Source organism: Chiroxiphia lanceolata, chromosome 17 (genome assembly GCF_009829145.1).
Source record: "Chiroxiphia lanceolata isolate bChiLan1 chromosome 17, bChiLan1.pri, whole genome shotgun sequence".
NCBI lineage: Eukaryota > Metazoa > Chordata > Aves > Passeriformes > Pipridae > Chiroxiphia > Chiroxiphia lanceolata.
Window position 1 is genome coordinate 10,632,365 of NC_045653.1, and position 66,950 is coordinate 10,699,314.

The 66,950-nt window shown below is 44.4% G+C and overlaps 1 protein-coding gene across 1 annotated transcript; it reads right to left on the reverse strand.

Moving 5' to 3' along the window:
* Positions 1-5,352: 5,352 nt before the first annotated feature.
* CHRNA4 (cholinergic receptor nicotinic alpha 4 subunit) lies at positions 5,353-26,590 on the reverse strand. The gene is made up of 6 exons (XM_032705249.1): positions 26,039-26,590; positions 24,677-24,828; positions 21,058-21,102; positions 20,858-20,967; positions 10,870-12,250; positions 5,353-5,941 (listed from the first exon to the last, which is right to left on the reverse strand). Exons 1-6 carry the CDS (start codon positions 26,097-26,099, stop codon positions 5,816-5,818), a joined length of 1,875 nt encoding a protein of 624 aa, XP_032561140.1. The 5' UTR covers positions 26,100-26,590; the 3' UTR covers positions 5,353-5,815.
* Positions 26,591-66,950: the final 40,360 nt, after the last annotated feature.

Here is a 66,950-nt window from a genome sequence, read left to right on the forward strand (position 1 = left end):
TCAGGCTGTGCTTGATCACTGCTTGTACTCTGCCCCTGCTTCAGAAACAATCCTTCCTGAGCTCTGATTTAAACCTAGAGCAACAAAATATTTCAATTTTTTTTCGCTAAAGCAGGATGACACAAAAATTATCAATACATATTTTTCAAAGTTGTCAAGAGGTAAAAAAATGGAGCATTGTGCACATTCCTGCACAGAAGTATGCACTGTCATAGAAGTAACATTTCTGATCATGTGGAGCTTTCTAGAGTTGCCTTAACATATAAAACAGAAATCTTTGTAGCTCAGATGAAGAGGTGTTGCAGACAAAGCTCCAGGCAGAAGAAAAAGGAGAGGTCAGAGGAGCTGAAGATTCCAGCACGCTGGGAACACAGTGTTTGAAGAGACACATTCACTGGGACACCCTAAATAGGTGCTGTGGATTTGCAGGTGTTTCTGGTTTTACAGGTCAAAAAGCTTTTGAACTGTGTTTTCACTATTCTCTGGGGGAAAGAAAAACAACTAAACCAAAGAAAAAAAAAAAGCAACCCAAACCTGCATGAAGTTGATTCGGAATGGTTCTGCATTTAGCACTGGATGTAAACCCCTACAGCTGTGATAACTGGCAGATGAAAGGAAAGGCAAGGAGGTAAAAGAGGTACCTGCACAGCAGAACCGAAAATTGTTCCCGTGGAATGCTCACAGACTGGGGAAGGTGAGCAGTTCAGTGAGGAACATCTGCATTTGCAGGTGATGCTGCTTCCCTTCTGTCCCAAACTAATGCAGCCAAATTCTCAGTTCTGGACTTGCTGCTCTGCCTGTTCAAGTGTAGGAACTGCAGGTGACTGAGGCAGAGCTCCTTTGTGTTTCTTTATCAACTGCTTCTGAAAGTTACTCACACCCCCTCACTGCCTGCCTTGGGATGAAATCTATTTGTTGGAATTTCTAGTGACATTTGCTTTTGTCTTATTATTTCAGATACAAGAGGAAGGGTCAGATTTTAAGAAAATTGTGTCCCAGAAGGGCTATTGATTAGGAGACAGACAACCTGAACAAACAACTTGTCCATTTGTCTTCCTAAACTTTGTCCCATGAGTGGTTTTATTTACTTGAAATCATGGCTATTTCGTCCATGTAATATCACAGAGCCTGTGCCAGTGCTTTGTAATCCAATTCCTTGAGCCAAGAGGCATTTCTGCTGGGAGATTTTGGGTGCTGAGAGTGTCCTAATCCAAAAAGAAAATATTTCAGCAGCTGGAGAAACACAGCAGCCCTAAAGGTGAAGGTACAGGGAGGCTCAGGAGACCCTCTGTTCTTTGCTGAACAGAACTTGTTGTTTCCCTTTTGTGCTGTTCTTTTACATGCTTTGTACTTTTCCCTATCAGTTTATCATTTTTAGTGCAAACTGTAGTTCAGAACAGTGTAATTCATTAGCAATGCAGTTTAAAGAGTTCTCTTGCAGGTCCTTCCTTAGTGGGGACTTTGCTCTCAATTATAAAAATTTAACATATCCTTGTGAAAACCCACATATTCAGACTATTTTTTTCTCCTTTGCAGATCAATGCCTGTCTCCCTGCCTTCTCTTTGGTCCTTATTAAAACCCTTTCTACTGATTTGATCATTTTTATTAGTGCCCTGAAGTAATCTGTACCATAGAGACTTTCTTTTTCATATCATCTGTGGTGTGACATCATTTCTCCATTTTCTTTAAACCTTCTATCCTCCGGTCTTTAAATTGCAATAAATTTAGATTTTTATTCCTGCTGTAGAGTTTGACCCACCTGGTGCAGCTGAATTCTGGCAGTGGCCTTTCAGTGACAGATATTTTTGCTAAAAGCATTGCTTTAAGGTATTAAATCAGTCTCAGGAGTAAGATACAACAAGCACAGAGGAGTAACCAGCAACAGTGCTAACAAGCACCAAAGGCTTTCTCCAGGGCTCAACAGCTGGGCTGGGCCAGATTTAAAGGGCTGGAAACAAAAAGACATCCTGCATAGAAATGAAAGGTCTCATAAATGGACCTCACTGCAGTGGGGGAGAGCCAGGTGGGGCTGTTATGGGGAGGATTTTCTTGGTACTGTACGTGAATCTTGCATCTCACACCTGCATCTTTCTGCCTGTCTGTCCCTACACCAGTGGATTTCCTTGAGTACAGTTTCTTGCAAAATGTCTAGAGAAACTTATCCAAAAGGGAAGTGATATAAACTATGTGGATTAGCTCATTGGAGAATGAGAGAGAGAACAGCCCTGAAAATGCTGGGGAAAAGGGGATTACAAGATCATCCTGCCATCCAGCTGCAGATAAAATATCTGCATCCTCTATGGCTGGGAAGATGATCTAGACAAAGTGAGCCTTAGGGAATCAGAAGAAAGGGGATGTGGGGAAAAAGAGAGCAATGGTTGTAACTGAGGTTATTACAGTCAGTTTTATTCCATTCATGCCCAAAGGAGCTGTACTGGAGGGAAAGCAGGAATCACCGTGTTGAGGATATAACATCTCCTGCTCAAGTAAAACAGAAAAGATCAACACCTGTATCTGCTGTTTGTGGTGCCTTTGGGGTCTCTGAGCTTAGTTTTGTACTCCTGGAGCCTGAAAACCCATTACTTTGCTCTGAGTCTCTTCCAAGGCAGTTTTAGAGCTCCTGCTGTATCCCAGTCTTGCTTCCTCACTCTTCTGACGTCAGCTTGTTCAGTCAAGTCCTTGGAATCATTTCTGAGATGGGAACATTATAAATGCTAGCAGTCTGGCTGCATGCATTTTCCTGGAGTCTTTCATATGCTAAAAACCTCTCTTTGTGTTTCATGGGTTAGGAATAGCAGAATTATTCATTATTCTACAGTTATAGTCTGGTTCATGTCCCAGTTTTATTCCAGTTTCTGATCATTGAATCCTATGGAGGGATAGCATCCTCCTAAACAACCTCCAAGAGGGAATAACTTGTCTAAGAAAGAGTGGTAAGTGTTGATTCCTAATTTCTCTCTTTAGAATTCACAGGGAAGCATGTCAGAAGCAGAAGGAAGAATTTATTTTAACTTTAAAGTGGGGAACTACTGATGCAACATGAGAAGGAGCATAGTTACCACTGTGGGAAAAATATTCTGTCTTTAGCAAGGCAGGGGATGCCAGAGATCTACCCCAGTTTCTCCCCAAACACCAGTAACACCTTTGTAACTGGTTTCAGCTGTCACTTGTCATCTTGTCCTGCCAAACTCTCTGATCCCAAAGTGGCACTGACTCTTCAGGGACACAACCACATCCTTAGCGCTCCTAATCACACCCAATACTTTTGATGTGCTAATGGAGCCCTTTCCTCCTCCTCCTCCTGCCTGGCAGGGCCATTCTGCCAGAGAATTCTGTTGCTGTCACAGTGCCATGCTCCCCTTGAGACACTGCACTTCACACTGTGTGCACTGGCAATAACTTTTAGCAGAAAAGGTGAAGATTTGAGATAGGCTCTTTGCTGTGAACAAAGTACAGCCTATGCCTGTCCCTACTGAATTTCCCAATATGCCACCTTAAACATTCAGCTCTTAATCTGTCCTTAAATTTTTATCAGTTCTCCTGCTGCCTCCAAATCATTCCTTTCTGCTCTCAGGGGTCCAACAGCAGCTCTTGCTGTACAGGCCCCCTCTCCTCTGTGGGTCTCTGCCGTGGGTTGGCTTTGGGCATCTGTTGCCCAAGCCTGTGTTTGCTGGGAGATGTGAGCAGTGACTCGAGCTGCTGCTGACTCCATCCTAGCTTGGAAAATGAGTGTGGTTTTATTGCTAAAAATGTGCATGCACAGTCAACCCTCCCACCTGCTCCGTTGCCAGCAATCCTCATGGGCTCAGGGGGAGGAGGAGGAGGCAGCGGGAGCTCTGCACATCTGTCATGGGCATTGCTGAGATACGATGCCCCTGACCCAGCAATGCCCAGGGTCACAAATCTTCTACTTTCGTGATTATTGGTGCACTCGAAATGTGAAAAGGTGCTGGAGAGGGCTCAGGCTGCCCCTGTGAGCCCGGCGTGCCTGTCACACAGACCGTGAGGCAGCCCCGCTGTCCCCTCCACTGGCAGCCCTGCACACAGACTGTAGCTGTGCTGGTACATTTATGCACTAGACCTTGAAGATGTTTGACTGTTTGTTTTCCTTTCATTGCCATAAGCAAACTCACTGACTGTGAAAAGGGATAAATTAGCATCTCCAAAGACCGAGGCTCTCTTTATTCTGAAAACAAGCAACAAGGAGCAGCAGCTCAGGCTCCCTCACTCTCCCTCCCTGTGCTGTGCCAGCACAGCTCTTTGGGAACTGGCCCAAAGCTCAGCTACTCTGTTTTTTTTTGTGAGCTGAACAGATTTTAAGCACTTGGCTGAGTCTGTGAACATGGAGGTCAGTTGTAACTTCTTAGATGAATCCACACAGGCTGATCACTGCATTGATTTTTAGCCTGTGCTGTTCGGACTGAGGGCAGTAACTTGTATTTCAAAGAAGTCTCTAAACCATATGGTTTCAGTTCCAGTATTGCTGTCACAAGCCTGGGCAGCTCTCTGCTGCTCACTGAGCCATGTGGCACAGGCAAGCCTCATGTCCCCCTTAGATGTGGCACACACTCCACCTGGGGTGTCACCCGGCTCTGGCTTCACCTGACTCTGTTCCACTGTGGTCAGTCTCCTGCAGTTGCACTTGCACACTAGAACAGGCAGAAGGCAGGTGAAGCCCACATTTACCCTCTGTGTTTCAAGCTTTCACCCACACCTCTGGCTCAGCTATGTCTTGGAGCACCAATGTCACCCTGCAGTAGGACAGGGCTTTGGAATCCCTCTCTCTCTGGCTGCTGCTGCCTGTCCCTGCCTTCTTGTTGCAGGTCCCAAAGCAAGGATGAGGTGTGCAAAAAGGTTGGTTTAGCTTGGGTAGAGCTGGGAAGAGCACAGCTGCTGAGACAGCTGGCCATGTTTAAGGCCTGTAATTTCTGCAAAGTGTCATCCTGAATTCCTGAGCCTGTGTGTCCTGTTTGGGGTTCCCCCTACTTCCTTATTATCCTAAAATCATCCTGGGCTTCTGTTAAGCTTCCCATTGTCTAAGTATCTTCCTCACCTATGCCAAGGGTTTTACAGCTCAAGGTGACCCTCTGCTATTTTGCAGCTTGGATCCAGGGTATTTCCTTTGAAAGCACACTAAAGTGCTACAAACATGGTCACAGTCTTAACCCCAAATCCTCCCTCCATTTGCATGGTCCTCATTCAGCCCTAGTCCCCACGGCTTCTGAAGGGCATTGGCCAAAGTAAAATCTGTCAGTGTAAAAACTGCATCTGCTGTGCTAACGATCACTGTCGGTCCCAAGCAGTTATTTCAGCCTTTCCATCAGCTGACCACAGACCACATCCTCCACAGGTATCCCAAATCCAGAACTTTATTTATAAAATGACTCATACAGGGACACAGAGCCCTGAACCACTTCAGACTGACAGGGCAAAATCACTAGGCAGGACACACTGAGACCTCTGAGGACGACTGGAGCTAATTGCCAGGGGCTGGTTTGGGGATGCAAAGCCCCTTTATGTGCTGCTTTAGGGACAAGCTCGTGTTCTTACATTGCTGAGTATATGCCAATGAATGCCACCATGCTATGGACAGACTTTAATAAGAACTTTTCCCCTAGATTAGATGGAGGAGATGAAAATGTCTTGGCAAAATGACGCGACCTCGGAAAGGATTCCCCGAGAGCTCTGGAGCAACTCAAGCGTGGACACGCAGTGAATTATTCAAAGGGCTTCCTCCGTTTCTCTGTTCCTCTCCTTCCAGGTGAACTAAAATCCATAGAGTGGGATAATTCTTTCTTCCTTCTGGGCCTGTATTTAGATCATTCCTGCCAGCCACGGTGGGAGGAAGAGGCCAACAGTTCCCAGCAAACACACAATGATGAACATCCAGAGGAAGATCCTGTCAATGACCATTGCAACGTACTTCCAGTCTTCCTTCACCTGGGAACACAGAAAGGCCGATTATCAACATTTATTTGAGACCAAAATTTATGAAAACTATGAGTGCTTTGTTCCAAAAAAGGATATTGTTTTTTAATTCCAGAGATAGGAAGGGAAGGTCTCACTCACATTTAGTGGTCCTATAAGATGGCAAAGATTAATCTATGAATTGTTGATGTGAGAGACAGATTCCCAGAAGGTCTGTGGGTGTGCATGTGCAATCACAAACCCTGTTCACAGATCCCCAGGGATGACACACACTCGTGGATAATTAAGCTCCTCACTTGCACACTCACTATCCCATTTCCCATGAGCAACAGCTGTAACTGGGTGTGTAAATGAGGATGAGATTCAAGCTGGGGAGGGTGAGGGGTAAGAAATAAGTCGTTTCCCCATGCTCATAAACAGATTTGCTTACAGATTAATGAAGCCAACCTCTTCCTGCAAAGGGATTTAAAGCTTTGGGTGAGTAAGCAGTGAAAATGAACCAGCAAATAAAAGTAGTGGTGTCCCTCATTCTCCTTTTTCTCCGTTTTTGCCTTGCTGTGGGAGGATTTTCCAGCAATTCCTCTCTGGGGAGGTCTAGTACTTATTAATACCATCAGGCAGAAATTGTAAATGCCTGTTTCATTAAGAAACCACATAATATGAAAACCTCTTTTATTACATTGCTGTTAATAATTTCTTTCCAAGGAAGAGAACTGATCAGATGGCAAACTTTTATTTGATATGACTGTACCCATTAGAATTTCCTACAGTTTCCCACTTGGTGATTAATAGACCCGAGGGCTGAAATTTGGCACGCTGCCTTGCTCTTCAGGGAAAACATCTCAGCAGGAGCTTGCTCAAACCTCTTCAGTGGCTGTGAGTGCAGCAAGTCAGGAGTGTGGTGAAAGGAGAAGGAGGCAGAGCAAAACCAAGGCTGCCAAAAAGTCATTTGGGTGAAGGAAGCAATCCAAAGATCAGTGAAATGCCATTTGCAGCAGATGATGCTTCCACAGGTACAGTGGCATTACTGAGCTCCTTGGCTCAGTAAGCAGCTTTGTGAACTGGGAAATGAGGCATGCACTGGGGACCAAATCATATTTCCTCTGAACAAAGCATTTTCAATTTCAGGAGCACCTGAACGTTGCCAAAAGTGTAAGAATCAGTTAAATATTTTCATGCAATGGATAGATTTATTCCTTATAAAACCAGGACTGAGTTAAGCCAGCCTTTGTTACTGAATAGGTAGAGGAAACAAACAGAGGTTCATCCTGTGTCTTGTCACCTTCTTGGGGAAAATCGTGTTATTTTATGATTGCACAGCCCTCAGTACAACCATCTATAATTAGAGTAAAAGAAATAGTGACCACTGAAACCAAAAGTAGTTATTCCAAGGATACGGTCTCAGTCAATAACTCCCCTTTGCTGCACCTATTTTCTGATCTGTTCATCACTTGCTGAGTGTTGGAGTGAGTCTCTGATGCTTAAAATTCCTGAGAAGGGCAGCTAAGTAAGCTCTAGATTACTGTATGTATGTGTTTAGTGTCTCATGACATAACCAATGGGTAAGGAAAATCTGAAATGTACCATCTGAAGTCCAACTGGAAAGCTGAATTGAGTTAATAGTGCCCCATTCTGTTAAAATAAGCTTTTTTGGATATTCAGGCTGGTAAAAGTGCTAGATCATGCAAAGGAAAGAAACTAGATGATTTTCTCTTTGAGAAAAGAAGGGGGGAATGGGAGAAGAGGAACAACTTGAAAATTTGACAGAAATTTGCTCTCAAATGTAATGGTGTATGCAGAAATACTCAGCCCATCTTGAAAATGATGGCTGGGAGTGCATTAGATGAGTTTGTAAAATCAATATCCAGCTTCAGTCCGAGAGCACAGAGGGTGAAATTGCAAATTATGGAGAGATAATGAAAAAAAAAGGAGGAGGAAGAAAAAAAATTATCTGGATTTTGTGTTTTGTGCTCTGCCAGCACTGTAGCATTTCCCTGTGGTCCAGCACCTCACGTGGGGCATGATCTGCAGACATCCCTCTGACATCTCTGCAGCTGCCAACATCTGCCACCACAACTCCTGAGTTGCATTTTGATTAGTTTTTAAGAAGCTCACTCAAAACTATTTTCAGAAAAGGATCAGGGGCAACTGATTCCCCCCCCCCTCAAATTTCCAAAAAGTCAGGGAATCTGTAGCTTTTTCCTGGTCCAGCTCCTCGTGGGTCTGAGCCCCAGGATTTGAGTGGAGGATTGAGGTGACTTGGTGGCATCTGATCCCCAGGATCTGGAGTCTGCAACACAGATTAGAGCAGTCCCAGGTGGTTTTATTGTACTTTGTTAAAAATAAACCAGTGAGATTATCCTCTGTCTCCTCCCCTTCAGCTTTATTCTTTCCCATTTTATTTTTAAGCTGTCTTCAAAATCTTCATATTGCAGTATTCCACAGACACACACAGCCATGGACAGCAAGACTTCCCAGATGGTGCTGTTGGTGTCTGGTTATTTTGGCTCGTGTGTGACATCCAACTTGTTTTGCTTTTCAGTCTGTAATTAATTTCTAATGGCATTTCCATCATTTGCTGGGACAATTCCATCTTGCGTTTTCCCCAGTGTCCCACTGTGCTTGTATTGTTTGCAGATATCTTTTTGTAACAAACAACTGCCTCTTGCATTTCCCATTTTGTCTTCGCTGAAGCACTTAATTAAATGAGCTATTTACTTTTAATTTAGAAGCGCTGCCCCTGTGGCAATGGAGCTTTAGAAAAAAAAACTTCAAAAGAAGCTCTGTTCTTGTTCTGGGAAGGTGCATGTCTGTGGAAATATTGCCCATGAGACAGCAAGCTGTGTCTCAGCAGTTTTATCAGAGATGCCTCCTGATAGATTTATGGAAGACTTCCATGAAGAAATGCCACAATTTGATTTTATGATGAAAGCAAACTCCTGAGTACTGATTTTTTCCCCAATAAATTCTCATTTTATTCGATGAGTTCTGCTCCTCACAGTATATTTCAATTCCAGAAAACTGTTTTTCCCTCTTCTTTTTCATTTACACCTGGAGAAAAAAAAAAAAAAGTGCCTTCCCACTTGATATCTCTTGAATCCAGAAAGAGAAAATAGTATAGCCTCACACTGAGGTCAGCATTATTCCCCCAGACCTGAAAACCCAAGCTCTGCCTACTGTGCCAATAACAACTGCTGTGCAAGAGCAGTGAAACCTCACCCCCAGGAACACCACTGCTCCAGACTCCCCAAGAGGAGCCCACAGACCTGCCCACAGCTCATTGCTGGATGATTTCTTGGTGCCTTTGCTCACAGGCTGGGCTGGCAGGAGGTTGGGTCAGAGACCAAAGGCTCAAAATGCTCCTTTTCTTCTGCTTTTGATGTTTAGTGCTCTAAATCCCTTTTCCTCAGGATAATCATTTCAAGAGGGAAGAGTAGCAGAAGAAAATTCATGGCTTCTGAAGACTGTTTTCATTTTAAAGAATTAAAAGGAAGGACCTCAAGATGTTAATTGACTCAGTTCTTGATGATAACAACCAGCTCAGCAGAGAGAATCAGTTGAAATGGGAAGTATTATTGGTGTAATATTCTTTCATTTGCACCATGGGGAAAAGAGTGAGTTAAACTCAGCTGCCATCCCTGGGTTTACTTGTGGTTATTGCCAGAGGGAGAGAGCAGAGTTTAATTCCTGCACTCCTAATGTGTTTGTGAAGTGCTCTAGCCTGGCAAAGAGTTTTGGGCTGTCAACTAATAAAGATGAGGATTCACAGCCCATCTCTGCCACAGATTTGTTCTGTGACCTTGAACAGGTCACTTCATCTCTGTGTTTTGGCTGTCACTCCTCAACATGAGGAATAAACAGTTATTTCCTCAAAGGGATGTTGTGAAGTGAAATACATTAAAGAACAGAAGCCTTTAACTATGGTATCAAAGAGGACAGTAGTATTCAACATTTTGTTGCTGCTTCTAAGTGCTCAGTGCTGTGAAAAGTGCAAATAAAAGACACTTTTCATGCCCAGGAAGTCTTGTATAAAAGCACTGTGACTTGCACCGATTCTGAATCTTGAGAAATTTAAACTGTAGGTATAGATAAGAAGTACCTTTTGCTTATGGATCTGTCTAAGAAAAGCTAGATAAGACTTTCCATTAATAACATGACGAATTTCAGGTTATCTTGTGCCTTCCTTCATTATGGCCATCGTTACTAGCACACTGCATCCATAGTATTGCAGGAAAGAGCTACAGGAGGTGTGAAAGAATGTGGCATTTGTTATGTGCATCACTATCTCCGTTGAAAGAGATTCTTTCAGCCTCTATTTCCTTCCTCTATTTGTAGCCATATTTACCCTCACAGAGTAAGTGTGGAATTTGTCTGTCCACCCACCTCCCTGCACAGAGCCAACTGCTCCAGTGGAAGTCCACTAATGAGGAATCACACCCTGCAATATCCCCACGCTACTACGTGCTTCCCACATCCACAACCTGCTTGGGGAATTCACTTTCCTCAGCTCCATAGTCAAAGTCAGTGCTTAATAAAAAACAGACAGTGTGAGTTCCCTGTCTGTCAGAGGCTTCTCTGTGAAGAATAAGTCTCTCTTCTCACCAGATGATTGCATTTTGGGTCTCTTTCACAACCTTACCTGCTTCCTCCCTACCTAACAACAACTTTATTCCTATTTTCTGCTGGAGAATCCATTGTCCCAGAGCAGCCCTGAGCATGGTCTGGTTGTGCTGCCCTCTTGGCCCTCATGCCAGCCAAGACCCCAAGGACATCTCCAGCTGTGTCTGCAGTGGCCGGTGAGTCCAAAAGCCACAATATCAGGGATGGCCGAGCCTACATCAGCACTTACATGCTCTGTATAGCCTCAAGGTTTGGTGGGGCTTCCCTAGCAGATAATTTTTGGGTTGCTAAAGGAGAGCAGGCTAAGTTGGCATACTTACTGAGAAATCAGCATCCTCTGCTCTCAGGTGATCTGCGATGTAGTGAACCCCTTCCACTGCCAGCTTCAGGGCTGGGGACATCAGCACGAGGTGTTGCTCTTTGGCGCCGTGAATCTTGCTCCCTTGGGCTGGTGTGCCAGCTGCCTCCCCCTTTTTGCATTTACACTTGCACTGAGGGGGCTTGTGCTGGGGCTGCTCTTCGTTTAGGTGGCACCGCTGGGATGCTGGAGAGCCAGTGGATTGGCCATTGGTCTGGGAAGAGTCCTCCTGCAGGTAGCAGTACTGGATGCTCCGGGACCTGCAGCGGACACTCCCCTCCTCTGCTTTGTTGGGACTGTACATCTGCTGAACACTCAGTGATCTGCCTTTCAAGACAGAGGTGGCCTGGGTGTCACTCAGGGGGTGGCGTGAGGGTTGTGGAGATGAGCAGGTCACCTGTACAGGCTCCGGGTGCAGAACGGAGTACTGCCCAGAAGGTGACTTGCAGATAGGCTGAGGCTTGGCTGGCTCCTCGAGGTGGGCACAGAAGGAAGATGTGGGTGAAGGCTCATTACTCTGGGGGCTGGGGGAAGATGAGGTAGTGAAGTTGGGTTCCACGTCGATCTCGGACCAAAGCCTCGGTGCGTTGGTTATTCTGTGCATGGATTCAATGAGCTTCTTGCAATTGTCTTTCACTGCAGAGGGACGTTTCATGAAAAGGATCCGTGGGACTATGTCAAGGAAGACCCTCCTCACCCAGTCAGGCATCGTGTGGGTACGTGGGGAACGATGGTGCACGTTGAGCACAAAGACAGTGATGATGATAGACAGGGTAACAAATATCATGGTGAAGAGAAGATACTCCCCAATCAGAGGGATGACCAAGGAGGTAGATGGGATGATCTCTGTGATGAGCAGCAGGAACACAGTCAGAGACAGCAGCACGGAGATGCACAAGGTTATCTTCTCTCCACACTCAGAGGGCAGGTAGAAGACCAGGACAGTCAGGCAGGAGATCAGCAGGCAGGGGATGATCAGATTGATGGTGTAGAACAGCGGCAGCCTCCGGATAATGAAGGAGTAAGTTATATCAGGGTAGATCTCTGTGCAGCATTCATATTTCTTGCTGTTGTAATTGCCAACAGCGTTGATGATGACCCATTCCCCACTCTCCCAGTAGTCCAGCTGGTCCACATGACTGTGCATGCTCACCAAGTCTATCTTGGCTTTGTCGTAGGTCCAGGAGCCAAACTTCATGGTGCAGTTTTGCTGGTCAAAGGGGAAGAAGGTGACATCGATGCTGCAGGAGCTCTTATATATAGCAGGTGGCATCCATTTAATTCTCCCATCATAGAAGAGGTGAGCCTTGGTCAGGTGGGTGACTGCGAAGTCACCGTCAGCACTGGGGAGAGATGGAAGATCAAAAAAGACTGAGACTTCTCTAGGCTGTGTCAACTCTGCTAAAGAAACAGAATATTTAGTGCCTGGCTTCCAAAAATACACTCAGAGAGATGCAAGAAGCACATTGTATGCAGACACTGGATCCATCTACTCCGTCCAGTGGATTGTGAACTCTGTTGGCTTATACAAGCCCTGGATTTCCATGCAGTGTCAGCCTTTACCTGGCATAAGTCAGTTCCTTGAGGTGATTGTGCACAAGTTTTAAGTGCCCTGGAATGGGCTGAGTTTGCTTTAGAGGGTTGGGAGGAAGCACTCTCAGGTAGTGTAGCTGTGAACTCTGCAGAATTAATTGTGACAGCTGCTAAAAATGAAACAATGTTGGATAATCATTCGGTCTCTTACATGAAAACCAGCAAGAGCATCCTATTAATAAGAATAATGAAAGTCAATCTCTTGATTTCCCAGTCAGGAAGAGAACTGTCTTTTATGGTGTCTTCTTACAGGGACTCTCACTTGGGTTCTGTGTGGCAGTACAGGATAAATAGATAACAGCCCAGGATTTTGTATCAGAAAGCCACTTTCCAGGCTTTTGCAGGAAGAAGCCGAGTCACAAACAGCAGCTCTGCCAGACAAAGGGGAAGCTGATCAGGGGAAGAGAGCTTCTGCTAAAAACTTGAGATGAATTATTCAGGCTGATACAGACAGAAAGCTCTCTGCTCCTGCCCAGCTCTTCCGGCTGGAGCCAGCCCAGCTTGCAGCCGCTTTCCCAGCAGCTGGCAAAATCCCTTGGCCCTGCTCTGCTGCTTCAGTGCCCAGATGTGCCCTGACAGCAGCCATACAGTGACAGGGTGTGCAGGGGTCTCACCTCTGCTGCTTCTCACCAGTAGCAAGATGAACAACATAGGAATGATCTGGCAGGATCAGTTCCTTAAGCTGCAGAACGCAGAGGAACTTCCCTAAATTCATTTCTTTAGGAGAACACCCATTCATTCATATGCAAAAGGGTGAAAAAGGACTTTTTGACATTTCATACAATCAGAGAATCATGGAATTATTTGGGTTGGAAAGGACCTTAAATACCATCTGGTTTCAACTCCCTGTCATGGGCAGGGACACCTTCCACTAGACCAGGTTGCTCCAAACCCCATCAGCTCGGCCTGGAACATTTCCAGGTATGGGTAATCAAAACTTCTCTAAGCAAACTGTTCCAGTGCATCATAGCTTGCATCACATATTCCTTCATGCTCTGTGAAACATCCTAAAAATGAGCCTGGTGTAGTATTTTGGGAAATAGCGGCAGAATATGGCATTCACTGAGCTGCTTGGCCAATGTGGTATCTGGGCAGAGGTAGAACATGCCCCCAGTCCCCATGATCACAGCCCAGACCTCTTTCTCTTGAGACAATTTTCTAGGTGGCAGATTTTACAAAAAACAAAAGAACACAAGAGAACCTAGTGCTTTTTGACCTCTAAACTGGATTATTTCTAAAGATCGAAAATGTCTTTTATTTTTATTTTTTTTAAGGAAAGAAAAAACTGTGTATAAACCCAGACTACCTCAAAGGGATTAAGGCAAAAGCAGCACCATGAGTTACTCCAAAGCAAATAAACCTGAGAAATACCATTGTACAATCCACCCAGCTCCTTTCTTACCTCTTCTTTCCTAAATTTAATTTACACCCTGAGAACATATGCTTTGGACGAAAACCACCTCTTTTTCTTTTTTTTTTTTCTCCTGGGTTTTGCCTGCACTGTAAAGCCAGATTGAGACATGAAACATGCACAGCAAGTGACAGTCCAGCGTTTGCTCTTCTCAGTGGTTTTCTTTCTAAATCTCAGTAGGAATATGGAATCCAATTCTGCATTTAATGATATCTCTGAGGCATGATTAAATCGCTCATTAATAGAACAATGTTTATAATTGGATCTTTGTACAGAAAAGGATTATGAGCATCCACTAGTGGTTCACTTCTCAGGTAGAACAATGTGTAAGTGGCTGGAGAAAAGAGAGAGGTGTGCATTTTTCCTTGGCAAACTGTTGGAAAAGGGCACAAAACTCTTCTTAAAAAGTCATCCAGGAATGATATTAATTCATGTAATTGTGTTTTAGTCCCCTTGCCTGGCAGTTTTGCAGTCTCTGTGTGACCAGCCACATACCTGTTCTGCAAGTGTAGATGGAACTAATGTGGTGCTGCAGATCTTGTATATCAATTATTTCTGTAAATGATCTGTCTGTTTGATGAGGAATGTATTTGTTTATTGCTTGCCTAAAAACCCCAGCCTCATCCTGGGTCCTCTTTGGTTCACAAGTTATTACAAATTACACTGGTACTGCCTTCCAGGCTGGGTCTTGCCTGCAGTGCCATGGCAGGAGTGAAACCAGCAGCAGAACAGCTTCTTAGATTTAGTCAGCTATTGACTTTTAGGAGCCATAAAACACCCTGGGATCCTCCTGCTTCACCAACCTAACAGGGCTGTGAAGTAATTCCTGGCTCTACTGGGTGTGTTGGAACTTCTCATTGCAGTTCAACACAGAGGAATTTGTAAGCAGGGTAAATTAGCCGTGCTGTGTACATAGACTGTATTCCAACCAGCTATGTCATGCAAAGGCAGTGTTCTCAGTTATCTTAACCCTTCATGCATGTGTATATTTTTGCCTCCTTCCCCAAGCTTACCACCCACATTGGACCTTCAAACATATGTTTACTGGACTGGAAGCTACTCCTGCTGGCACCCTGCCGGTGAGGGGGAACCTGCAGAGATGCTCTCATCCCAGCTGTGAGCCCAGAGAGATGCTTTCATCCTGAGTGAGACTTTCATTCTGCTTCTCCCCACATGAGAGAGGGAGCAAACAGGGTCACCTGGCTGTTGACAGTCTTCCAAAGTCTTTTCTCAGTCTCCTCCAGGGTACGAAGGTGAGACAACCAACTGCAAGCAGAGTCTGCAGTTACGAGACTGGGGAAACCCTGTTTCCTTGGGGACAGCTTTGCTGTGGGAAGACCCATTCCTGTGCTGACAGCCCTGACTGCAAACATGAATATTTCCTTAGGCAGGAAGGTGGGATACCTGATATAGTGGGACAGAGAAAATCTGAAGCCGTTCCTTCATAGCAGTAGCACATTTTCATTTCGTTTAGTCGAGACCACTCTGTTGTGACAGTTGTCATGAAAAACCATTTGGAGGAAGGCATGAGTGCAAGGTAAACATCACAAGATCTGGAAAACTAAGATAGTCAGGCTCTCCTGATTACTCTGACCTGACAGCTTTAAAAATGTATCAGTAATAAAGTACTGGAGCTCTTACATTTTTGTGCCAAATACAACACTGCACGGCAAGAAAGAAAGTTGCTTATTTTTCTCCCAAGGAAAAAGCTGTGCTGTGTGCTGCAGCCTTTGATTTGTCATTTTGAGAATAAAGGCTGCTCTCCTAAATCTCCTAAGTTTATAAGGGTTCAAGGATGGCATTGTTTTACTGGCAGCCATCATCCATGTTTCATTAAAAAGCTCTGCTAATGGAGAATTTTTCTTTTGTGTGTGTGTGTCAGTTTCTATTTTCCTGCAGTTGGGAGATACATCATCTCACAAAATTAAACTTTTTCAGAATGCATGTAAATGAGGCACACATTTATTTTAATTTCTGATGATAAAATTTAAATCCAAACAGAGCTTTAAAAGCCTGAAAATTAGTGATATACATGTATGGATATAGTAGAATATCCTCATTTAAAGCATTTTTCATAAACCAGCAGTAACCAAGAAAAATTGTGGTTTTAAGACCCCTGTAAAGAATGTACTCAGCACCCTTTCAGTACACACTGAAGAGACACTTCTGTAATATTCTGATTAAAATTGTCACCAAAGGCAAACCAAAAAAATGGTTTTTTTAAAGAATTGTTTTCTGCTACCAAAGTTATGACTACAAATGCACGGGTTGGAAGGGACTTCTGGAATTGTCTTGTCCAAGCTCCCTCCCCAAAGCAGGATCAGCTACAAGAGGATCAAGACCTCATCCAATTGGGTTTTAAATATACCCAAGGTCTTGGAAAATTGGATAAAAAACATTTTGGGTACACAGATGGAAGTGTCTGTCACTGATGTTACTTCTTTGAGTCACATCCCAGCTTTTGCTTGCTTTAGATGTTTAGGAACTGGTGACAACCAATACTTTGACTGTCCCTCAGCAAAATAGGCATCTGTCTCAGAAATGCCTGTCCTACGCCCATGGAATGAGCACAAGTCTCTCAGAAGGCTCTAACAGTGCTGAATTGGTGCATTTTGCTCCAATTCTTCCCTTTGCCAAAGATCCTTGTCAGCACTTTGAAGGCAAAACTCCAGCACTGTCCTCAGCATAGTGGTAGGAGAAGCCCTTGGATGGGAACACAGCAACAGCCCAGGAGAGAGATCCCTCCTATAGATTTCTTTGCATCAGTTCCTGTATTACTGGACAGCACTTGGCAGAAAACCTCAAAGCACCTAAAGATATAATTCCTCTCCAGAATTACAGTCACTGGAACTCCCAGAAGAATCAAGGAAGCTGAAGTGTGAAGTAGTGATTTTTGGCCTGTTGTAAGTTAAGTACAATCTGGTGCACAATGATGAGATCTGTGCCAGTACACACAAAGGAAAATGTCAAGAATGTTTCCAATATTTTAAAGGTTAGACTGGGGCATCTTTTGGTATTTCTCCTCCAAAGAGCTTTGGATGAGTCATGAAACCAGCGTTACTCCAGAAATAAAACTGGTTGCAAACATCACAGAATAGTTCAAAAGAACAAGCTGCTGCAGTACAGTTCAAAAGAACTCTTTGCTTTCTCGTGGTTTTCAAAAGCTGCCTGCCAGATGGTCATCTAACCCAGTCCAGTAATCCTTTGTGTCCATTTTACCACTGGGTGAATTCCTCAAGATATTTCCTACTCCTAATTACAGAAATTTGCGTTTGATTTCCCTTCATGTCAGATCTTTTATTTTACTTTATTTTATTTTACTTTTTGTGACTGTGGAGTCTAAGGCAGGGATTATTTTCTGGAACAGTTAACACCAGAAAATACCGAGGACTTTAGAACTCTCAGTGTTCCCAGGTTTTACAATCAGGCTAGAGAAGACAAATGCTATGATGCTATCACAAATATGCAGTGGAAAAACAGGCAGTGAAGCTCACATTTCAAGTTCCCTGCCCATCCATTAATCTCAAGGACATGTCTTGGATTTTCCTGGGCAGCCTTTAGCAGCTGAAGCACCTGGATGCAAACCTCCACTTTCAGGGGTTTCTGCTCTGGAGCTCCTATGTTGCACAGTGGCCACGGGACTCAAACATTGTGGTGAAGAAGCAAAAAAAAAAAAAAATGCAGCCCCAAGAACTTATTCCCTTTTTAGAGAAAAATAGGTGGTTGTTTTTACTTCAAATACATTAAAAAAAACCTAAAATGTTCTTCAAATTCAGTAATGAATGGGAAAATAAATCAATGCAGAGGATTAGATAATTCATTTATAAATGATTTGGTGGTGCCTGAAAAGCCTTTACAACCTCAGATAAGGAACAACCAGTTTTCTTGGCAAAGAGGAGGCTTTGTCACTTCACCATGAACTCATATTCCTCTGTTATGCATATGTTATGTCACATCTAGCAGAAACTATTTACAGAGTCTTGGAACTTATCTCATCAAGCCTGAAAATTCAACAGCATATTAATTTCCCTGTAGGATATTAATTTGGTTTTAGATTCCTTATGAGTGTTGACAACTACATATACTCTCTAGGCCAAATCAACTGAGTTTACTGATTTAATTTGGGCCTCTGGAGTGGGTAAATGGAAGGTTTTCAACAATAATGAGCCAAGATATGAGAATAACCTCACCGCAAGGGGTTAGGTTTCCTTAACAATGTAAATCTGAAATCAATTTAAATTCTACCACTTACATATATAACACAAAATAAAAACAGAAGGGGCATTTGTATAATCTCCTGCCCAGAACATCTCTCTTCCAAAGGATTCCATCCCAAACAGAAATACCATACTTCTGGCAGAGCATGTGACAAGCATTAATTAGCTCACACTAAAAGGCCTGAAGAGTGCAAAAGGCCAACGTGGCCACTTGCTCTCCTCCACCAAAGTTCCTTTGCACATTCTCTTACTCTTAGAGACCCAGATTTCCATGCACCTATGTTAAATTCCCTCTGAACTATGTATGCATGTAAAATATAAGATGGAATCCTTGTTAGCATCACCCAGGAGCAGTCACTATCGTTTCTATGCCCACAAGGAGAAGCCCTGGCTGGTAACGCAGCTGGCGAGCTGCCGTGCAGAAGAGCCTCAGCTTGGTGTCCCATCAGGCTACAGGTTTTGCCTTGCATGTATTGTCCTACAATCCCTAAAAAATGTGAAGCCTGACACAGCAGTGGAACTAAGATATTGACTGCAGCTCCAGACGTGTTTGGTAGGAAGTTAGGTAGAAGAGAGAAGTACATCCCAGGGCAGAAAACAGTTCACATAAGGCTGTATGAAAGAGCATGGGGAAATATAGCTGTAAAGAGGTATAGAATTAATGGAAAACCATTACTGACTGGCTAATGGATGGTGTCTACATCCATGTTTAATTCATGGATAAAGGAACCAATTAAAAATGCATGATAGACTCATGACAACCAACAGAGGAAGGCATGATTATTAATGATAAATATGGATGAAGGGAGAGAAGCACCTTGGATTTGGGTAGCTGGGGCACTAGAACTCCCCTTTGTGGCAGCAGGTCCCCAGTACAGTGAGATTTGCTACCTTCCCAACCTCCTGCAAGTCAGAGCAATGAGGTGAGAAAGGCTGAAAGGCTTGTGCCCCAGGAGAGGGTAAGAAGGACGTTCTGGAGTCCCTGATGATGCTCAAGTGACAGTGAACTAGAACAGAGTAGAGGGGCAGAGAATGTAGGAGGTACCCACCTTGGAGGTCTGAGTGCCCATGGACCTCCTGGGGATGCCTTCAGCATGAAGTCCCAAAATGTCCAAAACACAAAAGGATACCAAGGTCTCCTTCTGGAGGCCTCACCATCCCTGGGAGCATTCAAGGCCAGGCTGGATGGGGCTTTGAGCATCCTGGTCTAGCGGAAGGAGTCCCTGCTCAAGGCAGGGGGTTGGAATTAGATGATTTTTAAGATCTCTTTCAGCTCAAACCATTCTAGGATTCTATGATTCTTCATTTCTAGGCCCCTCCTTGTATGGCCCATGTTCATCAGCCGTGATGAGCCTGATGAGCCAAGGGAGCAGAAGCAGAGATGACACATCAGGCTCTTGGGCACCATCCAGCAAATAAATGGTTTGAAGCACAAAGGGCCCATGGAGATTTGTGCCATGCTATTTCCTTTGGCACCATGGTCCACCACAACAACCACCAGAAGCTCCAGGAATAATAATTCTTGCCAATGTCATTAATTAAGCAGTGAGAACGACAAGGACATTCAATTTTTTTTCCAGTGGAAGCTGTGAACACCTTTCTTGGTTGCAGTGTGAGGCATTTGTAATACAATATTCATGCTCAGAGTGTGTCCCTGTAAGGCAGGAAGGTCCAAGTGCCTATGAATTAGTCATTTCCATTGGGCTAATCTCTGAAAGGCGCTGAGTGAGGATACAGTGGTTTCCAAGAGGTTTGCAATCACTCCACACCACTGAGGATCAGAAACGAGCTAATGGGAAAGATAACAGTTCCTGCAGTCTCCAGAGCTCACAATTCCCTGGGCAGATTCCTGCTTCAGCCATTTATTTTTTTTTTTAAACAGAAGTAAAATTGTATCAAGCTAGAACCAGGCAACTGTTTATTAAAAACAAACCTGGCTGCTGCTGTGAGTGTTTTCTCTGAGTGTAAGCCACATACTAAGATGTTTTTGTTTGATCCCTGCAGCGTTTTCTCTGGAGCCTGTGCTGGGGTGGGAAATTGGTATATCCAACATCCTGGGAGACTTGGAGAGCTGTGGTATAATAAGCCTAGGAGAAAACAGTCTTGGCACTTGGGCAATCTTTCTAAGAATATCAACAGGCTCCAAAGGAAAGAAAGAAAACCATCACCTGCTCCCTAAGAAGTGTCCATACAAGAGAGAGATTCCAATCATCTGAGATGAGGAACAAATACCTGTTTCATTCTAGAATGAATCATTCTAGGAATCATTCTAGAATGGTATTTGGCTGACCTGACACTGCTATTTGTAGACACACAAGCCTGACATGTTTCAGTATATTTTCCTTATTTAAGCCCATCCTCAGTAATTGGCTTTTCCAGTTGATGGTGATGAATTAGGGGAGAGCTCCTGGGTGAAATGAAATCTAAGAGGACTGAAAGCTCAAATCCAGCTCAATTGTGCATCTGACATGTGAAGAGAAAACAATGCCTGGCATCCCCCAACAAAACTCACTGCCCAGAGAAAGGATCATTAGGAGAGCAAAGCCCTTGCAATGAATGTCAGTCACATCATTTAAGGCATGTCTGGGACAGATATTATAGAATCTGCATGAAATCCAACCACAGAGGACAAAATTAAAGAGGAATAATTGCAAGAAGCATTTTAACACCATGAACAGAGAAAATTTGCAAGGATGGGTTTGCCCTCTGGCCACGATGCCCACACTCACTTGTTGTAAAGGACAATATCTGGCCTCCAGATGAGCTCTGAGGGGATTCGGATGGATGTGACATTTTCGTATTCTTGGGGGTCCCAGCGCAGTTTGTAGTCATGCCACTCCTGCCAAAAATGAGGTGGTTACAAAGCTGTGACAGTTCAGTCGCAAAACTGAAATGGAACACGGAAAAATACATATTTGGTCGCACCCACCTGCTTCACCCACACGTTTGTGGTCATCATTTGATTTTTCTCATCCTGAAATGCAAGATCAGATATTGGTTACGGAAGCAGACGAAGCAGCCCGAAGGACTCATTAAATTTCTCTTAATTGTACATCATTTCTGTAATTACAGATCACCTCTGCAATAAATGTAAGTTCCATCCTGGAATTAAAAAGCAGATGTTTCTGTCATTTGACATGGGACAGGGCACAGCTGCCTGATACCACCGAAGAGCTGAGCCTGCACCTAAGCAATCCTGTGAGCAGATGGACTGGAATTTATTGGGATTTTCCTCAGACAGATTCAGCCCAGGACGATGATGCCAGGTAGAGGAAAAACCTCCACAGCCTGGCTTTAACCTGTGCACTGAAGGAGGGGAGTTCTGGATATATACACCCTTACTCACACGTGTGGTGGATTACAATGCTCAGCTTCATCTGCAAGTGGTGTTCAGTACCTCTCCTGTGAAACGTTACCCATGAACACAGCTCTGGAAACAAGAAGCTCAGCAGCATTTTTCCTTTTATCAAATAGATGAAGGAGAGCATATGGATTGGGTTTTCTGAATAAATCCAAGCTGCTCTGCTGACATGGAACACTTGGACAGCCTGGTGTATTCCCATTCTACCAACAGGTAGATTTTTTTCCTGACTCTAACTAGAAATAGTATGGAAAGGTATGACTGTACACATATATATTTAAAAAATGTAAGGCAGACATAATGCTGGTAGCACTGTAGTAGAGTTAATTACTGCTTGCTGCTTGCCTTTTGTGTTTATTACAACATTTCTGTAAGTAACTGAGATGACTTACCCAGGGCAGAGCCCAGTGCTGCTCTGATTGAAGTGTCACACCAGAGCTCAGAGCTTATTTGTGTGTTTATTTCTTTTCTCTCCTTCTTTGGTTGGCATCAAACCCAGCTGAATTGGCAGGGCTCATTTGGAAGCAAACTGGTCATCATTAACCTTGCTCTTGTGGCAGTACAGGATTGATTGTGAACATGAAGTACCAGGAGGTTTGGGAGGAGCTGTGCCTCCTCCTTCCTGTGGTGCACCAAGTGTAAAACCTGACCAGAGATACTCTCCTCTGGGGTTAGGAACCAGAGTGACATGGAGGAAGGAGAAACACAAAAACCACTCCAATGAGCAACAAAGGAAGACAAAATATCCAGCTACATCCTTGGGTGCTGATGGGAGATGAGGAATGCCACTGGAGGAGGCTCCACACCCTGGACTGGACTGATTCTTGAACATCTGCTTCACTTACCACTTTGAAGTTCAAGCACCTGAGGGTCTCCCCCACAGCCCCAGTCTCTCAGGCACTGCACTTTTTCGAAATTTTTCTCTCTGGAACCACCCTTGGTGGAAGTTCCTGCCCATCACACCTGAGGCTCTGCCATCCTGCTGACCTGAGTGCAGCATGACTCCAGTCCCATGGGTTTATCTCAGGAAGGGGGGTTGCAATGTGCTGATGACCAAGTGCCACCAGCACAGCTGTCTGCTCCTCACAGAGCCAGCCTGGAGAACAGCAGTGACTCTGCAGCCATGGGGGTGTTGCACTGCCTGGCCCCTTTTCTCAAGGTGAACACGGTACATGAGGTCCTGCAGAGAAACAGGGCTAGGATTCCAAGTGTGCCTCTCAGTGGCTGCTCCTGGGCACATGCTTGATCCCTCACCACTTATTTGTGGGCTCAGAAAACCCTCAGCATGCCAGGGTGAGGTAAGGACAAGCAGGGACGTCAAGTTCCCCATTGATTTCTGTTCCCCTGCCCCCAGCTTTTGTCAGCAGGAGCTGGGGTTTGAATACAGCTCTGATTTCTCTTTCAGACTCCTTGTCTTTGGGAGCTGAATGTTGGGTCTAACAATTGCAGCAGGGTTTGCACCAAAACTGTCACTGTCGGGAAGGGAGAGACACAGCTGAAGTGCCGCAGCGGTGGCAGGGGTGTCACCGGTCCCAACCACACAGACTGGGGCAGGAGGGGCTGAGACTTCTCCTCCAGCCATGACCACAGGCCTCAGAACAGATCTGCCTGTGAGTTGCACTTCTAACCACTGACATGATTTTAAGAAGATTAATTCTTCTTAAGTAAACTGGGAAGGCACTATGGAGCAGGTGTATCGATCCCCCCCTTCCACAATTCAGCAGCTGCATAATGGAAAATCTCTTTCATGCTTCCACCGTCACTAATGTCTCATCTTTAGTCTTATCAATTATTCAGATGGGAACTGTACCACTTCAACATTAGCAACTGCAAACAGCCCTGGATCCCTTGGGCTGATGTAAGAGTGAGGAGGGGACTGGAAGACCATTTCTGTGCTGCAAAGCTGAACGTCGATGGCTTCTGCCCAAGGAGATGCAACTCTCCAGCAACTGGTGTCTTCGATTCCCCACCTCCTGAAACACCTTGGCTCTGTGTCCCTTGCATCTCAAAACTGTGACCTCAAAATATGTCATGGTGTGGAGAGTCATCTGTTATGATTGTCCCATAGAAGTAATGTCTTGAAGTCGCATTATATTTTCCTTTATCGTAGAAATCACAGAATGGTTTGTGCTGTATGAGACTTTAAGACTCATTCTACCCCCTGCCATGGGCACGGACACCTTCCACTAGACCAGGTTGCTTCAAGCCCTGTCCAACCTGGACTTGAACACTTCCACGAATGGAGCATTATCACTTCTTTTATTCTGCCACATCAATACAGTAAAAAATGTCAGAGAGCCTCCTCTTCTGAAAAATAAGGGGGTTGGACTAGATGACCTTTAAAGGTCCCTTCTAACTCAAACTGTTCTGTGATTCTCTGAAAGACAGGCTGATACTTGCTCAAGAAATGTGCAGATGCCCAAACACACTGTCCTGGGAAGTGCCAGGTGCAAACAGAGACAGGAAAGAGAAGCATGCAGGAGCAAGATCTGCACAGGCTGTAAAGCCTGTGAGTGTGCCTGACATCTGCAGCCCTGCAGGGATGTCCTGTGGATCCAACACTTGACCCCAACATACTGTGACAGAATAATCCCTTAAATACAATTTCAGTGCACATCAGTCTGCTTGCAGACCATGTCATTCTGTACAGAGCACATGCAGTTTGCACACATGTAACTTCTATTTGAGCAAACACTCAGAAACAATTTTCTCATTAATATCTGCCAGATTAGCTAAAAGCCCTCAAAACTTTAATTTGCAGAAAGTTCTTCAGGCAAGGTCTCTTCCCAAGGTACGCAAAGCGCTGTTCCTATTAGCTGGTGTAAATTAGTAATTATGGCTCAAATTCCAAGTGAGGTATTTAATCTTTTCCTTAGCCAGAATTCTCTGGCATTTATGCCAATTGCTCTGCTGCTCTGCTGTAATCAGTCCCATGGGTTTTCATAGGGAATTTAGGATATAGTTAATGAAGAATAAAGGATCCACTTTGATGACCAGCTACTCACATGAGTCATACTTTCTTTCAGCAGAGCTGGCTGCACAATCACTATTCTCTGCTGAGAGCAAAGTCTCCCCAACCCAACTCTGGATCAGCCAGTAAAACCCACATGCACCAGGAGCCTCTCCCCGAGCCCCAGCCTGGCTACTCTGGGCCTCTTGTCACACAAAACAAGCGGGTTGTACTCACCACATCGATGAGCTGGGCGATGGACAGGCCAAAGCGGACAATGACCACGTCCGAAATGTTGGCCACGGGACGGGACCACTTGTTATAACCAGAGAAGAGTTTCTTCAGGAGCCGCTCCTCCGCGTGGGCTCGGGTCTCCACATGGCCGAAGGCTGCGGGGAAGGAACGGGGCACAGCAGCATAAAACACCTGCAGCTCCAAGGGCTGGCACAGCTGGAGCCTTCTCCAGGGGGGAAACTGTGGCAAACCCCAGCAACGGGCACATGGGGACACATGGATGTCACCCGTGACTTGACATCCTGCTATACATCTCCGTGTATTTCTCACTCTGTCCACCCACAGTGGCCAATTCCTAATGTTGGGTTTCTATTGCAGAGCAGGACTGGTCTGAACACAGCATGGCCACCAATAATATCACATTTGGAAAACACTACATGGGCCATTCTTCCCTGAAGCTAATTTTTATGGTCACTTTGTGGCAAGTTTCTAGAGCTGAAGCCTGCAAGCAGGAAAGAGTGATACTAGAAGGGCAAGCCTAAAAGGAAAAAGCAGCCTCTTGCTGGGAAATAGATCAGATTTATACATTAAAACTGACACCAAATGCATCAGAAAAAAAAAAGAAAAAAGGCAGACAAATTCAGCTCTTTAACCTCAATAGCTGTAATTTCACAAAAACTAAGGGAGAAGGAGGAGGACAGGGGAGAGCACAGGTTGGATAACAAGACTGCAGTTTTTCTCAGGCACTTTACTACAACTTTAAAAGTTGTAGGTTGCAAGGAGCAGCCCTGACCCTGCACGTAGGCTAAGGAACTGTCGGGGGTGCCTGTTGGTTATTAAAAATTGAAGCCACGTTTCACGCAGGGGCTGTCGGAGGAGCTGCGCTCCTGTGCCGGCTGTAGCAGACAGCGGGGAGAGGGAGCCGGGGGCTCTCCCCACGTCCCTCGTGGAATATGGCTTCTACTTAGTCTTTAGCTGCCCTGGATTATACAAAGGGAAGCATTAGCTGAGCGCTGGCTGTGCTCTCCGCAGTCGGGGCTGTAGCCCCGAGACACATTAACACACTTTACCCAGGGAAGAAAAACCCTGGCAAGAAGCAGGATGTTGAGCCCCTGCCTGGCTTCTCCCTCCTGTCCCCTTTCCACCGCGGCTTTAACCCTTTCAGACAAGGAGCAAAAAATAAAGGCAAAGCATTGCTCAGCAGAGGCTGGTGTTCAGGGGACCAGAAATGATGGGGCAGGAGGATGGAGGAGTCAGGGAAATTCCTTGTTGACAGAGACTGGTCTCCACAGCATGTCTTTGAGAGGAATAAGGGAGAAAAGAGCTACAGAGCAGACCAGGGGAGAAAAGCTTTCTTAAACTTACCAGGAAAAATGCTGGCACACAGCAGGAGGAGGAGGTTTCCTTTAGGCACAAGAAATCCCATCGTGGAGCAGAGCTCTAGTACGCAGAGTCTCCCGTCAGGGCAACTTTTCCACTCTGAGTCTCTGGATCCTCCAGGTTCATTCCCCTAAACTCCTTTCACTCTCTCTCCCTCGGGGAAGGGATAACAGCTGGTGCTTTGGTTTTTTTCCTTTTCTCTTCTGAGAGATTTCCAGCTCTTGCTCCTGGAAAGATGCTCTTTCCTGGGACACTGATCCTCATACACTCACAAGTGATGTGTAAGGGCTGCAGAGAGCTCCTGTAAAGAGTCCGGAATGCCCAACCTCCCTGGGCTCTCCTGCTGCTCCACTCCCCTTTCCTACGGGGCGCTTTGACTGCTCGCTTTATTTGTTGCTGCTGCTGCTGCTGCTGCTGCTGCTTTCAGCCTTCCCCCAGCCCTTCGGGCAGCCTGTGCTCGGATTTTGATGCTGATGGGCCACTGATGCCTCTGAAGCAGAGAGTGAGCACAGTATGTTTGTATATTTAATGTAGTTAGACCTGCCCACCTCCTGCTTAGGAGGAGGAGGAGGAGGAGAGAAGCCCTGCGTTCCAGCAAACAGGCTGCAGGGAGGAAAACTTTTAGCAGGAGAAATAAAGGGGGAGATACGCAGAGCCCAGCTGCAGCCAGAGGTGGAGGATACGGGGCCAGCTGGGATCGTTATAGCACCGGAAGCCCAAACAGTCTTTAATTAACGAAAGCTGTCTCTTTAATCTTGTCCAACTGCTTTTCAAAATCACTCCAGTGTAATTAGACTGAGATATTTCTGGCTTGGGCACGTATCTTTGCTGCCGATGTTTACCGGGGTGATGAACCTGCCCACGAGAACAGGGCTCTGCTGTGCTTGGTGCTGTACAAACATGTAGTACAAATACAAATATTAGTCTCTGCCCCCCCGGGCAATATTGCAAATCAAAGGTGAGACTGAGATGAGGTCACTTGAATTTATCTATATGCTTGAATATACCTTAAATATATCATAAAAAACCTCTGTTGAAGTCTTGAAAATTTTGCGGAAGAAAGAATAATTCCTTGTGCTAGCAAGAAATTATCACTCCAGCCCTTCATCTCTCATCCCTGATTCCTTGCATGGGAGACATGGAATAGAGCTCTCCCCATTTCAGTTTAAAACTAGCTTTGATATTAACACAATTACTTCCACAGGGATAGCAAATGGATTTAATTTTCAGGCACGGGTAGTGTTGCCAGCTGTAAAATTAATCAAAGTCTGTTCTAATAGTATTAGCTACATATTTTATGTATAATAATTTCCCTACTCCCAAAGCATCTCAAATATCTTCCAATATAATAAATTGCTTGCTGCAAATGGGGAGGATTACAGTCACAAGAGAAATTAGGTCTGTAGTGAGATTATAAATAACATCAGTGTAGTACCAAACTCGTCTTGTTTTTCTTATCTCATCTCTTCCTCAGCCATTGTCAGCCTTTCCAGTGACAAACCACACTGTATTTTCCCATGGCTGTGTGGACTCTTGTACAGTTCCCTGCTTTGCTTTCGGTGGCCTGACCCTCAGTGCAGCACCTGAGAACCTGTGATATGCTATAAAAATCTGTAGTGCTCATTTTAGGGAACCATCCAGCATTAATTTAATAAGCAGCAGATGTGAGATCAAATTAACTCGAAGCTGAAGTGTGGGATTACATCTGAGAGCCAGGTCCTGTGTAGCACTGAGCACCTCTCCCATAGCCAGGAACAGGGTAGCAGAGGGGCAATCACTCCTCATCGGGGCAAAAACAGCATCACTCAATCACCTACTGCAGCCACACATTCCCAAAAAACAACCAGAAAAAAAATACCCCCAAACCAACATTTGTTTAAACCCTTTTTCCCTGTGGAATTTGCAGGCTCCTCTGCTCCTTGCTGGGTTCAGCCGGGCTCAGTTGCAATCCAGCAGCATTCAATGGGGGAATCCTGGATTTCAGCCCATCTACAACCAGCAACAAGCACCAAATACAACAAATCTTACAGATTCCCAAAGGAAATAGCGGGAAATAGGATTTCAATAGGCTGTTTTTTTCAAGGAGGCTGGTACTCTGCACAGGTCACACGTTGGGCGACCAAACCCAGGGGATCCAAGGCCATCTATTCCCTTTTGAAAACCCTGGCCATAAATAATACAGGTATCCTTGACTACAGGCCCTCCTGTGCTGAGCTGATTCAAATCCCATGGACAAACCCCATCCATCTTCACCTTGCCTTGGTTTCTGTGCTGGCGAGCAAACACTGCCTTTAGATTAACCCTATAAATTATTTTGATTAAAAAAGGATTTCCTTCTTCTGGAAATTAATAGTAAATCACTATTTCCTATAAGTGAAAGGTTTATCCCTCACCTCCCTGGCCATGTGGGGAATGAGCATATTTTACAGAGGTTTCTATGCCTTGAAGTGACCTTGTTAAATCTCACTGCCAGTTTCTTTCTGCATCATTGGGCCATAACAAAATTTCCATCAGCTCCTGTGTGTATTTGGAAGGCGATGACTTCCACTGGTACATGTGCAAGGGACTCTGACTGGAACAAAAGATGCCATTTAAAGGTTTTAATGATTTTTTTTTTTTATTGTGGTAGAAAGCTGTGACTCCAGCCTTATTTCCAGGCACCCAGCTCCGAGCCTTCTCATTATTATTATCTTCCTTTGTCTGATAAAGATGTAGATAATTTGGGTGATCGAGATGTTCACAAAAACTGACTCAAAAATCCCAGCTATTGAAGACTGCAGACTGAACAAAACAGAACCAAGGCAGTGTTTTCCCCAAGGTTTTGAATGAAATCTCAACTTGTCCTTGGAATAAGAGAAAGCCAGTAACAAGCTCAGTTTCAAGTGGTTTGGGTCATTTAATGGAATTCCATGATTTTGCAAGGATCTGGTAAGTGTTGACTGCACTGCCTTGCATTCTGCACTCCTGTAAACCTCTTGTCTACTTTAGCCCTTTCTCAAATAATTTTTATCCTATAAAAGGCACTGACATAAGGGGATCAAATGTCCCTGAGTAGTGGGTGCCTGCACATAGACTGTGTCTGAGCCCCCTCTCCTGCCAGCACTAGTTCAATATTGAAAAAAATCAGCTGCTGAAGGAGGCAGAGGCAGCTGCACTGACAGGGAATCCTAGGACTGCACACTTCCTTTGAATTTGCCCTCTCTCTCCATGATCTTGTCTTGGATGTCACAGCCAGCTCTCCAGGGCAAGCCCTTGACCTCTGTTTATTTTGTAAAATGTCATCTGAATGTTTAAATCTACAGAAGTGAGACATAATAATGATAATATCTCCTTACTTGTTCCCTGTCTGGGCTTGACACAGGGGACAAAGCAGGTTAATGGAATGCTTGAGAAAAACCATCTTTGCATTCAAAGGTGATCTGAATTTTTTTCTGTCTCCATTCCTGTGATAAAGATTTCCTTCTCCTATTCCTAACTGCTTTGTCATCAACAGAGGCTTCAGGTGGAGCAAAAACAGTAAGGAGAAAACCAACACTGAAGGGGCAGAGATCTCCTTCCAGTGAAAAGTGCACTGAAATGAGCAGAGCAGAGGGATGTGCGAGGCTGTTTCTCAGCAGAGCGGGCTCCATCTGCCTCTGGGGAAATCTGCAAGGTACTGCTGGCCTCACAGGAGTGACTCTGATTTATTCAGATTTATTTCAGTTTGTCTCTGAAGTGACAGCAGACTTTGAAAGACATTTTTAACTAAATCGAAGATTTTTCCTGTGTAAGAGACTTCTGGCCATGCCAGGGAGCCGAGACACCTGCATGGGAGTAAGAACAACAGTAACACAACAGAGTGAAGCAGCAAATGCAGTAATGGCAATTTACAAAGCAGTAGATATGTCTGTGGAACCCAGGCTTCTCCCAGGTTTCTTGCCTTCTTCGAAGTTGGCTGTGGAGTGGATGGGTTTCCAGCCACAGAATACTAATGTAGCCTCTTATTATTTCCTGGAGCATCTTCATGGCAATGTCCAGACTCTGCAGACAAAGGCAGTGTCTTGGCCTTGCAAAACCTACAGCACCCACAGGAGGAACCCAGGGGTCCATTGGCCATGCGAACATGTCTGATGTGAGATGCTCCAAAGCTGCATCACCCACATGATTCCCTTCCAGACTCATTTCCCTCTCAAAATTCACCCAGTGAACAGAAAACACTGGCAGCCCCCAGCCTGGCAGCCAGCCCTGTGTTCCTGGGACACTGCAGACACATGTTGTCCTGTGAGGACACCCCAGCCCTGACCCTGGGCAGCCCCCTCTGTTCCAGCCCTCCCTAGATGCTCATTGGGGCTTGGAGCAGACAATACATACACTTCACAGCAGGGCAGGAGGGCTAATGCAGCATCCCTCCCTCCTCTCTGTTGTGCTCATTAAGATTTGAATCCAAGCACAAGAGCCCTAAAGCATTAACCTATTGTGTTGGCTTGGAATTCTCAGGCATTGCTGAGCTGGGAGTTAAGGGAGCTCAGTACCTTGCAGGATTAATTCCATAATGAAGCTCTGGGGAGAATCCAGTTGTGTTTACCTCTGAATAGGCTGTGCTGATGGAGAGTAGGGGGAATTCTCTCACTCCCTCTGTCTCCTGACTTGTTCCCACCTCTCCCTTCCACAGCTGTGTAAGACAGTGATAACTTTTTTGTCTGACCAATGACTCACGATGTCAACAAAATGCACTAATCCAGACATTTCTTCTCTGGATATCTCCTCTTCCTGTTGCTCACTCAAACATATCCCAGGAATTTCTGAATAGGGCTCTTTATTAATACAGCAACAGGTGGATTTGTGGTTCTGGCTATGCTCAAACAAAGCAACAAACAAAGTGAGCCAACTATTGAAAGAGGAAAGGAAGCAAAGCAGTAAGTCATGGCCTCATTAAGGCTTCCAGCTCTACAACTATTAAAGAGTTCATGTTACAGATCAGATGAACTTCTATGTCTTATTTGTAAATGCCAGAATTCATTGTAAAGAGCCCCTAAAGAGCAAGGAGGCGGCTTTCACTTCTCTTAAGATCCAAGAAGATGGATTTTTAAATTAGAGAACAGAAGCATGTTTCTCCAGACAAGTTTGTTCTCCAAGGATAGCTTTGGTTTCACTGCTCAGCTTTTAGATCTAAATTAGGCTGTTGTCCTTCCTCACCAGAGGGCAAACACTGCCCAATTTACTAAGGAAATCTGGAGTTGACTGGTTGACAAATCTATTCCCTTTCCTTTCCATAATCAGCAGCAGCTACAGACCACAACTTCCCAGCCAGTATAAACCTGTCCTCCTCTGAGCTCCTGGCCTGATGTCGTGATGTGAAGTGTCATAAATCTGCTGAACACCCTGGGCTATGAAGGGCAGGGGCTCAGTAGTGCATGACCTGTCCATCCATCTGGAGAGCAGGAGCTGGGAGCTTCCACTGCCACTCCAAGCTCTGCCTTGATGACTTCAGGCTTTGTTTTCATGCCCACACCAGTGTGAATGGGATCTGTGTCCTCTGCGCAAGAATCAGCATTAAAAAATGCAGCCAGTGCTAAAAACTTGGTCATAAATATTGTGCTTGGCACAAAGCTTTGGCCATAAATATTTCCTTGGTTAACCAATAGGAAATGATAGCTCTTAAATCTCAATTATAGTTGAGTTGTAACTGGCTCACACTCATTGGCACCAGGGTCCTGCCTTGCTTGTGTGGGAAATAAGGGCAGCTTTCCCACAGCTTTGGAAGCAACCCTGGAACTCTGATTTCTGATTTCCAGAGTTCAACAGCATTTTTTTCCTTAAGTTAGGAAGAGCTGGGATGAAAAAAAAATACATGTTTATAATTCCTTAAGCTCTATTCAAAAGCTTCCTGCAGTAGATGTTGTAATGACAGTTCTGTTCCAGATTCTTATTTTTCCATCAGTTTCCTCACTATTGGCTGGACTCATTCATATGTAGCTGACAGACAGTCTTAGGATGTGAATCTTCAGAAATATTGCACAAGCAGGAAAAGAAAGGTGGGTTTTTTAGGAAATGTATGGAACTGGGAGTTGCTGAGATGCTACAATCCTGCCTGGCTATGATCAAGCCAGTTGAGATACCTTTGGTACCTACTACAAATTCTATGTTCATAGTTAAAAAATAATAAAAAAGGGGTTTTAGAGCTTTTTATGTCTGCAGAGAGGCTGTGGCCACACTCAGTGGTACCTGATGTGGATGCTGCATCTCCCCAGTGTGCACCTAGGAAGGTGGAGAGGGGGCAATCCAAGAGCTCCAGAAAGACATGCCATAAGCCTGGATTAGGGCCAAAGATCCTTTCTCCCTTCACATTTCTTTTTGTGCAACAGATGAGAGAGCCCTTCAGTAACCAGGAAGGTACAACCTGACTTGTCTGCACCCATCTCCCACGCTACTGGTACCTTCAGGCTCACATCTTCTTTCTGCTCATTAAGACATATGCTTCTATTATTTTCCTGCTGACTGGCCCACAGGAAAAGAAACATCAGCCATCTGTTACTCCCACAGTTTTCTGGATCACAAGAGTTTTGTTGATTAAGGAGGAAGTTTTTCCAAAAGGCCCCCATTTCCCACTGATTTCCAAAAAACTATAGTATCTTCCTCTAAAATTACAGCTTCTTGTCCTGCATGGTAATAACATACTGGCCTTTACTTGGGTTCAGATTCATGTGCAACACTTGTATTTACACAGCAGTTATTTACAGCACTACACACTGCTCAGTCTGAGTAGAGGAACACAAACACTTGATTTCAAGTGCCTGAATATCTTTGGAGATCTGGACCACGCCCAGCAAATTGTCAGAAAACCACAGCAGTCTCATGCTATTTAAGAACTCGGTTATTTTTTGCACTTGTCTACAAAAACAATTTATTGTGATGTCTTTAGGCCTCATCCTGCCACTCCAAACATCCAAAAGTTCAGGGATATTTATACCTGGGCTGCTTCTGATTTTGCCAAGCAAGATGATTGGGCTGGCATGACTACAACAACTCCCATCACTGTGACTGTAGAGCTTGGAATTAGCATGAAGATACTTTGACATATTTTATTCCTGATTCTATTCTTCTTCTTTTGGCACAGACTGATGTCCCATATGGTCCATTGTTGGACCCTGCACCAGCTGAAGGGAAAGCATCTTTGATTGACACTTGAAAATACCAAGTTGTGCCTTTGGGCTGGCTCAGGCTGAAAATGCTCTTGGCAAATGGAAACAGTCATGTCATTTTTATTTCACTGTTCAGCAGCAAGAAGACATTTTCTACACTGAGCAACACACATAAAAGTTTGTTCTCTAAGGGGATGAAATATTCCTCTTTTGATCTCCTGTAGAGATCTGGAAACGGGTTTCAGATCAGACATTCAGCTCTGATGGAACTTGGAGGAACAGAAATCCATTCCCATCTCTGGCCTCTGGGTTTAAAAATCCTTCCCTTATGGAACCCAACTTCCCTTATGGAACACAACTCTTGGTATGATTAATCTCCTGCTCCACGGGTTGAAGTTCCCACATGGCAAACCAACACCCAAAGTACACCCAAAGAATGAGATTTACCACCTCCTCTCATCTGTGATGATGGAAATGCAACCAAACTCAACAGAATGATCTGGGGTTAGAAGTTTGAAGACAAGGACATTGGCATATTTCTTTCTGTAAACAATCTCCAAACCCACAACAACCTGTCTCTACTTACTTTCCTTGAAGTCCTCAGGACTATCCAGACCATCTGGAGTAAAAGTTCATCCATTCTTTCAAATTTTGCTGTTATGGACTAGGAGAGAAATTAAAAAGGACTCCCCAGACTGTTTCACACATGAAAATGTGCAGCAAATAACAATAACCCTTCTCATTAATAGCTAGGCTTGTGCTAACATTATTTTTCTTGAAAACCTGATGAAAGCATTTTCCTGCAGGCAGAGAGGAGCTGACTAATTTGTGGGCTGTAGCAAGAAGTTAGATTTGTGTAAAGGAAAAAAGATGGGCATGGAGAAATTATTCCCTCTGCCTATTCAGAAAGTGCTTATAATAGAATATTTGCAATCCTCAAATATTCTCAGTCATGATCCTGTTACTGGCAGTGGAATCAAGCCAGGTTCTTGGAACAGGAGAACACTGAAATCACAGATTATGTCCATTTTGTGAGTTGAAAATTTTGGTGGATACAAAGCTGTTCCTACATGAGAGCAATTGAGTTTGATCCTTTGGCTTTGGATATATATCATATAACACATTACACTTATAAATTCCTTGAGCAACGGGGTTTTTAAATAGAAATCAGACAGAGAGCTGCACACAGCACAGAGTGAAAAATCAATCAGCTATAACAGCAAATATAAAGGCTGTGCTGCAGGACTGAAGAGCTGTTTTGCTCTGTGTATTCAAACACCTCCAGCAGAGGAGGCTCCTGTGGGGCATCTCCTTTCTACCAGAGAGAGATTTCTCATCTCGGTCCTTAATGAAGACTCAAATCACTGGGCTGAGCTTTGCTCTGTGCAAGGAAGAAAGTGCTGAGCACTTAACATAGAGAAGTGCCTGCAAACACGAGTCATAGTCCAAAGGGCAGGAGTTTTTCTTAAAAATCCTGGGATATGACACACATATATGAGGTTCTTTTCAATCTTTATTATCCCCATCCTACAGACACCGTATACTTCATTTCTTTACTATAACTTTTTACAGCTATAGGAAAGGAAAAAGACCAGAGGCTGTCAGATGCCTGTTTGACTTCATTGGCAGAGGCTGTTGAGCAGTCACCACCAGCCCTGTGGTGTAACCCCAAGAACTGGCAGCCCCAAACCTCAACCCTTAACCAGGTGTCAACAACATTCAGCCTGTGCCAGTGAGGCTGCTGCAGAATTCCAGGGGGAAGCAAGTTGAGAAAGGGCAAACCTCTATCTCCATTTCATCATGCCTTGTTTTACTCTGGAAAATGCTGTTTCCTGGAACTGTGGAAAACTTTCTGGCTTTGAAACCCACATAACATCAATATTTTTTTATTGCTGGTATTTGCTACTTAGCATTTTCTTCTTCTGTCAGTGAAAGAGCTTTGGAATTCATGAAGGTGTTTCATTGAGGGATATTTGCTTCAAAGCACTGCCATTGTTTGGTCCTTTAGTCACACAGAAGGAAAGCACAAATGTATAAATTATGCAGGAAAAAATCAATGAGGCTTCTGGAAGGGGATTCACTGACAGTGGCTGGGAAGGCAGCGAGTGGCTCCTCTCTGTTACAGCCAGTGATTCACAAGCACTGATCACACCAGCCCCACGGTTTATTAAAAATCCAGTCAGGTCCCTGGCAGAAGTGATGTTATTTTAATATCACAATCGTTTCAGCAAGGTGTAAATTGCTTGGCTGCAAGGAATGACGTTGCCTGAGGCAAGCTATCAGTTTTGTGGAGGGGGCAGGAGATTATTCGGGGAAGAGACGGCACAAGAGCAGGCAAGGGGCTGACAGTCTGGATATTTCCATCAGGATCCCAACTGTAGCAGTCAAAGCTTCAGTCAGAGACAATCATTGCTAGGATACAGAGAAATCTGTCCAGAGCCATAGCAACAACTGATTACAAGCAATTCCCCAAATGTTTGAGGGGACTGATCACTCTAGATCAGCACCTCAGCTTCTCGGTGCTTATCCAAGATGCAAACAGCTTTACCCAAATAATCTAGCTGCTGGCAGCCATGGGAATTGATGAAATGGGAAACAGGATGCCTGCAAAACAGTCCCTGCAAAGATCTCTGTGTAGGTGATATCCAAGGGGGTCAGCAGTGTGGGTCACAGTGCAGGAGCTCAGAGCCACGTACATCCTTTAGCTTTATCCACATAGTGTTGTCCAGCCCTGCCAAGGCTCCCCTTGTCCCTCAGATGCCACTGCACCAAAAATTTAAATTTATACCCCAACTCCCATAGAGCTGCTGAGTGCTTAAGGCATCCAAGGCTAGAGATGGCCAGGGGCATCCCCACAGCATGGATAAGGGTAGGACCTGTCCCACCACATCTTCCTGCATGGCAGTGTTGGACATGGTAAAGATTCCCATATGGCTGGCAGGATCAGCAGTTCATAAATGGGCCCAGTGCAGTGAAAGCACATCAGAGGCAGAGCCAGAAGAAATCAATTGGAGAAAAAGATCTTTTCATAGAAAACCTCCCCTTTTACCACCTTGAGAGACATACAGAAATCCACTTCGGAACAAGGTGCGTGACCTGGCCTTGGGATAGTGGGAGTTTTGTTGGGTGCCTCCTGTCTGGCTTCAGGTTCCATTATCAGACCATTTAATGCCTTTTTTTTAATTGTTTCTTTGCCCCTCCCAAGGCTCTCAGATGCTCATTGATCATGTAGTGACAGGCAACATTGCCATTGCTGTGCCAGGGTTTGACTAATGGCAACACATGGAAGCTGTGCAGTGGCTGATTGCCCTGAATGAAAGCTAAACAAAGGAGCTGTGGTAGGGGGTTGGAATGAGATGATCTTTATGGTTCCTTTCCAATCCAAACTGGTCTGTGATTCCAGGATTCTATGAACAGGGGAAAGCCCCATGTTTGCTGGTGATGGTGGTAGATGTGATGAGAGAGCATCACCAAGGACTGGTGCCCAGAAAACCTGGGATGCTTGTTGGACTGTAGTATTTGGGGATAGTGCTCCATAGGGAGTATTTCTAATGGCACCCTACAAAAGATCAAGTGCTTCCTGGAACTGTCTTGGAGTTGGGAGCAAGGGAATGACCCCTTAGCTCATGAGGTCTGTGCTCAGGGTCCCACAGCCACCCACGAACTTTCTTAACAAGGCTTAACTCAATGCTGATTTTAGTCCTTCCTTGGATAGAGAGGAACCAGGTACAGGGGAGATGCTCACACCCAAAAAGGCCAGGCTGCCATGTGGAGCAACACTTTCCAGTTCAAAGATCACCAGGTGCTGCATAAATCAGATTTAAAAAATCATATGCTGAGCACAGAGATATCCGAGAGAATGAGCTTGGAAAAGCCAGGGCTGACAGCATCTCCTGGGGATCACTCCAGCATCACTCCTGGGACATTTAGCTCCTGGCAAAATATGACCCAGTGCCAAGCAGGGTGTTGATTTCCACAGGAATCCATGTTTTCAGGATGTGGTCTGCCACATGGTGCCAGCCATGCTCCCCTCACTGCTGGGAGGAAGGTTGATTTCCCTGCATTTCCCAGGGATGGCACTGCCCGCCCCACCTCCAGCAGGACAGTCCCTTTTCCTCAGGCCCCCATCTTAATTTATCACCTCCCTTCCCTGGATCCCTTCTCCTGGCAGAGGACACTGTGTGAAGGTGCCAGGTGTGAGCAGAGCCCTGAGCTGGCCTTCAGGGGAGGAAAGAACTGACAACCAGAAAAGTCTGAACCAGTTAAGTGTGCACAAGGGAGGCTTTGTAAGCCTAATTAGAGGTAATTAGAAGTCCTCCAAAGCCATCCACCAAAGCCCTGATGAATATTTATTGCCCTATTATGGACTGTTCACAGGTATTGTCCAAGAGCACTGGTATTTTTGGAGGGAAGGCAGTGATATATGTACTTTTAAAGCAATTCTTTTCCAGAACTGCAGTGATCTGTGGCATTTATATGATTTCTATATGACTTTTTTAATTTTACAGCGAGTACAATGACTTTTCTCACAATATATATGAGAGGTGACCTGACCTTACTGACAATAGTGTTCATCTGCTATTTCTAAACTGTTTGGAGATACATTGAGGAATCAAGGTGCTATTTGCACCCTGGGCTGTGTGTGTCATTCTGTGCCAGCTCAATGAAGCCACTGGTCATATCAATCTCTCAGGAGGAGTGGAAGGTTTCCAGATCCAGAGAGTACAAATCTAACAGTGAAACACAATCACAATGCTCAGGTGTTTGGGATATGAGCCTTTAAACCATTCAAAGAGAGAAGGCAAAGCTGAGTCACTGGGTTTAGTCTGGGCTACCGAGGTGGGATTTGGGAGGATTTTAATGATAACTGCCCAAAAAAATACTACAAATGAACAAAACTTTCCAAACTCAACTCTCACAAAGCTTACCTGTGAAATGCCTTTCCTTTAAAACTATAAATTGTGGAGCCATAAAACAATCTATATTTTTTTTTTATTTTGTAATGTAAGGTTGTAAATCTGATATTCGCGGCTAAAATAAAAAAGGAGATTAAGAAACCACAGGCAGATCAAACATGAAAACAAATCTTGGGATCATCTCTAGAGCCTCATGATTTTAAGCTTTCCTCAAGATTTTCATGGAACTGGTAGACACATGGGTTTAGGGAAAATGTGCTAGGAACAAATAGTATGTCCTTCTCCCACCCAGCATCATGTTTCCCTCAGTAAAGGCAGTTTCTGCCCCATGTGCACTGAAAACCTTCACCTGCATCTCCACATGAGAAAGAACAGAGGAGAGGGAGAGAAGGAGAAATTTAACACCCCAAGAAACCCAGTCAAGAAGAAAAGTTGCTGCAAGACGTGCTGTGCAGAGGGATGATGTGGAATTTCAGTGGCTTTTGTTACTTTATTTTAAACAAACAAATAAATAAAAATTTATTTTATTTAAGTGGACGTGCTTTGTAAACAAAGACTATTTATCAAACTGGGTTTTCGTGCTCCTGATCCAAACACCTGCAGAGGTGAAACACAAGACTCTGGACATGCAACAGCTTTGCTTTTGCAATTCAAACGCTGCAAGGGTTTGACACATCTCATGGTGCAACTCAGGTTAAAATTATGGACTTGTGTCTCTGAAAACGTATAGGGACCTTGAATATTCAGGCTCCATGTTAAAAAAAAAAAATTACCATTGACCCCACACATCACCCAGCATTCCAGGGAGATGAACTGAAGAGCTTCTGCACACTCCTGGTTACACAACCTGCAAATCAAACCCCGTTTTGACACGTATCTCTGGAAGCTACAGGAGATAAATATAGAGAAGGCAGTATCTCAGCTAATTAAGCTCTCACAAAGGTGAACTGCTGCAAGTTTAATTAGCTCCCCGATGTTCCTGCTGCAAGGGTGTTTAAATCAAAGTCAGCTTCATCTGGATCTAATTTGTAACGTGCAGGAATCCGGGGGATGAGCAGTCTTTCACCTTTTGCTGGGAACAGCACATCATCTCAAGCATGGGGAAAACAAGGCAAATGACATCATCAGGCACCTCTGGGCAATGTGTTACATTTTTCTGTTAAAATTATTCATCTGTTATTTAGCTTCCCATTGCACCTGTTCTTGTTGAAGATGCCCAGCTCAAAAATCCAACTGCACAATTCACCTGGCTTAGTAAGAAAATGCTCCTGGTGAGGCCATGGAGGGGCACGGGGTGTTGGGTGACTCTCTCCTAGTGAATCCCACCATAGGGATACAACTGAAGGTTATCAGAGCTCCTGGTTTGCCTCCCCACAGACTGAGCTTCTCCTAATGGCATTTTAAACCAAAGATAATTGGTATTTCCCAGTGAAGGAAGAAATGTGAGGCAGGGGAGGTGGGCTGTAAATAATCACTCCCGAGTGTCCATTTCACCTCGTAGCCACAGTCAGAACTGCTGATCCAAGCCAAGGCTCTTCTCAAAGCTGGAGCAGCATCATTTGATCTACAGCACCAGGTTGGGGCAGATACTTCCCCGTGCAATGGGGAAACTTCATAAATGCTACTTTTAATTAAATCTTGAAACCATCAGCTTTTCTAAGCTAAAGTGAAAATCCTACCCATCAGCTGAAGACTCTAAAGAGCTTGAGAGAAATTATCAAATGCAGATGGAGAAGAAATAAACACATGGGAATTATTAAAATTTGCGAACTGGGTTCTTTACCTGCTGTGTCCAAAACTTTCTTCTCTCAAAAGAGTAAATCTCTTTTGACAGTGAAGTATAGACTGTGGCCAAAATTTCTTGAAGTTTCCAAGCTCTGCCCCCCACCCCTATAGAGGGAAAACTCCACCACTGGACACCACCAGCCCTGTTTTCCTCCTCCAGGGTCATTGCAGTGAAGTACTCCTGCTGCAAAAGCTCTGCCTCCATCTGGGATTCCTCCACTGCCCACACAATTCGAAGGCAGTAAGAGCATGGAGAGTTTCAAATGGGTTTCTAACAATTTATCTAAATTTGGACTCTTTCTGGCTCTCCAATACAACCCACTGTGATGCTTCCCTCTGTCACCGTGGTGCCTTTTCCTCTGCCACTACTCATCCCACAAGGCTCTGAGCCAGATGATGGGGAGCTCATCAGGAGCATCCAAGGAGAAGGGAAGGTCAGACACTGTCATCACACTTCTTGAGCCAAAAACTGCTAAACAGGAGGTCCTCTGCTTCAAAATTAGCAATGATTTTCCATGGGTAGGAGCCCATCATTTTACCAGCTATTCTTATGAACTAAGAGACTGGGAAGACTGTGGATGTAAATGGATCAATTTACATATACAGCAGTAAAAGGATCTCTTCCCTCCCTTCTTGCTTAGATTTAAAATCAAAAGGGTTTCTTAGTTCTGTCTATCTCTATCTGAACACGTCAGCCCATATGCAAACTCTCACCACCCCACAGTAAGTGAGAGCTGGTTGGAAATGGCTTGTCATGGGTGATTTAAAAATATTTTTTCCAAAAGCAAAGATTGTGAGTCTGAGGCTGTCCTAGACATGAGAAGTTATAATAATGTTTCTCCCTTCTAATTTAATCTTATCCACAGACCTTTGATTCCACAGTAGCATCTTCCCAGCAGTATCAACAAACAATTAGTATTTTTGCTGAAACTTGTTTACACTTCCTTTACTTTCAAATGAACAGAAGGTATGGCTCCCTAAAAAAAAATTACAAAAAAAAGGAGACAGAATATGTCAGTAGGAAGGAATTACACAGTGCCTTGAAGAGAACAATTAATAGCCTCTGAGAAGTTGAGTAAGAGCCACAGAATTCATTTGTATCCTAACAGGATTTTCCTTCGTAAAGGAAAACACGAAATATAAATCAGCGATTGACATTTCTCCTCGGGGAATGAGAGGGAAAGAGTGACATCTGACAGATGGCAGAGAAGTGACAGTACACTCTGCAGAGATGCTCAAATCATTTGTTGACAAGGAGAGTTTAAAAGCTTGAACGAAATGAGATATTTCTGCTCGTGCATTCAGTCAGATAGTGCTTAACTGGTTTTGTGATGAAGGCAGAAATATGCTATTTAAATTTTCTGAAGATCTGAAAAAAAAAATAGCTCACAGATGATTATTTCCTTTAAAGTCCAAGTTGTGAAAATATGATAACACATTGGCAAAACATTTTCTCCAGGATAAGACTTGAAAGCCAGCACAGGAAATAGGTTAAATAAACATAACTTTACTGTCATAAAAAATTATAGGTTTGCATTTTCCATAAATATTTTTTTATTTTTAAGCAGGCAGTAGAAACTCTTTAAAGCCTCACTTAAAACACCCTATTTATATAGACACATAAAATATATATTTTACATATAAATATATAGATAAATAAATATAACATGTACATATATACTTGAACATTTTTACATGTTGTTTTTTATCATCACTCACTGAGAGGGACATCAAAGACTGATCCATGAGGAACAATGAGAGGAAACTTCAAAAGGTACCAAATGGGATAGGGGGAAACAAGGTGGAACCAAGCTGCAAAGTCATGTCTAACTCTTCCAGAAGTTTCTCAGGAGTTCAGGAAGTCAATACAATTCCTTATTTTTATTTGTGTGGATCAGTTTTGCAGATACTTGCAAAGCCCAGTCTTACAGGAACCATTTGGACCACTCCAGACTGGGAAGGGGTGGGATGGGAAATCCCATGAAGTCAAGGACACAAGGTCTTCAAGAGCTGTGTAAAATTTGTCTCATGTACACCAAATGAACAATTCCTATTTAGTGCTGGTTACACATTCCTGGCAAGCGACGGATGAAAACCGGTTCACCTGATCACATCTGCATGGAATTTAAAACTGCAAGTGACCAGGAACAGACTCCAGAAAGAGCATTTTTCAGCTTTCAACAGAGCTCATCTGCTCTCTCTATATAGCAGAGAAAAATTCTTTATCTAGGTACTTCTAAACACAAGGTGCTGTGAGCCAGAAGTGCTCAGACAGGACAGGGATGGTGGGATTTGAACTTGGACACCAGCCATGGTTGTTTTCTCACTTCACAGCATTATGACCAACCTACTTGACTTCTGCAGCATGATGCAAATTCCAAACACTTCAACAATAATGAAAATAATTAGCAAAACTGCTGCTGACAGCCTCTGCCTGAATAAACTTACATCCACACTTAGTCTGCAGTGGATTTAAACTCCTGAGAAATGTGAGACCTTCCTCATAAGAGGATCACCTCTGCACAGATCTGATCTGCTGCAGAACAGAGTCTGAGGGTAACTCTCCACCTCTTAAAAGAGGAAACAGGAGATAAGAAAGAACTCACTGATTCTATGCAAATTGTGAGGTCTGTGTTAACAGGGTTAACAAAGCTTCATACTTTTATAGAGATGTGCATGGAGAGAACAAGATTTTTAGGGTTTATTAACCCTCAGACCTTGCTGGTTGGGATTATGATGCAGCAGAGAACTGTAATTTCTGCGTGCTGGATCTGTTTGGAAAGCCTGGGGCATTTCAGAGAGAGGACCACACTCAGATCTGAGCTGTTTGCTCATGCTGAGCAGAAGAGGATTCCTAATTCTTCCTCCGGCTCAGTGGTACATCGGTTGTCTTCTGCAGAGGAACTTGCTGAGGCCAGGGGGGTCGAGCAGCAGGGAGATAACCTTGCCCTGCAGGAATGGGCCATTTTGTGTATTCATCAGCCATTCCCTCGCATGCAACAACAGCATAGCAATGAGTTGCTTCCACCCTTTCCTTGCCTCTCCGTGTATTTGGAGTCAGGCAGAAGATCAAGCTCAGCTTCCTATCAGTCCTGGCTGTATTTCTCTTTCTTTTCACTTCTCAGTTAAGAAAATTAAAAAAAACAAACAAACAAACAAACAAAAAAAAAAAAACAAAAAAAAGGGATAAGACTAAAGAATGGAAATTTCACGGGGAACAACAGCTTTGAGGGTATGAAGTGAAGGGAGGAAAACCCTGAAAAGATGGAGCCTAACACTGTGGATCTTCTCTATTCTAAGTCCCTCATTGATAGTACCCACTCAGAAGGTTCTGTCTTTTCTGCAATCTTTTTTCCCCTAAAAACTGCCTTTGCAAATATTTTCTGTTTGTCACAAATGAAACAAGAGGAAGCTGATTCACAGAGATGCAGGTGCCACTTTTCTGGTGGGATCGGTAACCCGAAGCCCCAGAGGAGGGACAGGCACCAAGGAGAAAGCACTTGGGTTTCCAGAAATGGGCTGCATGAGAAAAGGCAGGTGAGCCGAGGTGATAAATAATTATCCTTTTGGTGTGTACTTCAAACAAATGGGTGGATTTATGGCAGGAAAGAACAGACTGAACCCCCATGCTTATGGCTCAGCAGGAAGTCAGAACTGAGGAGTTGTTAACACGTGTGGAAAATCACCATTGCTTTCAGTGCACCTCGTCAGGGTGGCAAACATCAGCCTCCTTCAGCAGCACCATCACAGGAATAAAGTTGGGAGCAGCCTGCTGCACACTCTGCGTGTGTTTACTGCAGGGAGAATGACTCCTTGTCAGGACTAATTCTGTAATGGGAGTGACAACCATTTAGGGGCTGAGTGGTGTCATTAGATGTGGCTTGAATGCTCTCCAAGCTACTTTTGCTGGCAATTTGTGCCATGTTGTCTTTCAAGATGTGCAGGAGGGGATGAGGGGGGGAGGGGGTGCAGTGGGTTATGTATTTCCAAACCTTTCTGACAGTGTTTGGGCAATGGCAAGATCCTGCAGGCTTAAGGATTCACTTGGGGAGGCATGGAGAAGTGAGTGCATGGGGAGTGAGGAAGCAACCCCAAACCTGCTCTGTGTTCCAATGTGCAGGTCCCTGATCCCCCTCCATGTTCCTCTGAGCATCTGCAAGTGTCAATGAACAGGGTGGGAAAGGAGCCCTTTTTCTGCACAGCAACACTTATGATTTCTTACACACCCAGAGGACTGCTGGATCCTTATTCCCACATCACCCTTGTGTTACTTTTTTAGACCTAACAGTACAGATTGGTCCAGGGTTTCCCTCCTGGAATTGCAGAGGAAGGAACTGTTAAGCCCATTACAAATAAGCTTTTTGACTGACAGCTTAAAAAAGTTGAGATTCTGAAGTAAGTTGTCCCCTGGACAAATATTAATTACTTACCATTATTCACCTTGGAAAATAAAGGTTGTGGTAGTTCTCTGATACTCATGTCTTAGCTCTTAATTAGAACTTGACTTTGGTCAAGGGCAAACAAAATAGGGAAGCAGAGTAAGCTGCTGTTTGAGCTGGAAATGCAGCTGTGGTTTTCATTTTTTTGGGTCTGGTCTCTGGCTCTCCCCCTGAAGCCACACACCAGTGTGGGTTTTGCTGGAACAACACTCTCTCCATGTCATCTGGACTGGTACGAGCTTTGCACTTCTCATCTGGTCAGAGGATAACAAGTTTTCCTCTTCCTTTGGACAGAAAGAAACCGAAGACGTGGGGAGGGTAAAACCCAACCAAAACTCGAAGCAGCCTAAGGACCTATTTGGCTTTGTTTTACCTGCTCACCAGAGGTTGGCATTGCCTTCTCTAACACTGCTCCACTTGGTCCCAGCAGCTGGAGAACTGGCTGTGTCCTCCTGCAGCTGTCAGATGGCCCCAGTGCCCAGTTGAGTCCTTGCCATCTACTGGGCAGCTAATCTGTTCTGAAAGCAAATGAAGATGTTTTCTCCTCTTCCCCCATGATTAGCCATTCCTTAGAACAATTTTTTTTTTTCAACACTCACACTAAAAAGTGTCTGAAATGGGTTGAAATGTCTGAATGATTTGGAGAAGATGGTTAATCACATTTAATTGTATGACACATTTGAGCCTGATGCAGTGATATGGTCTTATGAATCATGTTCCCACGGGATATGAAGGAGTTGCACAGTTTATATAACAACAAGGATCTGGACAATAAATCCCCCATGTACTTTACCTGGCTGGCTCTGCAGATCCCTGCAAACACTACCTGCTGATTTTTGTACATTTTGGGGGGACACTTGGATTCGTTTGCACATACAGTTAGCAGGGCTGATCTCAATAGGAGCTATTCTTGGCAGAGGGCAGGCAGGTTGGGATTTGAAATAAATACAGATGTTAGAATTCGTGTCGATAAAGTATTTCAGCTCTAGTCCTGGCAAAACCCAAAAGGCAGTGGTGGACTATTATTTTTTCAGTTGTCAGATGAAGGTTAGATTTATACAGTGCTGAAGGTAAAGGGTGGAGGAGCGAGCTGCTGGGCTATCTCAGCAGCCCCAAGGTTTCACTTGGCAATAATAATTTATGGTGCTGACATTCTGCGCACAAAAACCTGAGGGCAAGTCAGCCCTGTGAGGGAAGGAGGCATCTGAGGGATGTGAAGTGTGAGGTCCACGCTGCTGTGAGTGCTGACACGTGTGATGGATGGGCAAGAAGTTCAAGTAAGTGCAATGATGGATTATGAAAGCTGTCTTGACTCTGGGAAGAAGAATTGCCCAGGTGCTGAAAGAAGAAGCATCCAGGGTGCTGCAGGGAATTAAACCTTTTATTTCTGTCACTGGAGCCAGGCCAAAAGACTATGTTTAGGATCTGCATGTCAGAGAAGCTCTGCAACATCCAATTTCTTTTCTGTCTCCTGGATGGTGATTGATTTACTGACCTTGACTCCAGCACCTCGCCCTGTGAGCAGCACACGACCTGTCCCTGCTCTTCATCCAGGCTCTACCTTTAAGATACCTTTTCGTGCATAATCCAGGAATCTCATTTTAATTCAGTACAAAATAAGAGTTTTATGTTTCTGCATAATGTAACACGGGCAGAGGCAGGTGGTAATCCTACTGCAGGGACTTGGGAACATGCAGGTGAGAGAGAAACACCTCTATTATTCATAGAGCTGAAAGATAGGGCTTTTCTGCCCTAGGGAACGTGGAAACATGGTGGGAAAAAGTCTCCTCTGTGAAATGAGCCTCCTGTCACCTCTGAGGGCAGAGGAGGCTCAACCACCCCAAGGGTTTGCTTCCAGCCCTGCAGTGAGCCCGGGGAGGGAGGTTGACTTGCTATACCCCTGCTTTGAAAGATGTTGGGAACTAAACTCTGGCCTGTGCATCCCAATACAGAGCCTGGAACAGCAGGTCACTAAAACCAGCCGGTACCCGGGTACTACCTGTGGACCAGCTGGGCTGAGGCTCCGAGGGAGGTCGGACCTGTCCAGCGGTGCTTATTGTTCTCTCTCTGCTGAAACTCTCGGTCCTCCCACCCCCACAACGCAGCTCTTTGCCGGTTTGGTCTTAATCACTTTACAATCTCATTTTCTCTCGCCTGGCTGGTCCCCCTCCCCCTTCCATCCCCTTCCATTTTTTTTCAACCTTTCCCGACATTTGCCCCCCTCTCTCCTCTCCCTTTCCCTCTCCCCACCTCAAATTGTCCTTCCTTCATTCCCCGATCACTCTAAATCCTTTCTGACGTCTGAGCTTTTGTTCTGCTCCCTCCTCACCCCTGCTGGGACCTACACTGCCTTTCTGTTTACAGCATGTCTATACAAATTCTGTGTCTGACAAAGCATGGAAAAATGCCCCTCTGAGACCCGTTTTCCTTTTGCAGAGCAGACTGTGCTTTATGCCAAAATAATGACTCAGCACTGCCAGGGGGGAGAAGGGCTGTATTTGCTCCTCAAGAAAGACAGATGCAGATGAGCTGCCCAGGCTTTGGACTGAATCTCTGCCTAGAAGATGCTGCTTCCAAATGAAAGCAGCAGCGAGGCAGCGAGATGAGAACGAGGAGAACTGATCCAACAACATAAATGAACTTTCAGCTTTGTTTCCCTCTGCCAGGATGGACCAGAGGCTGGACAACAAGCAGCCCCTCTATTTGCTCTTGCCCACCACCTGCATGCAAAGAATTTCTGGGTGTTTGCCCATTCCCTTTGTGTAACTTAAACATAATCCTGTTATAAACAGAATTGGAGCCTTTGAGCTTTCAGCCGTGTTCTTGAACGGTCACTTGTCACTTTGACCTCCAGCATCCTTTATCAGTCACTTTGTGCCATGGCATTTCAGCTTGAAGACAACCAGCTGCATCTTTCAACATTGCCCACTAGATCTGGCTGCCAGTTTCTCTCTGACTCACAGCATTTTATTTTAAGCAAAAAGGAGTCATGAAATATTTATCCTTTTTCTTAAGAAATTAGAAACCGAAGGCAAAAATGTAACAGTTTTGCATTTCTCCTCCACATCTCTGAACTGCTCCACTCACTCTATTTGGGATGAGAGAGCTCAGGAGTGACCACCAGTGGTAGGTGCATCCTCGCTTTACAGATATTGGGATTTCTTTGTGGGACAAGGACGTGGGAGTCTCTCCCGATGATGCTCCCAGTAACACAGAAACCCTCTCCCCTTCTGCCTGTCCCCACAAATTCACCCTGTCCTACTCTGCGCCCCTACATTCCCTGTTGGCTCTGCTGGGGCTCCCCAACATCAGTTCTGGAGACAGGTAATGGCAGACTTTCTCTGTGTGTTGTGGGTTATGCTAAAGGAAGCAGCATAACCCGCTGTTACTGTGAATTTAAAAATCACAAATCAATCTACTGATTGTCTTTGTGCAATTTCCATGCTCTTGGCACCCTTTAAAAATGGATTGCCCTCATCTGTCACCAGTGGGAAAAGGGGAAAGGCCCTACTAGAGGGCCCTCCTGGTAGCCCTGTATGGGGATATACTGGGAAGGAGCTGATTTTACCCACACACGATAATAATAAGCCCGTGGGAGGAGGCGATTAATGGAATAGATTCAAAAGGCACCCTGCTGAGTCTAATCTGTCTGTTGTCATTCTGCTGCTGCTGTTAGGTCTAAACAGCCAGGCAGTGAGATAGCCACACATTTCTGGGGGGTTTATGTCAATCTTCTGACTTTTCACTTTATTGGTGTGTTTTTTTTATTTATGGAAGGTACAGCGTCGGGCTCGGCTTGGGCTGTGGATAATCTCTGCTTAGAGCTTTTTGATCCATTTTCCAAAAAGATTATTTTAATCTCTTCCTCCCTTCCCCCAGCCCATCTCGCCACACCAAGGGATAATTATTTATCCTCTTGGCTCACCTCCCTTCCAGTGGCCACCGTTTAATACTGGCCAGATGCTGGGAGCAGAGGAGCTGGGGTTAGTCTTTGTGCAAGGGGTGGGATGTGACAAGGTATCAGTGATTTGAGTCAGCGGGACAAAAGGGCTAAATCCATGCTTAAGTAAACTATCACAAAACATAGTTTTGTTGCTTGTCTGTGTGCCCTGAGCCAGGCAGAGGCCGGGCTGAACCTGGCACAGGTTTGAGCAGTCCCTGGGATGCTCTGGTTTGCTGTGACAAGTTGTTCTGCCAAGCAAGGAGAGAGCGAACAAGCAAATCCTTCAGGCAGAGCCAGGCGGGTCCACAACACCCCAAATTGCCTCCACTCCTATGTTTTGCCAGCAAAAAAAAAAGGCAGCAGCTGAGATCTTCTGCCTCTTCAGCTGCTCAGTGTTAACAGGACTGAGTTTGTTCTGGAAGAAATGCTTAGATTCATATTCAAAATCCCCAAACTTTCTAAACTCACCAAGTGACAATCAGTGTTATTTCCTTCAAACGCTGCTCTAAAGCCACACGTTGTAAATGGCTGGGTTTGGTCTTCAAGATGATAATTAGGGAGAATGTCACCAATCTCAGGCCACATAGAGCTGGACAGCATGCAGAAGCTGATAAAGGGAATTGGAAATTCCATCAAAAATATGATTCAGAATATTTATTTTTCCCTTTCTCCTCCTCCTGCTTTTTTCTTTAGCAATCCTCTCTTCCTACCCACCCAGTCCTGGAGGGTGATTTGTCTCTTCATGGCTTGTGGAGGTTACTTGAAAAGCTTCAATTAGTGAAGAAAGGTTCTGGCTCTGTATTTGCAGCACTTCCATTCCCTGGTTTTGCTGAACCTCTGTCTTCATGGAGATTACACATTAATCTTAATTAGGAAGTGGAAAAGGAAAGAGGGCTTTTTAGCCTGCATTATTCAACTTTGATCTGACTCATTCTCTTTCATTCTGGAAGAAAAACATTTCAAAGACTTCCAGGAGCCTTAGTCTAATGGCATTGACCAGAGGCACTGTCAGTCTTGCTGGAGAAGAGAAGAATACACCAATATCACAGTTTTCTCATAGAGTGTAATAATGTCCTTCTTAGAAAATAGCTTTCATTAGACAAATTTTTAAATTTAAGGTCATACGTTCTTCCTTGGGTGATTCTCATTTAGAGTCTATAATGCAGATGCATCATATATATTTTACTTAGGTTTTTAGTCAGGGAGAGAAAAAGATTCATGGTCTCTTGCTTCAGGTTCACAGGCAGTTATTTAACACACTTAAATACACTGAGTCTTTTTAAGAAGCTTATGGCTTTAATCCTCAAAAAAGAGTACCCTAACCCTTCCTCCCTCCTGGTGTAGCATTGATGAGTTGAGTGATTTATTTACAAGAGATAAAGTGCTTTATTTGCAAAGTGCTTTATTTACAAAGTGAGCTAAATTGTCACATCCTGCTCACTAATATTTGTTTAACAAGTATCACAACCACAACCAGCTTGGGAGGTTTTTTAGAGAGGGTTGGGGGTTTTGCCAACTTTTCAGGAAGGTGATTTTTGCATTAGACACATTAATGTAGTAATAGGGGATAGCAGTGCATGGCTTGATACCCCTGGAGATGTCACCTCCTGTAAAGGAAACCCTTAAAAAATTTAAAACTTCGGCTTTAGGAGCAAATTATATGATGGAAATGTTCTGGTGGATGTCTCTGGTTCTGGAACTCACACTTGTGCCTCACTGCTTCAGTTGTCACAGTGCTGTCCTCCTCCCCAGGCTGTGTAGAGCCTTCAGCAATAATACATTATTAACATCCTCTTTCTGGGCACCAGAAATCAAACATTAATAGACTCATACAAAGTGTTGCAGTTCAGATTACTCCTTTCTTCCCCTCTTTTTTGCTAAGAGGAGATGTCAATGCAAAACACACACTGAGCTGGGGATTGGTTCAGTGTGGAATTTCACCATGAAGTTTATTGTTGGAGAAGGGGGAGGTTTGATGAAGTTTCGGTTCACTTAGTCAAAACTAAATATCTGTTGACTGCAAGATGGAAAATTCAGATTTTGCTAATATGTGAAACATGGACCTTCATCTGAGGTTTAATAATTAAAGCAAATCACCAACCACTCCACACAGAACACACCCTCCCTTCTTGTGTCCTACTTGTTGAGTGGCCCAAACAGTTTCTCACTGGGATCTCCCACTACCTTTATTTAAAAGAATAATTAAAAAAATAAAATAAAATAAAAACAAAACAAAACAACCCCCCCCAAAAAACAAAACAAACAAACAAACAAACAAAAAAAACCAAAAAAAAAAACCAAACCAGGCAATCCTTCCCCACAAAAGCTCCCATTCAGTGCTTACAATTCCTCTGATTTCAATAGAGGAAGACTCAGGGAGACTCTAGCATATGTGCAAGTCTTCACCCTATCTCCAGGAAGGAAAATGTTTAACAGTGAGACAAATTTCTCGAACTCTCAGCTGCCTTCCTCCTCTCACAGGACACAAAGGTCTCCTCCTTTCAAATGCCAAAAGATTGGTTTTTGGTAAATAACCCAAGCCATAGTGGCAATAGTGTTTTTCTGCAGCCTTATCAGATTGAAAGGGCCATGGGAAATGGGGCAGGGGAAGGGGAGTCACTTTGCCACCTCTCTGCCCTTCTTCTAAATGACAAGTAACACAGCATTATACATAGGATCACATCTAACAAGTAGATTAGAGTGGGGAGACCAGCTTCCCAGGCTATCCAAAATGTGAAAGATCTTATAACTCCAACCCTAAATTTTCCGTCCTGACAAAACCAACCCAGTAACATCCTTCAGGGACAGGCTGGTACCGACTTCTGACCTCGAGATGCTCAAGCTGGGAAAGAGTCCAGGATCTGCCACCTGAAGGGTTAGCCAAGGAGCCTATTTATAGACTGTTCTGGTAACAAATGAAACGTGATCCTGCCTGGCCAGGGCTGAGGGCAGAGCCTGCCTGAGGAGGGGCTGTGCCAAAATCTGAGAGCCCCAAACTGAGCCGTGTCACCTCCCACCGACAGCTCCCCCCGAGTGACACCGTGTTATCAGCTCCATCAGTACAGCCACGTATGAATAAAATATCACTTGAATGCATTCATCCCACCTGTAGAGCTTGTCTGACACGCTGAGAAACCAGTCAGCTCTGGGTGATAACGAGCTTCCATTGGTGCTTCAAAGGGCCTAGGTTACACAGATCAATTATGGCTTTCAAAAGCAGCTCAGGATTGACTTACATTCTATTTTGTTTTTAATTTTAACTAGAACCCAACAAGAGGAGAGATAGGGAGAATCCTCAGAATGTGTCAATTTTAAATTAGTTCCTGTAATAACGGGGAAATTAAATAAATTTCCAGCCATAGCAGGAGGGATTTTATATTTAGAAAAGGGCAGCAATGAGTGATTCTAAATGTAGCCTGGCTGAAGATGGACAATTTGGCAATAAATAGATTTCTAAGTTGTAATGAGGAGGAAATAATTGGTAAGGGGAAGGTTATCCTTGCAGTGTTGCCTCAGAATGGAGGACTTGCATGTTCCCATACACAGCACTGTCATGCTGGAGCACATCAGTGGAGCAGTAAAGCCTGGAATAAGTCCACAGGACCTGAGAACATGTGCCTGTGACCTCTGGAACACGAACTATCCCAAATTAATAGTCAGGTGGAGAAGAAAAGACGAACCTAGGCTGAAAAAAGAGGAATATTTTCTCTATTTCACTTCCCAAGGTGAATATAGCTCAAGGCAGGTTACTCCCCTTTCTGGAAGGACTCTAGAGCTCACTCCTGAACATAATTTTAATGCAAAATTTAGGGGAAGGACCTCTGCTCATCATAAAGGTGACAGATGCCATGTATCCAGTGGTGCTCCTTGCTCCAAGCACTGAACAAGTTTCTGTGCTTTATTTTAGTGGGATGGGTTTTCCCCTATTGAATGAGTCACATCTAAACCAGGTTTATATCTGGCTCTGTAATTTGCCTCCTTCCTTCATATCCTATCAGGATGAGATGCTCTCCCTCTCCTCTGCCTCCCTAAATGCCTCATTAGCCTCTCATTTGATTTGTTGTCTTTGCTGGCTTCTGATTTCCTTGTAGTATTATTTTGATCACCTCAACTGTTCCGACCCCTCTCTCGTGTCACACCTGGCATAGGTAGGGCCAGAGTATCAAAGGGGATACAAATCAGCATCATTTCAGTGAAAGTCATGGAATTCAGCTATTTTTAACAACTTCTGGATGCGACTGGACAAATCTTGCTGGAACCAAATGGGGTTTTGTTGCACCCTAGACTGTGCATGTCAGAGTGACTCAGAGCCTGTGGAGGTGGGAATAGCACTTGGGCACAATAACGTTTTACTTTTTCTTTGTTTTTTTTTTTTGCTTAAAGATAAAAGAATGAACTCAATTCTGTGCCAATATATTTCCCCCTCGCATTTTAACTCTCCTTCTCCTAATGATTTTCCCTCCAAAGGTGTCAACAGGGGTACAAAATACCAACCGAGAGGATTCCAGTTAATTGCTTCATGCAAACCCTTACAAGCTAAGCAAGCCAATCTACTGCTCCTTAATTCCCTTTTTGCTTTCAGTTATTATGGTTGGTCAGTACTTAGGGATGCTGCTGATAAGCTAATAGCCAATTAGGACTCTAATCACGTGCCATCTGGAATGAAAAGAAAACATCAGGAGAAGCAAAATGCAGATTTAATATTTCTGAAGGAGGAGAGCTGCTGCAGTGCTTGCCGTGTGCCTTGTGGATGGCAGGGACAGCCAGGCAGAGCTGTCCATGGATAGGGATGGGGACAAGGATGGGGGCAGTCCCTTTGTTGCTTTCAGTTGAAGCAAATGTCACGTCCCATCCCCACGGGCTCTGTCTGGACACACAGGAAAGGCAGAGCTGGGTTTGCTGCATGCAACTGTTGCCACTTCTCTTTGAAGTGTTCAGTGAATATAATCTTGTTTTTCCAGACTCTTATCTACCTCATATAAACTAGGGATTGGCAGACATTTCAGCCCTGCTTGGGACCATGTGAGGAGAAGATTAATAAGTCTGCCTTTCAACCCTGGGATGGGTCCTGCCTCACTGTCCCAGACAGGGTTTGGGCTTTGTGCTGCAAAACGCTTCTCACCTCAGCAAGTGATTGCAGCCTGTGAATGTCTGAAAGTTTGACCTCCACCAGCTCAGCACAGGCTTCTCTTGGGCCAGCTCGAGTGGTCAGGACCTGGGTGCCATGCCTTGAATGCAATGAGCACATCCCATCCTCCTTCCCTTTGCTGGAGGTGACTGAGGTGGAAGCAGGCAATCTGGGATACACAGCCCAAATCCACAAAGTAGCATCTCCACAGCAAGGCTCTGCTGCCTAGAACCCAGGGCTCGACAGAACACCTCTACTATTATGGCGTGTAACCTCAGGCTAGAAAGACAGCATGCCAAAAAAAAAAAAACAAACAAAAAAAAGACACTGTTTGGACAAAGTTCTCTGAGCTCCTTCTGAGGGCACAGACCAAATCACAACTCAGTGATTTAGGAGAAAAGATGTAGTCCCTACCCCTAAGAGGAAGAGAGCTGCTCTGAGTCCAGGACAAGATTTGTATTTCTTCAGGGTATTTTGAGGGCTGCTATTTCTTGATGCATTCCAATAAGGTAGGTACCTTGTCTCTGGACCTATTTACAAAGTAATGATGATCTTTTCTTTTCCGTGGTCTGTGACACTGTAAAAATGGCTGTGAATGAAAGAAAAATCTTACTTTTGGGTTCTTTTCAGCCTGTGTTTAAGGAAAGATGTACAAGGCAGTGGCAGCACCCAGCTGTCTGAGGTGGGGCACTGTGGTGGGAGGGATGGAGGGGCACGGGCTCCAGCTGCAGCCAGTGATAGTGGAACACCTTTTGGGGAGCTGCTGTTGATGGGAGCCATCAGTGACCAGAGGCTTGATGAGGGAGATCAGCATCGCTCCTCCAAACAGAGGGAGGAAAGGCACAAAGACCTGGGAGCCGTGGAGAGCTGCCTGCCTGCAACAGATAAGTGTTCTGCTGGATTGCTCTGCGGGAGCAGACAGGGCTGAAGGGATAAGCACAGAGGCTTTGTGTTCAGGTAACTTAATGCACAGTCAGAAACATAGAAAGCAGCCATCTCAGACAGGGACTGTCCCCAAGCTCTCAGTGCAGGCAGGTTTCCTCTTCCATGAATGTGCATCTTAATGGGTGAAGGATGGTATCTGTGCTTTTTCATTTTTTTCTTGGTGGGATTTTTTTTTCCCGCTCAAATAAGCATTTGGTATTTGAGCAGCTTGTCCAGGCAACTCTGCTTATTACTTCCTCTGCCCTCTCCCCTGCCCAGAAGATCTCAGCAATCCATAGCCTGAAGAGTGGATGGAAAAAACCTGCCATTTTCATTTCACAGGGTACTGACAGAGAGAGACAAAGTGATTGATCAAGATTAATCTGTGGCAAAGCAGATCCCCCAACCCTGAATGCTGCCTTGTGCATTATCCTTGCTCTAAATGCCTTTAATAAGAACAGATTTGGACCTGGAAATCAGGCTACATTCATGCTCAATGCAGCATGAAATGCTCCAGTCTATAGTCATCTCTGGAGAGTTGGTTGCTTGTTTGCATGATCTGGCTTTTGGTTCTGGCTCCTGATTTTAATTTCCATCGTATACAGGTGCTTGGCTCGAGAGCCTGCACTGCTGCTGGTCCTGAATGCTAATTCCAACCACGCTGTAGGAAAGAGCTGTTGTAAATGTGATAAGGAAGCACTGGGAGCCAGTGTCAGAGTCTCAGCTGATTGTAACTGATACTGCTGTCTTGTTTAAGTGGAAATTAGACGGGAAAAAAATCATTAAAATATGGTAGACATTTTCTTCAGGCTCTTTTGAGGGCTGCTGTTTCTTGATGCATTCCAATAAGGTCTATATTCCCTATGCCCTTGTAATAGAGAGCATCTGTCTGTCAAAAAGTACATGACTAACCGCTATTCATTCTCTCTTATATCGTAATTAAGGCACCAGGAATGTTTATGGGATTTGGGCCCTTGCATTTAATGAGTGTTGGACTCGTGCCTCTGTTTCAATCAAGTATGGGACCGGTTATTATTAACGTAGGACTTCGGATGCACATGACTGCTTACAGAGTTAATGAAGATGGATTCCCTTCCCAGAATAGATTGCAAGCCCAGGTCCTGCAGCCTCTGATTGTGAGGTGTTCTTGGTGAGTAAATCATCACAGAAAATCATGAGCTGCTGCCATAGGAGCGAACTGTGAAGATCAGCAAGGACTGCCCCTCCTGAGGATGCTCTCACTGTGGGAAATGATTAGGAGACAAATGGGATTTTCTTGGTTTGGATTAAATTTTGGCTGGGGTCTAGAAGACTAGAGAGAGCAACAGATGAGTCTTTGGATGTCCCATCCCTGGAAGTGTTCAAGGCCAGGTTGGACAGGGCTTGGAGCAACCTGGTCTAGTGGAAGGTGTCCCTGCCCGTGTCAGGGGGTTGGAATGAGATGATCTTTGAGGTCCTTTCCAACCCAAACCATTCTATGATTCTATGATTTTGAACTCTGGTGAGCTAATTTGTTCCAGGCATCAGGATACAGCAGTCTTGACACTTTGTTGTTTGCACTCCCCATCCATCACACCCACCAGTGTGTCTGTGTCATACCCTGAGAAACAAGCTCAGTCCCTCACTTGTCACAATATTCCTTCTTCTTGTGTCCCTTCTGCCCTCCATCTGCCCTAAGGCATATAATGTATGGATCTGTACCTCCATGTGTCTCCAGCTGCAAAATAAAGACAGTGCTATTTCTTGCTTATTTCGACAGTTTTCAGGCAAATCACATCTATTATGTATCTGTGCATCTTTTTGCACAGTGGTGCATGATGTCAGTTAGGGTTCTTGGACACAGAGTAATACAAATGCTAACTGAGGGAGAAAAACATGGGAAAATAGGACAATGTGAAGGGCAGGGATAAAATCCACAAGGTCAGGGATTTCTGGCCATGGCTGGCCTGATCAAGTGTTGGCAACAGTCCTGCTTCAAGCTGGAGGTTGGATTAGGGGCTTCCAGAAGCACTTTCCAGCCAACACTGCTATGATTTGGTGATTACTCAGAAAGTCAGCACACACTGAATTTCTCTAGTTTTAAAACAGACTAGTTGGGTGAATAAATTTGTGTCACATGAGATTCATGTCTGAATTGCATTGGAAGAAACATTCTTGGTGGTTAAACTGCTGTAAGGCAACTTTGCAGCCTGACACCTGAAGGCACTGTTTAAATGGTCTGAAATGACCAGATAGATGGATGGATGGACAGACAGATGCCCCACAAAATTCCCAAAGGATAAGCTCATAGATGAAGCCAGACATAGCAGGCTCCTCTTTTAATTTAAAAATTAAGTCCAGGATTCTGAGTTAACAGAAGGGATCACAACATTGCATTTTAGGCTGAGAAACGAGGGTTCAAGACACCTGAGACCTTTTCAGACTCTTTCAGTAAGCTCTGGGATGCTCTGGATGCTGTGTCAATCCCAGCAGCCAGTACACAGGAAGCAGAAATTTCAGTGCATTGGTGACTTTTGAATATTTTAGGGCTACATATTATGAAGGTGGGGGGGTTTTGTCTGTCAAAAGATTTTCTTTTCTACCCACGGGGGATAAATTTGGGCTTTTGAGTCAGTTCCCTGGGATTTCCACTGAGACCTGGTCGATCAATGCTGTAAAAAGACTTGAATGCAATCATTCTTGGTGTGAAATAAATGGCTGTATGCTCATTATCATAGCCTGAAATCACACCATGTTGTGATTCTCAGGACAGGGAGGATCTTCTTCCCTCTCTGCCTGGCTCAATTGTGCTATTTGTGTCCCGATGATATCACACTGGATCAGACTGTGCTGTTTCAAACAGCACTAAATCAAAGCTCCCAAACCACTGCTTGCTGCCCACAGACTCTTTCCTACTTCCCTATTCAGTGCTTATCACCCTGTAAAAGGCAACAGCACTGACTTCTCCCATGATCCTGACACAAATCTGCATTCACCTTTGCATTATTTGCCTTTTGTCTTTTATTGTGCAGAGAGAAAAAGGGAAGGACCGAGGGGAGACCCCCAATTTGTTTCCATAATGCACATCAGCATGGACTGGTCCAGGGTGCCAGCTCACATGGTCAAGTTAGATTGATTTAATGAGGAAACCTGAGCAAATACATTTCACCATCCAAAGGGATAAAGGTATGTTCAAGGTTTTCTTCTCTCATCTGGTGAGTTTAAACTTGTCATGACATAACTTGATTTCATTTGATTATGTGCTTGTATGATTTGGCAGGAAAACTGCACAAGTGTATGTCTGTGGAGTTTAGATAGCTGAGTGCTGTCTCTATTTTGATAAGAACTCTGTTTTCATAAGAACAGCCACCACTGGGTCATCAGCAGAGAGTCAAAACTGCCTTCTGCTGTTCAGCTGCAGGCTTCCCCTGCAGGTTTTCCACAGAGGCTGTGAAGTCTCCAGCCCTGAAGACATTAAAAAATTAGTTGTAAAAGGACCTGAGCAGCCTGGTCTGACTTCAAAGCCAGGTCTAACACTGTAGTCCTCCCTGCTCAGGAAGGGGGATGGAGCAGGAGGCACCCAGAGGTTTCCTCCAGCTTCAGTGACCCTGAGTGGTGTCACACAGGGGAAATGAGCTGTGTTTTCCTTGGGAAAGACACTTGTATCAGCACTTCAGTGGTTGCACAGGCAGGGCCCGGATAAATTACCGTGTCAGGACAAGTTACCAAAGCATGAAATTTCTCCTTCACCCTCAGTATATTGGAATTGATTCATTTTCATGAGAAATGTGCTCATGCTTGGCACTAAATCCATTCACTTCCCTTTCGGTCTGCACTGAACACCCACGTGCAAAAGCTGGATTTTATTCCAGTGGGTTTTTTTGACGTGAGTTTCTGTGGAGGTTTGTAGACCTGGTACCTACAATGAGTGATTGCAGTAAATACCCCTACACAAGAGAGTGATGAAATACCCTTTAACTTTCCATTTTAAAATCTCTCATCATCCTAGAGCAAACCTGGTAGGCTGTGTGCAATCAAATCCTTGCTTCCACATATAAACAGAATTCTAAATTCAGGCAAATGCTGGTGTACATAAACCTGAAGATACACTTTGAAAATGTCCATTTTGAAAATGTCACGTCTCAGGATATTCCCACACTGAAGTGTGTGTCACTCCGTATTTTTTAGCTAGACTTTAACTAAAATTAAGCTCAAGTTCCAAAAGTTACAAGAGTTTTCAGAGTTAATACATTTATATTAGCTGGCAGTAGCACCCATCCTCCCTTACAAATCACTAAATTGATTAGGATTTCAGTTTTTTAAAAATTCTGGAAGAATCTGATATGAAGAAGAATCAATGCATCATCTTTCATTTCTGCTTTATTCTCATGGTGTTCTGTCTCCAAGAAAAGGAAACCATAACTGTTTGATCATCTACACTACGTCTTATTCTTCCTGCAGGATATAATGCTTGACAGAAGCTGATCTGTGCTGAATGACCAGCTGTTCAAAAATGCCTTTGAGGAAACAAAATGGTTTGATTACAGCTTCTAAGTCACAAAATCAGGAAGAAAAAAAAGAGATTAGGAATGCAGAGTATGCCAGAACTGATCCTTTTCCGCAACCACCAGTTTCTGAGGACTGGGATTTGCCTGTTGGGGCAAATCTAGGCAGCACCAAGTAGGGCAGCAGCATCCTTTTGCTGAGGTGTTTCAAGAACTGCACATCCTGAGGACACAGGCAAAGCTCTCAGGGACAACCTGGTCTCCCAAATGCTCCTGTAAAATTACAGAGTCTCTACTGCTGTGGAGGGGGTGGCAACACAGTTAAGGAAATGCAAACTCATTTCAAATGCAAATACCAAGGCAACAGTTTGCATTAAAAAATTAGCAGCTCTGAATGTCAGGCAAAGAGTTTTACAGGCATCGTCTGCCTCCTTTCAGGCAAGGTGTCCAAACGTGGGCAGGCTGCTATTCCCAGAAATCTGGGCTGGAATGGGAAAAGTTGTCTGGGAAGGGTCTCTAATCATTTTCACGGGAGCAGTGACCTGGGGGAGCTGTGACCTTCTGTGAGAGATCTCTGTGGGAAGCCTGGGAGGATGGGGGAGTCCCAAAGTAGGATTGCAGCTGCAGAAGTGGGCAGGGGATGGTCCAGGCTTATGGAGACAGTAAGAGGATGATTTGAGAACAGGATACAGACTTGCTGGAAAGCAGTAGCACAAGAGGAGATGTCTGGAAATGCCAAAGGCTGCAGTTTGAAAAACAGGAGGCGAAGCACCAGGGATGGGCCAGGATTGCCATTGCTTTCCAATGAAACAGAAGCTGATGTTACCTCAACAGCTTCAGCCATCGCTTGCCAAGTTCTGCTCTGGCACAAGCAGGTCTCTTCCACCTACTGTGTATTTCCAGCTCTCTAAATTGATGTTCTGCCCATGTGATCCATTCTCTGTAACAGAAAACTTCATGGGCTGTTTCTAGAAGCTCCCTCTGTCTCTCTGTCCCTGTTTCTTGGCTGTGCAGGAGGTATTGAGTTTTATTCTGCCAGCATGGACTGTCAGTGCAGGCAGCTCCTGGGCTGGGACCCCACAGCAGGTCCCTGGGTGCCACTTTAAAAAATACAGCCCCAAGTGGAACAGCATCTCCAGCACATGAAGAAACTGATTTGCAAGATTCTTGGTTCCTCCAGGGCATTGTGCTCCGATCCAGAGGATGGGAATTAAACTTTCAAAAATGCTACCCAATTTCACTTTCTTTTAATTTTACACCCTGGCCACCATTACAGTTAAGAATGGCTGTAGCTGCTGTTATTACAGACTTTTTTGCCCACACACATTTCTTTACAGAAAGGCAAACTTTCACAGAACTCTTCTTTAAAAAGAAACGTTCTATTGAAGCAAGACCGGAGGCAATGGATAACATTTTCTTTAAATTGTCCAATTAAAACCAAAGTGTCCAAGAGCTAATAATCAAAGCAGATGTTAGCTCAAAATCTAAACCAATTATTTTTAAAATCTGCTCTTGATGGACTTATGCTAATGAACTACTTTGTTATCATGAGAAATTGTAGCTTGTCCTGTGTTTTAACGGTCTAATTACAGAGATAACACTTGTTTTGTGTGCCCATGATAAGCACAGACTTTTAATTCACTCAACAAATGGTAGTATGGCAGGAATTGGCCAGGATTCTGCATCTGCAGCTCTACAGAGGGCAAAAACCAGGAGCTTTCAACATCTGAAGAACCTTTCAGAGCTTCTCTGTATCTTGTCTACATGGGGAATTAATGAGTATTTTCAGCAAAGGATTTCTTTCAGTGGTTGTCTCTGTGTAGATCCCAAGGAAAGTTGGTTTGCCTGTGCTCTAGCTGGTGGCTAGAGGTTCTAGGACTAACAGATATTTAGGACATTTATTTATTTTCTATACCCCCCCTTTACTGTTCTGGAGAGGGAGATAACGCTGAGATGGTATCCCTCAGATGTGAAGAGCAGGCCGTGGTGATGTTTTGTTGGCTTTTGATTTCCAGACAGGGAACTCATTAAAGGTTCTTAAAAATCCTTGTGAAGAGAGTAGATTCTTATAACAAACCCCAGCCAGGGGGAAAATCTCTGCCCAGGAGGGAGAGGTCAAGATTGGCTTGGAGCTTTCTTTAGAAGCCCTCTGGCTGTCTGCCCACCCGTCCGTGAAAAACAAAGCTTGTTTCCAACTTTCATTTGGCCAAAGGCAAGAGAACAGGAACTCTTTTTTCCTCTGTAGAAATTGCTCTTCTTTTTTTCCTTTCGCTTAGCACAAACCATACTTTGCACAAAAATGAAAACTACAGTGCAAGGACTCACAAGAACAAGGATTTCCAGAAATCAGGTACCAATCTCATCTGCCACCACATCTATGAGATGCCTGGAGATTTCTCTGACTACATGGCAATACAACATCTATAAATTGAAAAGTTTTAAGACTTTTTCCAAAGCCACGTGAGCAAAACTCTGTGAGTTGCCTTCAGTAGGCTCTGGCTTGTATCAGATGCCTTCACTGTAGGAGCCCAAAACTCTGTTTATGCTCAGTCATGGTCAGTGAGTCCCAGTCTCTAAACTTGTCTTGTGATGCCCTCTATGTCCCTCTGTCTAAGGAGTTACGTGGTTTACTCAGTGGGATGTGAACAGTGTTTGGGAGCATCCTTGTTGCTGTCCCACAGTTCACATGTGACACTGGAGCCCACCTATATGGCTCCTGTGAAGGATTCTGGGCATCCCACATGATGTGGAGTAGAGGAACACGTCTGGGTAGCAGTAAAGAGGAACCTCATCAGCTCTCACAAATGTGAACAGCTCCAGTGGAGCTGCACCCATGGACCAGCAGGCAACAAACAACCACATTTGCACAAAACCAGTTATCTGAACTCTTCAACAAAAGGGCTGAATAGGATAAAAAACCCACTGCAATAAGTATTTCTTCAGATTACAGAGGCAAGTTCTGCTGCTTGTGTTGCTCTTCTGCCTACGTCAGCTGCCCTGCCTTTCTGCTTCGGAGCAGCCGGAGAAAATTGCCAATCTATAATCAAGGTATTTTTCAAGTGCCTGACTGTTGAATAAATGGGAAGGCCATGGGGCTGTTTTCTCCCCTCCTTTTTCTAAAATCCATTTTCATACAGATCAATATCTGTGAAGACTGAAGGAGAAAACAGACTTTGGGAATCAAACCTGCTTGGAAGCAGGGCAGGACTATGACGCACTGCAGCAGTGTTATAATAGGGACCAGGATTTATCATTGCAGGACAAGGTTGCCTTCTCTTTCATTCTTCAGCTGGATCTCTCCTTTCAGTGACTCTCATTTCTTCCTAGAACAGCAAGAGGGCAAGTGGTGAAGGAAGCTCAGCACCTGACACATCCATTCACCAACATTTTAAAGGAATTGCTGCCTTGCAAAGTTCAGGACTGAGATTTTATCCCATCAGTTGGTACAGGTGGTTTCTGGTTACTGGAAATCTTGGAAATTAAAGGAATTGAAAAGGTTCTTGCTTTCTTTCTTTTTCTTCTCCTGGTCCTCATTCACCTGGGATGATTGAGGTGCAGCTTCAAGATTCAGTTAGTTTGATCAAAATTCCCATTGTGCAGAAAATGTGCCAATTTAAGATTTACTCTTATAAAACCCCATAAAGTGGCAGGTAAAATTCTCAAATGTTGCTGAACTTTGTGTTGGTGATCTTGGCTTTTTTCCTCCCTCCTCCAAGCTAAGCCTCAGCCACTGGACAGGAGTAGGAGCCTTGTCCCTGTGTGTCCCAGTGTCTCCATGTGAGTGCACAGGTTGCTCTGCCGTTGGAGGAGGCAGTCTGGGATGCTCTGGGGAAATGGGGTTGATGAAGAGCTCCTATTTCTGCAGAACTAGTGGTATTTATCCCACCTTTGCTAAACTCTAACCCATCAAAACAGCTTTTCTTGCATTTTGTGTAACACCCCTTTGCCGACTTTGTACCTGTGGAAATTTGATTTGCAAACCACCTGCCTTTGTTCCTCTCTCAGACATGCCATTTCTGTATCAAACACCCTCCCTATCAATATCCACCACAGAGCATCAAAGGCCAGCTTCAGCCTCCCTACCCTCTCCCCATTAGGAGGGGATGGAGTAAATCAGCTCTCCAGCTGGTCCCGAAGGCTTCCAGGCTGTGCTGGAAGATGAATTGCACCATTGCCTTTTATGACTAATGCAGAGCAATCATACCAGGACTTTACAAAGTGCCATACATCTTCAAAGAGCCGTGTGTCCATTAGCTAAATAGCTCTGCTGAACACAGGACAGCCTGCAATAGTGCAAGATGGGGGAGAAATTGTACACATTTCCCTCCATCTGAAATATTCCTGAATCCGTGTGGGAGCTCCTTTTTATCACGATAAGCCTTTAGATGAGGTGAGCACAGTCTCTGTAATCTGCAGGACACAATGCAGGTGTGAGAACACAGGACCCAATTACCACCACTGCACTAATAAATATCCCAAATTAACCAAGGGATGAGCTATCGACTCTGGAAATAAAGCTCCTGCACCCTCTGCTGGGGAGAGGATCGTGTTTGCACAGCCTGGCACATCCTGGTTGGATGCTGGCTTTTCACAAGATATTAATCTAAAAGTCCTTATTTTGCCATGGAAATACCCAGAGGGATGTGGCTGAGATGGGGAAGACAAGAGGGGATCTCCCCCCACCCCAGCCCTTCCTGCCATGGTGAACTAGAAAGCCTACAGACCTCAGATGAGAAGGAAGCTTTGAATAATATATTCGATGCTATCAATAAATCATGGAATAAAATCAAAATGTGTTTCTTCTCCTCCCACCCTCATCTTGAAGGGCAAGAGGCCAGGAAACATTAATACTCAGGTCTTTGGTATTTTCCGTGCAGCAGCTTTTCCCACCTCACAGAATACCCTGTTCCTTACAAAAAAACATGTTTTGTCTTATTTAAGAACCCAGCTGTGCTGAATCCCTTTATTTTTGCTGATAATGCTGTTTTCCTCTACAATAGTCAGAGTGAGACATCCTAAGGGAGACTTCCTAAAACTGGGGAAGACCCCAAATTTGCCTGCACTCTTCCCTTATTTAGGAGAAATGAAATCCAGCTGTTTTGAGCTACTGAGCTGGACTGGGGGGACATTGTGTGTATGTGCTCAGTTCTGAGAACAATCTCCTGCCTCTCCCCAGAAAAACAGCTCCAAGGCAGCTGGTTGTAAGGGATGCATCCCTGAAAGTCCTTAGAAATTCCACTGTGTCTGTCTAATTGGTGTTTACCTATAATTACCAAGGGTTTTCTGGGCTCTGAAGGACCCAGAAGTCGAGTTGGAAAAGGAGGAGAATGAGTCTGCTCCGTTTAGGGGATGCTGTGCAGCAGCGGGTGGGTTTCCAGCGCGGTGCTCAGCAGCATGTTCACTCTGCCATCTAGGGTCCGGCTCCGGGCAGGCTGCTCATCTCCCTCCTCCCAAAGAGAAGCTCTGGCATTTCTGCAGGATGGGCTGGAGAGGAAATTGCAGCACACGTTGGTAAGTTAGTGCAGGTGGGTTTGAAGCGATGCCAGCGCCTGGATCTTTAGGAGAGGGAGATCCAGAGGTATCACCACCTCCCTTGGTCATGTCACTACTGAGCAGGAGCTGTTTTGTTTGAGGTAACTTTTATATTTACTATTTCCCTTTCCACACAAAGAAAATATGCTTCCATGTGTTTATCCATCCCACAGTGCTCCACTGGTGAATAGCAGGGAGCTGGAATTACGTGATGCACCAGTTCTCCCAGTTCATCCACCGTGCCTTGGTGAGTGCTGCTGTTTGGTTTTACCACTTAATTGAAAGTGTCTTCATTGATTTATATTCACTGGCTCCTTCATACTCTGATTTCAGTAAAAGCTTCAGCTGAGTCAGGAGAAGACAAGGAATAAAATCACATTTTAGCATTTATCTTTTAAGAAGAAATCAGGACCTGAAAAGACACAGATACCATGTTTTTTTCTCAGTTTGGAAAACCAACCCCAAACCTATGCACTGCTTTTGAGCTCAAAAAGGAATTGAGCAGAAAGCTGCAAAAATTAAAGTAATCCAGTTCAACCGAACCCTCACACTGGTGCTGACCAGTGACACAGGAAGAAAAAGAAACAGCAAGGATTTCTACTAATTTTTGGTACTAGAAAGTTGGAGTGATAAAGTGTGTCACTGCATCTAAAACATTTGTTTAATAAATCATTGGGAAATGTGTAATTTATAGGTCTGGTCGTGGGGGAGTGTCTGGGACTGGCTCAAATGAAGCCAAAGTGGAAAGAGGAGCTCAGGGGCATTTGTTCTACTTAGCAACTAAGTTTAGTGATTTGAAGAGCAATCTTATGGTCTTTTTAGTTGTATCCAAAAGTCTCCCTCCACCTCTGTCTTGTGTTAACAGTCCTTCAAGGGCAAGGAGATAAAAAGTTTGCTCATGAGTTTTGTATGAACAGCCTCATGTTCCATTATTCACCAAATTCCTTATTCATGCCAAATTACATAAGCTTTTAAAGTGTGTCCCATGCCCTCTTCCTTCCACTTCAATTTAAGTCTGCCTTTCCCTTTAACTATGTATTATTAACTTCCTTACATAAAGAGAGTGACCACCTTGCTGAAAAAGGTTTCTCTTTCCAGAAAGACACTTTATGCCCAAAACCACCATTAGGTTACTATTGATGGAAATGGCAGAGAGCTGCCAAGAAGGCAATAAGGGTAAATTATATCCCAGAGCAGAGCTGGAGTAGCATTAAATGGATCAGAGAGATTTCATTCATGGTTCTGCCACTGAGTTATTGCACAGTTTCAGGAAGGAAAAAGGTTTCTACCCACCCAGATTTGGAAACCCAAATGCTGGAATCAGGTGTCATTGGGATCAAAAGCTGGAGTTGGCCTTTTTTTCACCTTGGACTGAGAAGCACCAGCTCCAGGTGTCTTAAATGGGATGCCCAAAAGTAGAACTGAGATTTTACAACCTGAGCCTTCATCTTGTAGCAACTCCTGCTTACCCCTCCAGTGAATAAGGAAGAAATGTTTCTTTAATTTCCAAGGATAGTAAGTGGTCTAATTAGTTAGCAAACAGAAATACCCAGACTGGGATTCTGCTTAGGTACAGAGCACAGCAGAGATTTTGGCAATGGGTTCATCCTGCAGAACTTCAGACCCTGTATCTGCATATACAATCCCAAACAACAGTGCTTGTTTGGGAAAAAATTTAATTAACTTATTAAACCCCGTTAGAATCAGTGAGCTGTGAACTTCCATGGGAGCATCCCAGAGTTACTGCAGCATTGTGTTGTCACACCTCCTTGGGATCCAGCTCCTGGCATCCTGAGGGACCACATGCTAGAAAGCACTGAGGGCAACATATCCCTGCCTAAAGAATTTGAATATAAATCATTTTACCTTGAGAAACTCCAGCTTTGAGAAGAGTAGGTAGATGTGTTCCCATGATAGCCAGGGCAACCACAATCCTAGGGGATTTAGTTGGTTTGTATTCATATGAATTTCTTCTGAGGGTCCAACATTTACTTCTGTTGGAGAAAGAGGGACATTCACCACTGCAGGGAAAAGGGCCCTCCTGAGTTTTCTTCTGGACTGGACTAGCAGGGTACTGGAGGCCAATTGCCAGGGAAAAGCAATGCCTCCTCCAGCCTGGTCTCCTCTCCTGCTTGGTGAACATGTGAGCAAGGGCTGCAGGTCTGCCCAGCAGTTTTGCTCTGCTCTGGCTCCAGCAGCATCCCTGCTCAGGTTGGGGGGGATGCTGCAGGACAGCCTTTGGATGCAGCAAATAATCCTGTTCAGATGACGGGGGAATGTGCCTTAGCAAACTGAGAATTCTCCTGCTCATCTCACTGGTGTGAAACATAATGAGATAAAATCTAATGATGTTCCTTAAGCACACTCAGTGTGCTGTACCCACTGGGAAATGCTCACACCTGGCCTTCTCTAATAGCTCTGGGCAGGATGGAGCTGTTGAAGGCTTCGAGCCAAGTCCTCTGGCACAAGCAGGGGCTGCTGTGCCTGAGCACAGTGTTCCTTCTGCCAAGCCTCTTTCACTGCCTTGCCCAAATGACTGGCAGGCTTTTTAAAACACAGGCCCTGGTTCTTCTAAATTTTCTTATTTAATCTTTCTGGAAGAAAGATGGAGTATGGGATTTTATT

Coding starts and splice junctions, on each gene's coding strand:
- CHRNA4 (XM_032705249.1), bottom strand. CDS start 26,099: ATGGGATTTCTTGTGCCTAAAGGAAACCTCCTCCTCCTGCTGTGTGCC. Junction 24,829..26,038: donor GTGTGCCAGCATTTTTCCTG/GTAAGTTTAAGA, acceptor CCTTCCCCGCAG/CCTTCGGCCATGTGGAGACC. Junction 5,942..10,869: donor CAGAGGATGCTGATTTCTCA/GTAAGTATGCCA, acceptor CTGTGTTCCCAG/GTGAAGGAAGACTGGAAGTA.